The following is a 53,038-nucleotide window of genomic DNA, read 5'->3' on the forward strand; positions in this document are numbered from 1 at the left end:
GTTTTGGTATCAGGGTGATGGTGGCCTCGTAGAATGAGTTGGGGAGTGTTCCTCCCTCTGCAATATTTTGGAAGAGTTTGAGAAGGATAGGTGTTAGCTCTTCTCTAAATGTTTGATAGAATTCGCCTGTGAAGCCATCTGGTCCTGGGCTTTTGTGTGTTGGAAGATTTTTAATCACAGTTTCAATTTCAGTGCTTGTGATTGGTCTGTTCATATTTTCTATTTCTTCCTGGTTCAGTCTTGGCAGGTTGTGCATTTCTAAGAATCTGTCCATTTCTTCCAGGTTGTCCATTTTATTGGCATAGAGTTGCTTGTAGTAATCTCTCATGATCGTTTGTATTTCTGCAGTGTCAGTGGTTACTTCTCCTTTTTCATTTCTAATTCTATTAATTTGAGTCTTCTCCCTTTTTCTCTTGATGAGTCTGGCTAATGGTTTATCAATTTTGTTTATCTTCTCAAAGAACCAGCTTTTAGTTTCATTGATTTTTGCTATTGTTTCCTTCATTTCTTTTTCATTTATTTCTGATCTGATCTTTATGATGTCTTTCCTTCTGCTAGCTTTGGGGTTTTTTTGTTCTTCTTTCTCTAATTGCTTTAGGTGCAAGGTTAGGTTATTTATACGAGATGTTTCCTGTTTCTTGATGTAGGCTTGTATTGCTATAAACTTCCCTCTTAGAACTGCTTTTGCTGCATCCCATAGGTTTTGGATCGTCGTGTCTCCATTGTCATTTGTTTCTAGGTATTTTTTGATTTCCCCTTTGATTTCTTCAGTGATCACTTCATTATTAAGTAGTGTATTGTGTAGCCTCCATGTGTTTGTATTTTTTACAGATCTTTTCCTGTAATGGATATCTAGTCTCATAGCGTTGTGGTCGGAAAAGATACTTGATACGATTTCAATTTTTTTAAATTTACCAAGGCTTGATTTGTGACCCAAGATATGATCTATCCCGGAGAATGTTCCATGAGCACTTGAGAAGAATGTGTATTCTGTTGTTTTTGGGTGGAATGTCCTATAAATATCAATTAAGTCCATCTTGTTTAATGTATCATTTAAAGCTTGTGTTTCCTTATTTATTTTCATTTTGGATGATCTGTCCATTGGTGAAAGTGGGGTGTTAAAGTCCCCTACTATGATTGTGTTACTGTCGATTTCCCCTTTTATGGCTGTTAGTATTTGCCTTATGTATTGAGGTGCTCCTATGTTGGGTGCATAAATATTTACAATTGTTATACCTTCCTCTTGGATCGATCCCTTGATCATTATATAGTGTCCTTCTTTGTCTCTTGTAATAGTCTTTATTTTAAAGTCTATTTTGTCTGATATGAGAATTGCTACTCCAGCTTTCTTTTGATTTCCATTTGCATGGAATATCTTTTTCCATCCCCTCACTTTCAGTCTGTATATGTCTCTAGGTCTGAAGTGGGTCTCTTGTAGACAGCATATATATGGGTCTTGTTTTTGTATCCATTCAGCCAGTCTGTGTCTTTTGGTGGGAGCATTTAATCCATTTACATTTAAGGTAATTATCAATATGTATGTTCTTATTCCCATTTTCTTAAATGTTTTGGGTTTGTTATTGTAGGTGTTTTCCTTCTCTTGTGTTTCTTGCCTAGAGAAGTTCCTTTAGCATTTGTTGTAAAGCTGGTTTGGTGGTGCTGAACTCTCTCAGCTTTTGCTTGTCTGTAAAGGTTTTAATTTCTCCATCAGATCTGAATGAGATCCTTGCTGGGTAGAGAAATCTTGGTTGTAGGTTTTTCTCCTTCATCACTTTAAGTATATCCTGCCACTCCCTTCTGGCTTGCAGAGTTTCTGCTGAAAGATCAGCTGTTAACCTTATGGGGATGCCCTTGTGTGTTATTTGTTGTTTTTCCCTTGCTGCTTTTAATATGTTTTCTTTATATTTAATTTTTGATAGTTTGATTAATATGTGTCTTGGTGTGTTTCTCCTTGGATTTATCCTGTATGGGACTCTCTGTGCTTCCAGGACTTGATTAACTATTTCCTTTCCCATATTAGGGAAGTTTTCAACTATAATCTCTTCAAATATTTTCTCAGTCCCTTTCTTTTTCTCTTCTTCTTCTGGGACCCCTATAATTCGAATGTTGGTGCGTTTAATGTTGTCCCAGAGGTCTCTGAGACTGTCCTCAGTTCTTTTCATTCTTTTTTCTTTATTCTGCTCTGCAGTAGTTATTTCCACCATTTTATCTTCCAGGTCACTTATCCGTTCTTCTGCCTCAGTTATTCTGCTATTGAGCCCATCTAGAGTATTTTTAATTTCATTTATTGTGCTTTTCATCATTGCTTGGTTCCTCTTTAGTTCTTCTACGTCCTTGTTAAATGTTTCTTGCATTTTGTCTATTCTATTTCCAAGATTTTGGATCATCCTTACTATCATTATTCTGAATTCTTTTTCAGGTAGACTAACTATTTCCTCTTCATTTGTTACGTCTGGTGTGTTTTGACCCTGCTCCTTCATCTGCTGTGTGTTTTTCTGTCTTCTCATTTTGCTTATCTTACTGTGTTTGGGGTCTCCTTTTCACAGGCTACAGGTTCGTAGTTCCCGTTGTTTTTGGTATCTGTCCCCAGTGGCTAAGGTTGGTTCAGTGGGTTGTGTAGGTTTCCTGGTGGAGGGAACTAGTGCCTGTGTTCTGGTGGATGAGGCTGGATGTTGTCTTTCTGGTGGGCTCGTCCACATCTGGTGGTGTGTTTTGGGATGTCTGTGGCCTTATTATGATTTTAGGCAGCCTCTCTGTTAATGGATGGGGCTGTGTTCCTGTCTTGCTAGTTGTTCGGCATAGGGTGTCCAGCACTGTAGCTTGCTGGTCGTTGAGTGAAGCTGGGTCTTGATGTTGAGATGGAGATCTCTGAGAGATTTTCGCCATTTGGTATTATGTGGAGCTGGGAGGTCTCTTGTGGACCAGTGTCCTGAAGTTGGCTCTCCCACCTCAGAGGCACAGCCCTGATGCCTGGCTGGAGCACCAAGAGCCTTTCATCCACACGGCTCAGAATAAAAGGGAGAAAAAATAGAAAGAAAGAAAGAAAGAGGTTAAAATAAAATAAAATAAAGCAATTATAATAAAAAATAAGAAAAAAATTATTAAGAATAAATTTATTAAGAAGAAATTTTTTTTAATTTTTAAAAATAGATTTATTAATTTTTTATACTAAAAATAAGAAAAAAATTATTAAGAAAAAATTTTTTTAATTTTTTAAAATAAAAAATATGAAAAAACTTATTAAAATTTTTTTAAATTTTTTAAAAATAGAAAATAAGGAAAAAAATTATTAAGAAAACATTTATTAGGGAAAAAAAATTTTTTTTAAGTAAAAAAAACAAAAAAAAAACACGGACGGACCTAACCCTAGGACTAACGGTGAGAGCAAAGCTATACAGACAAAATCTCACCCAGAAGCATACACATATACACTCACAAAAAAAGGAAAAGGGGAAAAGTTAATATATCCTGCTCCCAAAGTCCACCTCCTAAATTTGGGATGATTCGTTGTCTATTCAGGTATTCAACAGATGCAGGCACATCAAGTTGTTTGTGGAACTTTAATCCGCTGCTTCTGAGGCTGCTGGGAGAGATTTCCCTTTCTCTTCTTTGTTCGTACAGCTCCTGGGGTTCAGCTTTGGATTTGGACCCGCCTCTGCATGTAGGTCGCCTGAGGGCGTCTGTTCCCCGCCCAGACAGAACGGGGTTAAAGGAGCAGCTGATTCGGGGGCTCTGGCTCAGTCAGGCCAGGGGGAGGGAGCAGTACGGAGGAGGCGGGGCGAGCCTGCGGCGGCAGAAGCCGGCGTGACGTTGCAGCAGCCTGAGGCGCGCCGTGCGCTCTCCCGGGGAAGTTGTCCCCAGATTACGGGAGCCTGGCCGTGGCGGGCTGCACAGGCTCCCGGGAGGGGCGGTGTGGAGAATGACCTGTGCTCGCCCACAGGCTTTTTGGTGGCAGCAGCAGCAGCCTTAGCGTCTCATGCCCGTCTCTGGGGTCCGTGCTGATAACCGCGGCTTGCGCCCGTCTCTGGAGTTCGTTTAAGTGGCGCTCTGAATCCCCTCTCCTTGCACGCCGCGAAACAAAGAGGCAAGAAAAAGTCTCTTGCCTCTTCGGCAGCTGCAGACTTTTTCTCGGGCTCCCTCCCGGCTAGCTGTGGTGCGCTAGCCCCTTCAGGCTGTGTTCACGCAGCCAACCCCAGTCCTCTCCCTGGGATCCGACCGAAGCCCGCGCCTCAGCTCCCAGCCCCCGCCCGCCCCAGCGGGTGAGCAGACAAGCCTCTCGGGCTGGTGAGTGCTGCTCGGCGCCGAGCCTCTGTGTGGGAATCTCTCCGTTTTTCCCTCTGCGTCCCTGTTGCTGTGGGATCCGCGCTGATAACCGCGGCTCGCGCCCGTCTCTGGAGTTCGTTTAAGTGGCGCTCTGAATCCCCTCTCCTTGCGCGCCGCGAAACAAAGAGGCAAGAAAAAGTCTCTTGCCTCTTCGGCAGCTGCAGTCTTTTTCCCGGACTCCCTCCCGGCTAGCACCGAAGCCCGAGCTCCAGCTCCCAGCCCCCGCCCGCCCCGGCGGCTGAGCAGACAAGCCTCTCGGGCTGGTGAGTGCTGGTCGGCACCGCTCCTCTGTGCGGGAATCTCCGCTTTGCCCTCCGCACCAATGTGGCTGCGCTCTCCTCCGTGGCTCTGAAGCTTCCCCCCTCTGCTACCCGCAGTCTCTGCCCACGAAGGGGCTTCCTAGTGTGTGGAAACCTTTCCTCCTTCACAGCTCCCTCCCACTGGTGCAGGTCCAGTTCCTATTCTTTTGTCTCTGTTATTTCTTTTTTCTTTTGCCCTACCCAAGTACATGGGGATTTTCTTGCCTTTTGGGAGGTCTGACGTCTTCTGCCAGCATTCAGTGGGTGTTCTGTAGGAGCAGTTCCACGTGTAGATGTATTTCTCATGTATCTGTGGGGAGGAAGGTGATCTCCGCGTCTTACTCTTCCGCCATCTTGCCCCTTCTATTTCCATGGTTCTTTAGAGTCCTTCCTGAGTGGAGTTGTATATGGCAGTATACATCTTGGCAGTATATATACATCCAATTGTAGCTCATCACAAAGCATCGTGACGGTATCTATGAACCAGCTCCAAGTGTTTTCGTTCCTACAGGCCAGGGGTGTGAGTTGAGTGAAAGGAAACTGAAGCTCAGGTAGAAGACATGGGGCTTCAGACTGACCGTCCCTATTGCTTGTGCTCTCTGGATCTGCTTCAGCCTAATCCCAAATAGAGTATTTCCATTGTATGATGGCTTGCTGCTATGCCCTTTACCCTGGCTCAAGTCTTAAAACTGGGTGAAAGATTATGCTTTTTTATTGCAAAAGCATCATCAGCTTTCTATGTACTATTTTTGATGTCTTGGTTATAATAATTTCAGCAATACCATTGTTGGCTTCCCATCTGTCTCAGCCCTAAAAACACCATCGTGTATTAGCCATTTCAACAGATCCCTAGGAGATCTAGCCTTGCTGCACATTTTAGTATTTGATATTTTCATTCACATTACTTTTGATGATTAAGTGCTTCTACCTGGGCCTCTGATACCCCAGAACAGAATAACTTTATTCCTGTTTACACCAGGGACCAAACTACCTGTTAGCATTTCCTATCAGTTCAGTCCTAGGGAGGAGAGCACCCAGGCAAATTTTGGGTGATTCTGTTGTCTTCCTCACCAGTATATCCTTTGTTCCTTTAATGAAGGGAGTGTCTTCTGACCTTTCTTGGGGAATGTAGTTAGCTGGTGAGTTCTCTGGTCTCATATAATAAATCCATTCTAACATGGTCAGATCCCTGAGATTCTGACCTCTTTCTCAATACTTTGCCAAGGTGTTCTGGCATGTGCATTCCATTTACTGTAGGTGACCATCATTTCCAAGCCTATCAATGGTCCCAGCAGTAAATGAGAATTCATTTTAGGTGCTCTTGTCTCCTAACCCACCCTTATGTTCCATAACTTCCTTGTCCAGCACCCTGAGGATCCACTTCCATTTGTATTCCTCCAGTTACTAGTGGTATGTATTAGCCAACTCCTGCTCCCGTTTCGATGAATTAGGTAAATATCCACGTGGCTGGGGCTATGCTGAAATCTGTTCCAAGTTATTAGTCTATGGAAAATGAGGGAGGCAGGCATTTTGAAGGCAAACATCATCCTGTGAGTCATTTCACCCACCTCAGAGGAGCTCTGTATCAGTTATCAAATACTGCGTAACAAACCATCCTCAAACTTAGTGTTTAGAAAACAACAGCAACCATTTATTTAGTTTACATTTCTGCTGTTAGCAGTTTAGACTCGCTCAGCAGGGTAATTCTTTTAGTAGTTTTGGGTGGGCTCACTAACATATCTGCCATCTTGCCTCTTGGCCATCAGTATGTCTTCTTTGGAGAAATGTCTATTTAGATCTTCTGCCCATTTTTTGATTGGGTTGTTTGTTTTTTTAATATTGAGCTGCATGGGCTGTTTGTAGATTTTGGAGATTAATCCCTTGTCGGTGGCATCGTCTGCAAATATTTTCTCCCATTCTGTGGGTTGTCTTTTCATTTTGTTTATGGTTTCCTTTGCTGTGCAGAAGCTTTTGAGTGTAATTAGGTCCTATTTTTTAATTTTTGTTTTAATTTCCATTACCTTAGGAGACGGATCAAAAAAGATATTGCTGTGATTTATGTCAAAGAGTGTTCTTCCTATGTTTTCCTCTCAGAGTTTTATAGTATCAGGTCTTACATTTAGGTCTTTCATCCCTCTTGAGTTTATCTTTGTGTATGGTGTTAAAGAATGTTCTAGTTTCATCCTTTTACGTGTAGCTGTCCAGTTTTCCCAGCACCATTTATTGAAGAGACTGTCTTTTCTCCATTGTATAGTCTTGCTTCTTTTGTTGTAGATTAAATGACCACAGGTGTGTGGGTTTATTTCTGGGCTTTCTATCTTGTTTCATTGATCTATATTTGTTTTTGTGCCAGTACCGTACTGTTTTGATGACTTGATCTACCATAATTTTTGGTAGGGTCAAGGTAGAGGAACAGCAGTGCTAAGATATTTAGTACAGTCTGGATTTTTCAGGGCATATGTTTTGATGCTAAAGATCATAAAGTGCCAAGAGCACTCAAGGAAAATATATGGAAAAGAAGTTACCAGAAAGAGGGTAAAGTTTCCAATGGCAAAGATAATGGCCATGCTCTGTGTCAGCTGATAATAAGTACATGAAAAGATGCTCAACATCCGTTAGTCATTAGGGAAATGCAAATCAAATCCACAATGAGATACCACTCCACATCCACTAAGATGGCTAAAATAAAAAGGACAGACAATAACAATGGTTGGTGAGAATGTGGAGAAATTGAAACCTACATTGCCAGTGGGAACATGAAATGTGCAGGCACATTTTTTTCAATAAAAATACATTAGATATTTTATAATTTTTCTGTGTACATGGAAGAGGAACTTGAGGTTCAGAGGAGATTAAGTAAATTGCCTGAGGCCACCCACCACAGCAGATAGAGCTTGCAACTGAGATCTGTCTTTCCCAAATACTCTTCCCTTACACCTACATGGTTCTGAGTCTCACAGGCAGTTTTTTGTTTGTTTGTTTGTTTTGTTTTATTTTTGGCTGTGTTGGGTCTTCATTGCTGCACGCGCGCTTTCTCTAGTTGCAGCGAGTGGGGGTTGTTCTTTGTTGTGGTGCGCAGGCTTCTCATTGCAGTGGCTTCTCCTGTTGAGAGCATGGGCTCAAGGCATGCAGGCTTCAGTAGTTGTGGCTTGCGGGCTTCAGTAGTTGTGGCTTGCAGGCTCTAGAACACAGGCTCAGTAGTTGTGGCGCAAGGGCTTAGTTGCTCCGCGGCATGTGGGATCTTCCTGGACCAGGGCTCGGACCCGTGTCCCCTGCATTGTCAGGCAGATTCTTAACCACTGCACTACCAGGGAAGTCCTCACAGGCAGTTTTGATCCTGTTTATCCTTAACTAAGTGCAGCCAGAAGAAAGAGAACTATATGGTCCTTCACTGATGCCAAAGAAGACAAATTAGTTAGGCTCATAACACAAACCTGTGGTCACTAAGCTGAGCAGAAATAATTTCGGGGAGACAGATAATGAAGAGATTGAAAGAGACAGGTGCCAATTTCAGTGGGGGAAACAGAAGACTCCAGACCATGGTTGCTTTCTTTGTTTTTCTCACTCCAAATCTGGACTGAGCAGGTGTCTTCTTGAAACTCACATATTCCGTCAGAAAACTTCATAGAAAACTGGTCTGAGAGTGAACATCTGAGTGAAGGGCATTGTTGTCTATAAGAGGGATCAGCTTTCCTAAAATCAAGAAGAAGCCTCGAGTCCTTCTCTGTTAAGTGAAGCAGCTGAACTCAGTGCAGAGTTTTCTGGAGCTATAAAGGCTACCATACAGTTTATTCTCTGGACCTACCTTTGTTACTAATGACAACAAAAAAATAGGAGACGAGAACTGAATAGGAAGTGGGGGACGGAAAGGAGATACTTTACAAATTCCCATTCTGCAAACTTTCTATGCCAAGAGAGCCTTGTTAGCCAAGATCTTCCAACGATTCATAAGAACAAATAAATTCCCAACATCGCCCCATTTCCCCCTCCCACCAGCCCCTGGCAACCATCATCCTATTCTCTGCTTCTGTGATTTGACCATTTTAGATTCCACATGTAAGTGGGATCATGCAATATTTGTCTTTCTGAGTCTGACATTTCACCTAGTGTAATGTACAGAGTTTCAGTTATGCAAGATGAATGAGTTTTGAGATCTAATGTACAGCAAGATGGCTATAGTTAACCATACTGTATTGTGTATTTGGTATTTGCTACAAAGGTGGATCTTGAATTAAGTCTTCTCACCAAACACACAAAAATAAAGTGGTAACTATGTGGAGGTGATGAATACATTCATTAACTTGATTGTGCTGATCATTTCACAACGTATACGTATCAAAATATCAAACTGTACACTTTAAATATATGCAATGTTTATATGTCAACTATACCTCCGTAAAGCTATTTTAAAAAGAACTAATAGATTCCCAGGAAATAAGACAGGAGACATAAGTTCTACTAATGATGTAATTTCTCAATTTAATAGACAAGAGCAATAATCAATAATATCAACTCAGAGTTCACAATTTCTACTAAGGAAATGGAAGGAAATGAGAGAATAACTGTAACAGAATGCAATTCAGGTTATCAAATATCTATTGGGCACTTATTCCATGCTGGATTCAAGATTGGGGTGTAGGATCTGAGGTTATGTGAATACATGTGTCTGTTATAACGATGAGCAGCGTCACTGAGAGAAGATTTTGCCCTGTGGAAGAGTTTCTCCAGGGCCCCCTTCATCTCCCTGTTTCTTAGGCTATGAATGAAATGGTTCAGCAATGGTGTGACCACTGTGTACATTGCAGAGGCAATTATGTTCTTGTCACTGGAGGTGCTGGATGAGGGGAAAAAATATAGTGCAATAATTGTTCCATAATACAGAGATACCACAGAGAGATGGGAGCCACATGTGGACAAGGCTTTGCAAATCCCCTTGGTGGATGGAACCTTCAGGATGGTGGCCCCGATGCAGCCATAAGAGATCAAGATGCCTATTAGTGGGAGGATAATGACAGCCACTCCTGCCATGAAAACGGCTAGCTCATTGAGGGATGTGTCTGAGCAGGAGAGCTTGAGCAGGACAGCAAGGTCACAGAAAAAATGGGGGATGGTGTTGTCAGCACAAAAGGACAGCTGGGACAGGAGAAGGGTGTGACACAGGTCATTGGAACAGGAGAGAATCCAAGATACAGTTACCAGTAAGGTACACAGTCCCTGTCTCATGATGGTGATGTACGGGAGAGGGTGACAGATGACCACGTACTGATCATAGGTCATTGATGTGAGCAGGAAATCATCCAGATCAGTAAAAAAAATACATCTGTGCTATGCACCCTGCATAGGGGATGGATTGATCCTGGGTTTGCATGCTCATTAGCATCTTAGGGACAGTGACAGATGAAAAAGAGACGTCAGTGAGGGCCAAGTGGCTGAGGAAGAAGTACATGGGGGTGTGGAGGCGAGAGTCCAGCCTGATGAGCAGGAAGATTAGCAGGTTCCCCAGCACCATGGTCAGGTACACGCCCAGGAACAGGGCAAAGAACACGCCCTGCTGCTCTGGCCGGATGGGGAGCCCCAGGAGGAGGAACTCGGACACGCTGCTCTGGTTCTCCCTCCTCATGCTCCTCTCCTGTCTGCTGAGGATGAAGGGGAGGGGGAAATGTCAGAGGCTTTGAAACCGTGATTATGGCCACCACACTAGGGTCTCTTACTTTCTCGTGGAGAAAAAGAATAACTGCCCAAATTTCTTTCATCACCTAGAGCTGCCGAAGCAAGTGACACCCTCAATGCTCAACATGATTCCTTTCAATGGGAACTAGAGCAAATTCATTCTCCTGTTTTCTTTTTAATTAACCATGTTTCTGGCACTAAGCTACTGATTGGAGACAAAAGAAAAAATAGGACAGGGACTTCCCCAGTAGCGCAGTGATTAAGAATCCGCCTGCCAATGCAGGGGACACGGGTTAGAGCCCTGGTCCAGGAAGATCCCACATGCTGTGGAGCAACTGAGCCTGTGCGCCACAACTACTGAGCCTGTGCTCTAGAGCCCGTGAGCCACAACTACTGAGCCTGCGTGCCACAACTACTGAAGCCCACGCGCCTAGAGCCTGTGCTCCTCAACAAGTGAAGCCACCGCAATGAGAAGCCCGCGCACTGCAAGGAAGACCCAACAAAGCCAAAAATAAATAAATTTATTTATTTATATTAAAAATAAAGAATAAATAGGACATACAGGACCTCTTCCCTCTGGATACTGACCCTCTAGGGAACACTGGACAAAGGACCAACTAAAGGTGTGGACCTGAAGCCAGATTCCTCATGTTATGATTCAGGCCCCACAGCTTTCTAGCTGTATGACTTGGGATGCTAAATCTCTCTTGGCCTTGTGTTGTGCCTCTGTAATGTGAAGAGACCAATATCACACATTCATAGAGTTAATAAGAGGATTCTAATTCGACGCACATTAATATCTAAGAACAGTGTCCTGCATAAAATACACACAAAATTTTATCAATTATTTTTATAACAGGATAAGTATCCAAAAAAACCCAGTATCAAATTCAGGAATTTAATAAAACAGTATTATGAGATGCTCAGCACAAAAGACCAAGAAACTGATCTAAAATTTGTGTCTATCTGAGCTCTCACATTCTTAAGGTGAGCTTCTGAGCTCAGATCCTATCACTGGGGTAAATTCCCTGGTGGAACTTGTCTTAATGTATGTTTATCTTCTTGCCAAGAAATAAACCTTAATTCTGTGCATGATCTCCATCTATCTCCATCCTTATCTGGTGTTTCATGCCTCAGATCTGGATATTCACAGACAGGAAGACACCTGAGATCTGAGATCTGGGGTCTGAGAGCTGGGAGATACTGAAGGATTGGAGGTGTCTATTTGAATTCAGTTACCTGATTGACCATCACTATTTCCCAATGTTGATCTTCACACTGAAAATAACTGACATTTAATGAACGCTATGTCAGACTAATATATTTTTGGATTATAGCCTCACTACATTTTTCAACAGTCCTAGGAGGTAGATGTTATTAAAACTTCATTGTCACCATACTCAAGGAGTAGGAAACTAGCATGATCATACAGTTAGTAACTTCTATAGCCACAATTCTTTCCTGTGTTTTTTAAAAAATGTATTGGACTCTCTGCTCCTATGACTCCACTGTTTCTCCCTCTCTTTAACTAGATAAAATAGGCAGGACATTAAGTAATATTATTTCAGGATTTGAAGGGGTCTTCCTGCTCAGATAACTGTCGACCTTCATATTCCTGCGACCCTTTAGTTTGCGAATGGTTTTCATATGCCTTCAATTTCATTCAATCCATCAGTGTTTGTGTGTGAGAAGTAGAGATGACAGTGATTTTTTTTCCTTCATTTTACTAGCAGGAGTAGTGAAATCACTTAAACAATCTCACAGAGATACTGTATAGTGAAACCTGGTCTCAAAGGTTGATTTTCTGACAATCTTTTCACTAGAGAGAGAATCCACCCATTTCTTTTTATGGGGGGAAGAGAGGCTAAAGTTAAATATGAAACGTGAAAAGTTAAAGTTAAAATATGCTTGGGAGAGGAACTTGACATTAACATTGTGTAAGACCCTGTCAGTAGATGCTTGTTCCAGACCAGAGCATTGCCCAGGGTCATTAATTGACTCAGCTCATGGGACACAAGGAGGGACCAGGTACTTGACCTGGACTGGCTTCTCCCTGAAAGTTGCTAGGTCAGACTTAACCTAGGGTCTCAAAGATCTCCTACAGGAGAACCAGAGCATGTAATGACACCAAGGAGCTGCAATTCGAAGGGAAGGGAACAATATACAAATGACACTTTGATTCCATCAGCACCATGTATGAAAGAGGTGGTGAAATTGCTCAGTAATGAAGAAAAGAAGTTGTGACCTGGGGGGGTGGGAGAGGAGGGGTTGCTAGAGAGCCTATGGATGGGCCTAATTTTCCTGTCTTCATACCAAATTTTGTCTCCTGAGCAGTTGGGAAATGGCAAGTCAGGTGTCTTGGCCTCCATGAGGCTACAATTTACTAAGTGCTCAGGATGTGCCTAGAACTTGTGAAGCACGTTACAGACAAGATCTTTCAGCAGTGATCATGATCCCATTAACAGTAGAGGATGCTGAGCATCACCAAGGCCAAACCCAAGGCCACAAAGCTATTAAGTGGGAAAAAGGCAAAGATTTGAGTGTCGATGTATGTGACAACAGAAGTGAGCATTTCATTTCTGAACTATGTTACCAAAATTGAAGAAGCGTGTCAAAAATATTGAGTTTCCAGGGGTCCTGCTGGAGTATTCAAATCAATGAAAAATGGATGCTAATAGTGCTTCAAAGTGGGCTTCCTTTGGAGCTGCCTGTGTGGATTCTGGTCTCAGGCAAGTGGAGAGTCAAAATGTGATAATGTTACACACACACACAAATATTTGTATCTTCTGTGTGAAGGAAGTCAAAGTGTGGATTTGTTTTACAAAAGCACTCACACACTATCACAGACACACACTTGCCAAATGGGGATTTATAGATTTCTCTAGCTTATACTCAAAGTAGGTGAATACAGTCAGGGTGTGAGTCAGCTTCACACAAATCTATGCAAAACTCACAAAAAAATACACGTGTACAACACAGCTACACACAGAGAACTCTCAAGCATCCTCTGCCACAGGCATTGTAGTCATAAGAAATCATACATATTCCAATCACAAGCAACGCACAAGGTCTTACATACAGTACACAAGCAACAAATGCAAGTAAAATAAGCACACACTGAGAGGAAATTTCCAGCTTCTCTGACCGATATATACCTTAGTATGTTTGTCATTCAGTGTGTTTGTCAGTTACACATACATGCATAAAGCCATACAACACAATACACCTGCAAAAATACACATAACATCTCTTATGGTCACACATACACACATTTACACACAGACATACATGCACGACTATGGAGATGTCTGGGCTCCTTCCGAGTTATACCAGTGCTATGAGTTCTGATACTTTCTGCTTCGTTCTGTTACCTGAATCCTCACTTTCTGTCCAGAAGACCCAGGATCCAAAGAAAAAGAGCAAAACTCAGTGGCCTGAGGACCTTTACAAACTCTCATGTCTGTTCACAAGCTTCAAAACAGTGGGCAAGAAGGTCTTCTTTTGCTCACCAGAAAGAGACCCCAGACGGAAAGAGCCCCAAGTCCCTGACTAGAGGAGCAGTCGACTGGGGCCAATTGCCCAACTTCCTCCCAGCCCCTCGGAAAGGAGTATGTTTAGGGTCCAAAGGGACTTGAGTTGTAGCTGGAGTCACAGGAGAAAGTGTCCCTAATGTCAGTGGTACCTTGGGCTCTGGTTAAGTCTCCAGATGGGAAGTAGAAGTTACCCTATTGCCCGTGACCTCTACATCATGGGTTCAGCTTCTCTGTACAGCAATGTATGGTACAGGCAGTGTAAGGGCCTCGGCAAGCTTCTGCAAGCTCCCCAACACCTACACAGGCTTCCATTAAAGCACAAAACCCCTTAAAATGTACAGGTCTCTCTCACTTCATCCCAGCTTACCCTTCCCCCTAGCACTGACATATATACACACTACCAAATGTGAAATAGATAGCTAGTGGGAAGCAGCCACATAGCACAGGGAGATCAGCTCAGTGATCTGTGACCACCTAGAGGGGTGGGATAGGGAGGGAGATGCAAGAGGGAGGGGATATGGGGATGTATGTATACGTATAGCTGATTCACTTTGTTATACAGCAGAAACTAACACAACATTGTAAAAAATTATACTCCAATAAAGATGTTAAAAAAATGTACATGTCTCCCCACTCCTCTGTGAGGTACGGTCTGTGCTTTGTTCAGGAATAGGGGGATTGACTCTATCACTCTGGAAAAAAGACTCTGGGCTCTCCCCCTACTAAGAGAGCATACCTGAGCAATTTATCAAAGATCTCTGAGACTCAGTTTCTTCATAGTGGAAGTAATAATAATACTCTTTGTGTGAGTTTGAAGGATGGTTAAGTGAGCAAATAATGAAAGCTTAATAAATGTTAAGGTTTATTGTCAATGTCTTTGTATCACTAGGGATCAGCTATGGCTTACAACAGACAATTGTGATTGGTAATTGTTGAATGAATTCATCTGTTCATTCATTCACTCATTCACTTAAATAATTATTAAGGTTCTCATAAAGGTAAACACTGATATGTACTCTGGAGACATAACAGAGAATAATATAAACAGAAATCCCTCTTGTGGAACACACACGCAAGTTGGGGGAGGGGGGACAGAAAAAAATTGTTAATGCAAAACAAATGTCAGGTAAATGGTGAAAAGTGCTCGGGTATGATAAAAACCACGCACCGGAGCTAGGGAGAATCAGGAAGTTCAAAAAATACCCAGTGTTACAGGATTCTTTTTCACAGAAACCCAGACCCCCCTCCAATCAAGTGGCTCCAGGTCTGTAAACTGGTTTACACCACTACACTCCTATTAGAATGGCTAAAATTGAAAGGACCACTGCTATTGAGTGTTGTTGAAGCTATGATGGAACTGGAACTCTCATACGCTGCTAGTGGGAATATAAAACAGTTTGAAAATTTCTTTAAAAGTTAAACATATACCAAAATAGATAACTAATAGGAACCTACTGTATAGCACATGGAACTCTACTTAATACTCTGTAATGACCTATATAGGAAAAGAATCTAAAAAAAGAGTGGATATATGTATATGTATAACTGATGCACTTTGCTGTACAGCAGAAACTAACACCACATTGTAAATCAACTATACTCCAATAAAAATAAAAAAAAATAAAAGTAGTGAAATGGGAAAAAAAGTTAAACATATACCTAGCATGTGACTAGAGAAAAAGAATGTATATATGTATACATTGACTTATACAAGAATGTTCATAACAGCTTTATTTAATAGACAGAAACTGGAAACAGCCCACATATCCATCAAAAAGCTGTGGTATATCTACTCACCAATTTAAAAAAATGAATTGATAAACAGCACAACATGAATGAATCTCAAAATGTTTACACTGAATGAAAGAAGGCAGCAAGAAAAGAATACACACTGTATGATTCCACTTAAACTTCTAGAAGATGCAAACTAATCCATGTGACAGAAACAGATTAGTGGTTCCCCTGAGGCCAGATGGGAGGAGTAAAGAGAGAGCAGTAGGGTAGACATCAGGAAAATTCATGATCTTGATGGCTTGTGGTGATAGTTTCATGGGTGTATACAAATGTCAAAACTAGTCAAATTGTGTACTTTAGATATACAAAGTTTATTGTATGTCACTTGCACCTCAAAAAATCTGGGTGTTTTTAAAGAAACAATTAAAAAATCAAGTATGGTCATGTTATTCCTCTATTGAATCTCTTCCAATAGGTTCCCAAATCACTCAGACTGAAAACCAAAAATTCTCCTATAATGGTTAATTTTTTTTTTTTAATTTAATTTATTTATTTATTTATGGCTGTGTTGGGTCTTCGTTTCTGTGCGAGGGCTTTCTCTAGTTGCGGCAAGCGGGGGGCCACTCTTCATCGCGGTGTGTGGGTCTCTCACTATCGCGGCCTCTCTTGTTGCAGAGCACAGGCTCCAGATGCGCAGGCTCAGTAGTTGTGGCGCACGGGCCTAGTTGCTCCGTGGCATGTGGGATCTTCCCAGACCCGGGCTTGAACCCGTGTCCCCTGCATTGGCAGGCAGACTCCCAACCACTGTGCCACCAGGGAAGCCCAATGGTTAATTTTATGTGTCAACTTGGCTAGGCTGCAGGACCCAGATATTTGGTCAAACACAATTCTAGATGTTTCCACGAAGGTATTTTTTTGGATGAGATTAACATTGCAATCAACAGACGCTGAATAAAGCAGATTGTCCTCCATAATGTAGATGGGTCTCATCCAATCAGTTGAGGGCCTTAAGAGAAAGACTGACCTCCCCCAAAGAAGAGGCGATTCTGATAATTCAAAAAGATACATGCATCCCAGTGTTCATTGCAGCACTATTTACATGGAAATGTAAATGCCAGGACATGGAAGCAACCTAAATGTCCATCAACAGAGGAATGGATAAAGAAGATGTGGTAAATATATACAATGAAATATTACTCAGCCATAAAAAAGAACAAAATAATGCCATTTGCAACAAAATGGATGGACCTAGAGATTGTCATAGTGAGTGAAGTAAGTCAGACACAGAAAGACAAATATCATATGATATCACTTATATATGGAATCTAAAAAAAAAAGAGTACAAATGAACTTATTTACAAAACAGAAGTAAAGTCATGGATGTAGAAAACAAGCTTATGCTTACCAGGGGATAAGGGAGGGAGGGATAAATTGGGAGATTGGGACTGACATATGCACACTACTATATATAAAATAGATAATAAGAAACTGCTGTATAGCACAGGGAACTCTACTCAATACTCTGTAATGGCCTATATGGGAAAGGACTCTTAAAAAAAACAAAGAGTGGATTTATATATATGTATAACTGATTCACTTTGCTGTACACCTGAAACCAACACAACATTGTAAATCAACTATACTCCAAAAAAATTTTGAAAAAAAAAAAGAAGAGACAATTCTGTCAGCAGGCTGCCTCAGACTCAAACTGCAACTTTTCCCTGGGTTTCCAGGCTGCCAGCCTACCCTGCAGATTTTGGACTTGCTAGCCTCCACAATGACATGAGCCAATTCCAATAAATCTCTCTCTCTCTCTCTCCACACAAACACACCTGCTATTGGTTCTATTTCTGTGGAGAACCTAGACTAACACACCTACTATGACCTTAAGTGCCCTACAAATCTGGTCCTCTGATATCTCTAAACTTATCGCCTACCATCCTCCCCTATTTGGCCCTGTCCAAATACAGAGGCCCCTCAATGTCCCTGAAATAGGCCAGGCACCATCTCCCCTCAGAGTATTTCCAGGTGCTGATGCCCAAGCTTGGAATGCTTTTGTCCATATCCTCCCATGGCTCACTTACCTGTCCTCACTGACATCTTTGTTTGATTGTTATCTTTCCAATGAGCTCTACCTGGACCACACAATGTTAAACTATGTACCTCACCCCCAGCACCCTTGCTCCCCTTTTTTATGCCTCCTTTATTCATAGAAGTTTTTACCTACCAACAAAACTTACAACTTACTTATTTCAGCCAAAAACCCATCTTCCATAGAGCTCACATTCCAGTAAAGAAACAATGAAAATTTTAAAAATAAGTAAAGCTTATGGTGTGTTAGAAGGTTCAAAACTGCCGTGGAAAAAAAAGGAACACAATAAACAGGGACAGGAGTGTGGAATGTAAACTCTACGAGGGGGTTAATTTTTTTAACTAGTATTCCCAGAATGAAGAAAATTACCTGGCACATAATAGTCATGCAGTAAATATTTTAGTTTTTTCCTGTTAGAAATGAGATCTCTGGGAAAAAGACAACACTCATTTTCCCAGACTAAAATTAATCAGACAGCTGTAGGCTGTTCTCCACACAAAAATCCATTTTAGAGGGAAAAACTATAGCCTTCCTACAATGGGGAAATATGGTAGTTGGATTGACTACTCTGTGGTTCCCTACTGTCACAGGCATAATCAAATTAAAGTTTATTTTGGTTTTAGCAAACAATCAAAAGTACTTTATTAACTAGATACTGCATTGAGAGGGTAAGCATTCTGGACTTTACCAAAACTAAACATTAGAAACTTAACTGAATATTTGTAGCTCTGGAAAACACTAGACAAGAAAGAGGAAATAAGGAGCTGGTTTATATCTCATTTATTTCAACAGATAGAAACTGTGAGTTATAATGAAAAGTTATATTACCTATTACTAAGGAGGGTTCTTTAACCTATCAAAAGAATATTCCACAAAACTTAAACTGGCTCTACTTGAGATTCCAAATGTTCATTTCATTACAGAAAAGTGAAGTGCCGTAACACATTTGAGAATCTTGACCGTCTACCACCTGGGGATCAGAAACTCAGGATATGAGAAGGTATAGCTTGGTCCAAAATACAATCATATTTCATACCTCTAATCTTAGCTTAAAACAAACCGGATTTCATCATTAAAAAGGAAGCATAAAATGTCAGTGTCATGTTTTCCTTTTGAGAGAGGCGGTTCATGTGTGTGTTGTTATCTTAGCAAGTCGTTCTCTCTTCAGGAAGATAAAACAGTAGTGCAACGTATTCCGAATGATCAATCACATATCTGACTAATAAGGAGTTTGGTGCTTTGAAGACCACAAGTCATATGTATGTTGTGGGCAATGCCATATTTAGGATTATGGAAGAATAAATGGGCAACAGATAAGACTAAAGTGAAAGGGATTGGTCCAATAACGTAGTGACTGTAAAGGACAGATGGGAAGGTGCTAGAGACATTGGTGGTCAGCACGCAACTTTTTAAGAGGACATTTCTGACAAGGTCAGTGGGTGAAATAAGAACATGGCTAGCTGATCCTCAGTTGGCGAAAAGTTGATTGTTTCTGAAAAGAATCCCCAGAGCCAATTTGATGTCTCTGTTCCTTAGGCTATAGATGAAGGGGTTCAGCATGGGAGTCACCACTGTGTACATCAGTGAGACAATCATGTCTTTGTCGTTGGAGTTGCCCGATGAGGAGGAAAAGTACAGTGCCATAATGGTTCCATAGAACAGAGACACCACAGAGAGATGGGAGCCACAGGTGGACAGGGCCCTGCAGATCCCTTTGGTAGAAGGGACCCTCAGGATGGAGACCCCAATGAGGCCATAAGAGACCAGGATGCCAGTCAATGGAAGAATGACAACCGCAGCCCCTGCAGTGAATATAACCAACTCATTAAGAGAGGTGTCTGAGCAGGACAGCTTGAGTAGGATGGGGAGGCTACAGAAGAAGTGGGGAATAATGTTGTCGTCACAGAAGGGCACCTGGGCCAGCAGGACGGTGTGCAGAAGGGCACTGCCACAGGAGAGAATCCAGGAGCCAGCCACCAGGAGCACACACGGCCTCTCCATCATGATGGTGGTGTAGTGGAGAGGGTGACAGATGGCCACATACCTGTCATAGGACATCACCGCGAGGAGGAGGTTATCAACACAACCGAAAAGTATGTAAAAATACACCTGTGAAATGCATCCTGCGTATGTGATAGATTGGCATTGAACCTGCATGTTCATCAGCATCTTTGGGACAGTGACAGATGAAAAGGAGACATCAGTGAGGGCCAAGTGTTTGAGGAAGAAGTACATGGGGGTGTGGAGACGAGAGTCCAGCCTGATGAGCAGGAAGATTAGCAGGTTCCCCAGCACCGTGGTCAGGTACATGCCCAGGAACAGGGCAAAGAACACGCCCTGCTGCTCTGGCCGGATGGGGAGCCCCAGGAGGAGGAACTCGGACACGCTGCTCTGGTTCTCCCTCCTCATGCTGTTCTTATCTCTCCTGGGAATGAATAGAAATTGGAAACGTCAGGAACTTAGACATACTGAGCATAGTGACTACCATACGGTCACATACGTTCCTCCACGTGGCTGTGTCACTGTACAGACAAATCTCACTGCATTGGGCTCACACGTTGGTGCCTCATCCAGTCTGGTGAGAACAGTGGAATGTGATTTGTCTGAACACTGACACAGTCACTTGGAGACATCATTCAAACTTCAATGAAACAAACATCAATCAAACTCTTCAACTGAAATCAGGAAGAGCTCATTCTTTTTTTAACATAATGAAGACACTACGATAGACATTAGGGGGAGAGTAATAAATAAGATACAGTCCCTTCCATGGCTTTATAGCCAGACAGCATATGTGCGTGTGTCTGTCTTGCACACACACACACACACACACCCCACTTATAGCATTATTGGGAAAGTAATGTACCATGTACAGAATAAGTGCTGAACACACAAACTTAGAATGACAAGAAAGAAGGAAGGAAGGAAGGAAAGAAGCAAAAAAGGAAGGAAGGAAAAAAGGGAACATAATGGCAGTTCCTCAAAAACTTAAACATAGAATTACCGTATGATCCAGAAATTTCACTTCTGATAATATATCCAGAAGAACTGAAAGCAGGGGCCAAAGAGATATTTGTACACCCATGTTTAAAGCAGCATTATTCAAAATAGCCGAATGATGGATACAATCTGTGTCCACTGACAAATGAATGGATAAACAAAATGTGGTCTATACTTACAATGGAATATTATTCAGCCTTAAAAAGGAAAGAAATCCTGACACATGCTACAACATGGATGAACCTTGAAGACATTACGCTAAGTAAAGTCAGCCAGTCACAAAAGTGTAAATACTGTATAATTCCACTTATATGAGATTCTTAGAATAGTCAAATTCATAGAGACAAAAAAATAGAATGGTGGTTGCCAGAGGCTTGGTGCAGGGGAGAGAAATGAGGCATTACGGTTCAGTGGGTACAGAGTTTCCATCTGGGAAGAAAAACAATTTCTGGAGGTGGATGGTGGTGATGTTTGTACAACAATGTGAATGTACTTAATGCCACAGAACTGTACACTTAAAAATCATTGAAATGGTAAATTTTATCTTATACATATTTTAGCACAATAAAAAATTGTTAATTTAGAAAATATGTCACAAGGGTTAATAAAGGATTGACTGAAAAGAAGCAGTCAAAAGGAGAGTGACCAAAAAGATAAATAAATAAATGATTATCTAGGCAGGATGAGTGTGACCAAGATCACACATCAGGAACTGAAGATAACAAAGATAGGAGGAGGCTATCAAGCAAGATCAAATATCTTCCTGAAAATGTGTGTTGGCTTCTGGGGTTTCACTCTCACATCCAGAGAAACAGTAAACACCCAGACAATGGCCCCTGAAGAAGAGCACATCCACAGCACTTGACTCACTGCATTTTTAATAAATTTGCCAATAAATAACTTCCTTCATATCTGCCATTGTCTCTCTCTCCCCTTCCATCTCCAGTGTTTTAAAGTGACTGAGTTCTGAGCATACACGCAAAGTGAGTGACATGAGTATTTGCCCAATCATGTGGCCAGAGAGCCAAGATATTACAGATGTTGTAGGACCAAGAAGTTGTATCAGAATTCACAGTCGTTGGATTAACTCAGTAAAGTTCCAAACTTGACCCCACCATGTTCTCCAAAGTGGAAATGTGGAAATCGTTAAACAACAATGAAGAAAATTTGGGGCCCTGGAGAAGTTCAGTAGCCTTCAAACCACCTGGACAAATTGCCATCAACTTAGCATAAAGAGGAGTTTGTTTAGAGCTGCCTGTTTATGTCTAGAGGTGAGACAAGAGGTCAGGCTGTGAGACTGTCTCGCCAGGTCGAATGCATACACGTATTTCCAAGTCACTCAGCACTCAGCACTCTCTGCTTTACACCCATGCAAGGAGAGGAAAATTAGACTGTGAGTGTGTTATACACAAAAACAGACACACAGAGTGGCACACAGAGTGACACACAGTGACACAGAAACAAAACCCAAGGTGCTTCTTTTTGGCCCTCTCTGATTTATACCCCTAGTCAAAAGTGTAAAGGTTTGTATGGATTCAGACCAACTTATATACAACTTTTAAATGAAATATTTTGTCACACACAACTTTTTAAAAACATGCAAACAAAAACTTTGCTACACTGTTGGTGTGGATGTAAAATGGTGCAGCTGCTATGGAAAACAGCATGGAGTTTCCCAAAAAGCATTAAAAACAGAACCACCATATGATCTGGCAATCCCACTTCTGGTCCCACTTCTGGGTATATACAAGAAAGAATTGAAATCAGGATCTCAAAGATACATCTACACTCCCATGTGTATTGCAGTATTATTTACAATAGTTAAGTTATGGAAACAACCCAAATATCCATTGACAGATAAATGGATAAAGAAAATATGGCACATACATACAGTGGAATATTATTTTGCCTTTTAAAAAAAGGGAAATCCTGTCATCTGTGACAACATGGATGAAACTGGAGTGAAAAAGCCAGTCTTAACAAGGACAAATAGTGCATGATTTCACTTTAAGAAATTCATAGAAGCAGAGAATAAATGGAGGTTACCAAGGGCTGGGGGGAGGGGGAAATGTAGTGTTACTCAAATGATATGAAATTTCAGTTATACAAGATGAATTAGTTCTAGAGACCTGTTATACAGCATAGAGTCAAAAATAATATATTGTGCACTTAAAATTTCATTAAAAGAGTAGAGTCCCTGTTAAGTTTTCTTACCACAAAAAATGGACACAAGGAAATTTTTGGAGAAGATAGACATTTCAATGACCTTGACTGTGATGATGGCTTCACATGTGTGTGCACATGTCCAAACTCCTCAAATTGTATACATTCAATATGTACAGTTTTGTATAACAATTACACCTCAAAAGCTGTTTTAGAAAAACATACCAAGACCACATCCAGTCACCCAGACAACTCACAAACCACACACACACACACACACACACACACAGAAACTCCAGTACACACATTAAGAATCACATGTAGTCAAACCCAACACACAAATAGCATAAAAAGAAGCAACATACATCAACACAAGCACACACACATGCACTGCAGGAGATTTCCAGCCCTCTATTATCAACCCTTTACAGGACTTTCTACAATGATGGGAATATTCTGTATCCTTTTTGTCCAATACAGTAGCACTAGTTTCATGTGACTACTGAAGACTTGAAATATAGCTAGTGCAACTGAGGAAACAAAATTTTAATTTTAGGTAATTTCAATTAATTTTATTTCTATGACCACTTGTGGCTGGTAGCACCATGTGGGTCAGTGTGTGAATCAGTCACTAAAAACACATGGTTATACAAGCAACGTAAACACAACTTTTCTCTCTCTTTCTTCTAGTCCTCATATCAACGCACGTATCTAGGAAAAGTGATGATTCCCCACCTTGCTCAGATCGATGTCAATTCTTGCTGGTCCAGGCAGCTACCTGAACACTCATCTCTTATGCCTCCATGGCCTGAGGATCTTTAGTACCTTCCACGCCTGTTTACAAGAACTAGAACAATGAGAGGGAAGGTCCACATTTACCAACAGGACTAAGACCCCAGGGAACACAGCCCCAAGATTCTGGTTAGAGAAGAAGCCAGCTGAGCTAACTGCCCAATTTCTTGCCTTCCTCTTGAGATGGATCTTGTGCAGGGGACAAAGGGGCTGAACCACTGGAGTCCCAGGAGAAGGTGTCCCTAATGTCAGTGACATGTTGGCCACCCCTCTGCTTGGTCATGAAGAGGAGGAGAGGCCGTGAACACCCTTGACTTTTGAAGAAGCCAGCAATGGAAACTGCCTCTCCATACACTGCAGTAAGGTCCAGACAGAGCAGTACTAACCCTTGAGATTCCCACACCACTGACCCCAAAATGTATTAGAACACACGTTCCACTGCCACCACTTATTCCATCCACATAGAGCCACAAAAGACCAACAAAGCAATCTTGATAAAAATGAACAAAGCTGTAGGCATCACCTAATTTCAAACTATTCTACAAAACTTCAGTAATCAACACAGAATGTTAATGGTGTGAAAACAGGCATATAGAAAATGGAACAATACGGAGCCCAGAAATAAACCCACACATATACCATCACCTAATCTTTGACAAGGGAGCCAAGAACACACAATGGGGAAAGGATAGTCTCTTCAGTAAACAGTGTTGGCAAACTGGATACCCACATGCAAAAGAATGAAAGTGGACTCCCAATAGTGAAAACTATCTGTGACATCCCACCCTGGGGGCTAAACATGTTTGCCACCTTCATTGGCAACAGTGTGGCCATCCAGGAGCTGTTCAAGTGCATCTCGAAGCAGTTCACAGCCGTGTTCCAAGGACATGGATGGATCTAGAGGGCACTATGCTATGTGAAATAAGTCATACAGAGAACAATAAATACCATATTATCCCACTCATATGTGGAGTCTAAAAAACAAAACAAGCAAACAAAATAAAATGAAAACAGACTCACAGATACAGAGAAGAAACCAGTAGTTGACAGAGGGGAGGGCATTAGGGGGAGGGGGGCTGAAATAGGTGAAGTGGATGAAGAGGTATAAATCTCCAGTTATCAAATAAACAAACCATGAGGATGTAATATACGGCATAGGAATATGGTCAATGATATTATAATAACTTCGGGGACAGATAGTTACTAGACTCATTTGCGGTGATCATTTTGTAATATATGCAAATGTCAAATCACCACGTAATACACCTGAAACTAACATAATATTGTATGTGAACTATATTTCAGTAAAAAAATAAAGCTGCTTGATGCCAGAATATCTCCCAAACCAGAATAGTCCATAAACTATTGTTCATAATAAGGGTGAACATTTTGGTGAACATTTGGGTACTAGGCTAAGCGCTTTACCCATGTTTCCTAATTAATACCACACCATCAACCTTACATTCCCAGATTTTTAAAAAATTGCACAGCTTCAACAAGAATCTGTGTTCTTTCACCCATTTTAGCTTTTAAAAAATAGAAACATAGAGATACGAATTCCATAGGTACAAAACAGTACAGTAGAGGACAGAGATGGCACACACACATATGTGTGTATATATGTATCTATAATATACATGATATATAATATGTAATATACATAATATATAATATATATTACTTTATATATATGTATCACCATTTTCTGTAATTTAAAATTTATCAAGTAGCAGCTACTTAATGTGATTCAATCTAATATGACTGTGTCATCAGAGCCTATGTTCCTAATCATTACACATGAAAACTTCCCATTTTATCTGTTAGGGGAGCCAAGCACTCTATAATATTTTAGAGATGCAGGGAAGTGACAGTTGTCCAAAATTTTCTTAGTTCCCTGCCTAAGTAATTTCATTCATTCATATTCATATACTTCACAACTGCCAAAAATTCTCACATACATTAACTTCTATTTAAACAATAAATATTTACTGAAAGCCTGTAAGTTTCACAAGAAGTCTAATTCTTTCCATTTATAGATGTGGAAACTAAGGCCAAGGAGTTAAGTAATTTTCCCAAGACCTCACCACTATTTGATTGACGGTGATTCTGCACTGTAGCTTCACACAGCATGATGCCTGGAGTTTCTCTGTGTGGTATGTTTCATGAAAAAAGTAAAGGGTTACAAAATCTGAGTGACTCAGTTACACTCAGGTATATGAAAGTGATAGCAGATCCTTTTTAGGAAACAGGGACTCGCTTGGAGCTTGGTTATTTTAGCCAATGGTGCCCCAGAAGGAGATCACTTAAGGAAATATTTGAGGTCATGAATGTTAATCAGATGCCCACAAATGCCCATGCACACCTAGCCACACACTCACTGCAAGCAGCACACACACTCCCATCACTGGGAGGTGTGCTTCAACCCCTTCTGACCCAAACCCTTCTGGGGTGAAGGCAGTCAGCGTGGGGCAGTTAAGCCTATTCAGTCAATGGCACAGACATTAAACCAATGACAACAACCCATGCACATGGTAACGTACAAACCGACAAAAGCAAACAACACAGGTTCCTGCTCTCACACACAACTGTGTCACCCACAAACACAGCTCGCACACATACTAGCACTTACTGCTGAGCAGCGGTTGAGCCCTCTCTGACCTCGGTTCCTTGGTGAGGTCGGGCATCTGCTCCAGCAGCCCCGATGTTGAGAGTTCATCCTCTCAGCTGTGATGCCCAGCAGGTGGGGAACATCCTCCTGTCATAACAACAGGAGGCAAATATTAAGATCACGGGCATGACTCAGGAGTCCCTAATCGCGTGTTAGGAAGCTGATAACTTGATCTACATGTGCTAAAACAGGGCCTGGGTTGGGTCTAACTCAGGAAAAGAATCAGGCTCTGAGTCAGGTACATAGTACACACACACATACACACACACACAACTACCAAACAACACGTACACAAGTATACACAATACACACAGACGCACAGACTTATGAACAGAGATACTCATACACAAACCCACAAGCACACAGGCAGATCCACTGCCAAGTGCAGGTTTCCACTCTGACCTCTGCTCAGCACTGGGAACCTCAGACACTTCTTCGAGACTGTTGCCGAAATCCTCAGCTTCTCCGCAGGAGACTTGGTATCCAGACAAATGGAAGAAATATCTGTGGCCTCGGGGTTTCTACAGACTTGCATGTTCCTTAACCAGCTCCAGAAAAATGAATCAAAAGATAACGTTTTAATTACCAATGAGAGAGCTGAAACAAAGTCCCCAAGTTTCTGGCCAATTTCTTGCTGTCCTTTGAGGAGCCAGAGGGACTGGAGTCCCAGAAGATGGTATCCCAGATGCCAGGGGTGCCCTAGAGTCCCCTCCTCTGGGACATTGTTACAGCTGAGACAAAGGATTTGTTAACTTTCTATTTTGAAATTATTTCAGACATACAGAAAAGTTGTAAGAATTATACAAGGAATTCCTGTATCCACTTCATCCAGATTGCCCAATGGTTAATATTTTACTATGTTTATTTTATGTATGTATATATGCATGTATGTATATTTCAGGCTTAGATTTTCAGCCGGTATGCCGCAGTACGTGTCTTCAGAAGACTCATGATATCAATTTTTCCAATTACTAGTGATTTTAACCTTGATCAATTGGTTAAGGTGTTGTCTGCCAGCTTCTCTACGGTAAGCTACTATTTTAGCCTTTGTAGTTAAATAAGTATCATTTGGGTAGATACTTTGAGATTATATAATCACAACTCTTCTCTTATTACAATTTCACCCACTATATTTAAAATTCATTGGTGACTCTTATACAAGAAAACTATTGCAAATGTGGTGGCCAAATGGTGATTTTCTAATTCTGTCGTTTCCTCCTATGTTAGTTGTATTCTCCTACAAGAAGGAACTTCCCCTTGTTCCCCATTAATCTGTTTCTTCATTGATTTCATTATGGACTCGTGAATTCTTACTTATTCTCTGAGTTGTAATCCATTACCAATGTTATTCATTTTGAAGCTCAAATTATTCCAGATATGGCCAATGGAAGCCCCTTCAAGCCGGCTCCTGTGTTCCTGTGATTCACCAAGCACGTTTTACTTTCCGGCTCAGCAAAATTTCTCTGGTCTGGCCTTGATTCATAGCCCCAGCCCTAGAATCAGCCATTTTTCTAAGTAACTTTGGCTCTTTTTAGAGGAGACTGATATTCAAAGAACAAATTTGGTGTTAGGTGTGTTTGTTGCTTACAAGGCATCTAAGTGATCTTAGAGGATGCAGCTAGGAAATATATATGAAAGAAACACAGGACATAGAAACTAGGAATGGTTACCCATAGGAGATGGGTCAGGAGTGGGACAGAAAGAATATGGGATGGGAACCAATATTGATATATAATATATAAGTTTCAATCTGTTTATACATATTAAAACCCATGAGTTCAAGTTGATATATATCCAATTCTAGTTTGACACCATAGAGTTCTTTCCAGCCTCTCATTTTCCATGTACATGCCACCTTTCCCCAAGTGAGGAGTCATTCCCTTTTCCAGAATAAGTTTATTATTTCCTAAATCTTTGAATACAAGTAATTTCAGAATCTTGAACTCAAACCACTGTTAAATGACAAACTAACTTCAGCTCAAACACTTTGCTTAGTTTTTTCATTACTGTGAGAGTAGTTTATAGACAAAACTCTGTGTTTGATAATTACTTAATTATTCTATTTTACCCTTTAGTCTGATTATGATATTAATTTGAAGTATAGTTAGGCTCATTTTTTTTGTTTTATTCTACTTTGCTTTATTCTCCATCATCTTCTGTTTATTTTTTTTAGTAGGTAAAAGATAACATAGTCAAAACTATACAAATAAATATACTCATCCCCCCATCTTTTCTATCCCATTCCCACCCACCTCCTGCAGGTAAAGTCTCATTTGTTTCTGATTTATTCTTTGTGTGCTTCTTCTTGCTCAGTGGGAAGTTACATATATATACTATTTTCCCTTCATTTTTACACAAGAAGTAGCATGCTATAGATGCTCTTTTACACATTTCTTTTTTCCATTTAATAATATAGCTTGGAAATCCCTCCACATTGATTCATAGATATCTTTGTCATTATTTTTTCATAGCTGTGAAATACTCAATTGTATTGATGCTCCATAGAGTTTCCTTTTAAAGTCCTAGAATAAGATAGCAGTGATGAATGTACCAAATGCCATCTAACTGTATATCTCAAATGGTTAAAATGGTAAATGTCATGTTGTATACATTATACTTCAATAAAAATTTTTTTAAAGAAAAAGCAAGACATAATCTCTACATAAAGCACAGAAAAAGAATTATACAATAATAATAATATATGATTAATAGGTTAATAGAGGGGGAAATGGAATAACAAAATATATATTTAATTAATCAAAAGGGAGAAAGAGAAGAGACAATAAATATGAAATCAGATGTCTCAATTAGAAAACATATAGAAATATGGAAAATATAAATTCAAATACATTCTGATTATGTTAGCTGTAAAGAGATAAATTCTCCAGAAATATAATGATTGTCAATCTACCTAAAAAGAGCAAAACCCAACTTTACACTGTTAACAACTAATACTTTACAGATACAAGGATATAAAAAATTTGAAGTAAAGTGATGGAAAAAAAGTAACGTGTAACACTAACCAAAAGAAAGCTGATATATCTATACTAACATCAAAAGAAGTAAATGAGGACTTCCCTGGTGGCGCAGTGGTTAAGGATCCACCTGCCAATGCAGGGGACATGGGTTTGAGCCCTGGTCCGGGAAGATCCCATGTGCCATGGAGCAACTAAGCCCATCCGCCACAACTACTGAGCCTGCGCTCTAGAGCCCGCAAGCCACAACTACTGAAGCCCGCGAGCCACAACTACTGAAGCCCGTGCACCCAGAGCCTGTGCTCTGCAACAAGAGAAGCCACCGCAATGAGAAGCCCACGCGCCGCAATGAAGAGTAGCCCCCGCTCGCCACAACTAGAAAAAGCCCACGCGCAGCAACGAAGACCCAACGCAGCCAAAAATAAATAAAAATAAATAAATTTATTTTTAAAAAAGAGTTTATTATGATTCAGTAATTGGCTCAAGATCTACCAAAATCATGACTTCCAGTTTTCATATATCTGCCTCTCTCTTCCCATCTTCCTCTTCTCCAGGAAACCACATCGTTTTTATTCTCTCTAAGTGCTATTGAAACCTTTGTTTTCCCACAAAATTTCCTGGAACTAATTTATATTTGACTGGTGACTTTTGATTCCCTTAATATCCTTCTGATTTCAATGAAATTTCTGTGATGAACTGGTTTTTTGAAAGTCACTGCAATGATTTCGAAAAAGAGAGCAGAGAGACAGAGACAGTGACAAGATGAGACTCTTATAAAACTGAAACTTCCACCAAACAAGGAATGTGTCTGGTCCAACAGTGATGCGGGGATCATGCCTCTTCCTTCTTCCATATCTTTGACAGCAGAATGTTCCGGGCTCTGTAGTGAATAAAAGCCCAAGGCTTAGCCCAGCTTAGCCAAGTGACCTAGTAGCTCAGCACACAGCTGCCCCGATGATCAGGCCAGTGTGCACGGGGCTGAGCTGCCTCTGGGTCTCTACCCTGGTCATCTGGTATGTGTGCCTCATAGGCACTGGCTCCTCTTGTCCCCTCTCTTAGCTTCAGTTCCCCTTAGGGATTCCCCGGTTGTCACCATCACTACCATTCATATCTGTCTGCTTCCCAGGGAAAGATTTATTGTATGTACTTAGAATTATTCTCAGTAGCTTTTGAGGAAAGAATTAAAACTCATATGTGAACATTGAAGGCAGATATAACTAGGAGCTTCCAGAACCGGACAGAGACATATTGGGCTGCTCTGGGAAGTAAAGAGTCATCCTGTGCTCCAGACAAGGACTTTATTCTGTTACTTTTGTTTCATCCTTTATTCTCTATTATTCACTCCGTGATTTTAAACTTTATTTTATATATTAATATTTTATCGTTTACTATTCTCCTACATTATTTCTGGAGGTATTATTCAGTAGGTCTTATGTGAGGCCTGTGAATCTGCATTTTAATAAGCACCCCCTAGAGAAAACCAACCTGGTCTTTTTTAAAAAATTTTTATTTATTTATTTATTTATTTATTTATTTATTTATTTTTGGCTGTGTTGGGTCTTCGTTTCTGCGCGAGGGCTTTCTCTAGTTGCGGCAAGCGGGGCCCACTCTTCATCAAGGTGCGCGGGCCTCTCACTACCGCGGCCTCTCCCGTTGCGGAGCACAGGCTCCAGACACGCAGGCTCAGTAGTTGTGGCTCACGGACCCAGTCGTTCCACGGCATGTGGGATCTTCCCAGACCAGGGCTCGAACCCGTGTCCCCTGCATTGGAAGGCAGACTCTCAACCACTGCGCCACCAGGGAAGCCCCCAACCTGGTCTTTATGTGAGAAGCTGCATGATTGAAAATTTCTGATCACTCCTTATGTCCCATTGTTTGTATTTCTTGGATTCATGCCTATAGTAATACTATATGAGCTGTATAAAGCTACCTGTATACAGACACTCACTGATTGCAGCATTGTTTGTAATGGTAAAAAATTAGAAAAATTAGAAACAATCTAAATGTCCATCAATAGGGAATTAGATAAATAATGGTGTAAGTTTTCCATAGAAAGAAATAACATGTAATAGTTACAAATAATGAGGTATAGGGTACAAATAATGAGATATAGTTACAAATAATGAGGTAAGAGTAAGGTAAACATATATATATATATGAATGTGTATATATACCAGTATATATGTTTGTGAATCTGGTGAGATTACATACCCAGAAAGAAAACCTCCCATTTAAAATAGTTAATTCTAGGAAAGAACAATGGACTGGAGAAGGAAATAATGTATGCTTTTCAGTTTGTGCATATTTGTAATATCCGAATTTTTAAAAAAGGGACATACATTTTTGTATTATTAAAACACTAATTACTAAGAAAAGTGTAATAAAATCTATTGCTCTGGTGTTCATCAAAACTCACCATCACTGAGTTTTGTTTAAACAGCAATAATGTCATGTCATGATAAGAAAGAGGTGATATAAAGGAGGTCAGATCAGCAAAGAGACCCTCCATTGAATGTCCTCATTCTCATTTTGGAGAGAAACTAGATAAAGAGGAAACACTCCCTGCATGAAGCAATCTCACCTCTACATAACGTAGAGTTGTCCTTTATCACTATCAACACTTTGGCTTGTTAGCCCACTTTATGGGTGGAGAAACTGTGTCCCCAGAGAGGTTAAGTAACTTGGCCTCGACCACTTCCCTGGTGAGGACAGGACCCCGTACCTAGAAAGTGGTCCAGAGACCATGTTCTCAGCCTCCGCAACAGGCAAGGCATAACCTCGCTTCAGGGAGAAGCCAAGATGCCTGGGTTCCAGTCTTGGCTCTAACAATAAAAATGTCATGATAATAAGGTCCTTCCACCCACCAGGCCTCAATTTCCCCCTTCTTTAAGATGAGGGAATTCGACTACATGATCTCTAAGAGTTTCTCCAGCTCAGAGCCCCTCTATGTCTGTTTTAAAGTTGAAGCAATGAGAAATCAAAAAGCACCTTCCAGGAGAGAAGGCTCGTGCTATTCCTGCGTGGACTCTGCCCCACACACACATGGTGAATGAAATGGAATGCTGCTCTTAAGACAGCGACTTGATGTCCACTGCAATTCTTCCTTACATCTGTTCAAAATCCTAAATGACCATCCAGGCATTCTTTCCTTTTTCAAATATTTATCAGGGGACTTTTATGTTCCAGGCACCACGCCAGGTTGGGTGGTGTGGCAAAGATCCAGATGCAGTCCACATCCTTGCACAGCTCAAGTGGGGAAGACAGCCTTGTAGGTACTGAGATTCAGTTCTGTGTTATGTGTGCCAAAGGGGTGTCTGATCCAGAACTGGTGGAGGAAGGACAGGCCAGGATTCTGAAAGGATGGCGTGTCTATTCTGAGTGACTGCCAACCACCAGAGCTAACAAACAGGGGGAATGAGCATTTCAAACAGATGGAACAGTAAGTCCCCAAGGCAAGAAGAAGGAAAAACTGCGGGCATGAAAGAGATCAGGGAGGGAGGCAAGAGATGAGATGCACAGCCCAGCAGGAGCCAAGCCATAGGATGCTCAGTAAGCTCAGGAAGGAGTTGCCCTTTAGTTTGTGGGTAACGGGGAGGCTTATGCAGCAGGAAGTGACTGTTATGGGTTGAACTGTGTCCCCCCCAAAAAAGATATATTGGAGCCCTAGTCCCCAGGCCTCAGAATGTGACCTTATTCGGAGATAGGGTCTTTACAGAGGTAATCAAGTTAAAATGAGGTAGGCAGGGTGGGTCCTAATCCAACATGACTGGCATCCTCATTAAAAGGGGAAATTTGGACACAGAAACACACATGCAAAATGGAAGAGGATGGGAAGGGACACAGGGAGAAGACCAACATCTACAAGCCAAGTAGAGAGGCATGGAGCAGACCCTTCCCTCACAGCCCTCAGAAGGAACTAACCCTGCTGACACTTTGATTGCTGACTTCTAGCCTCCAGAATTGTGAGAAAATAAATTTCCATTGTTTATGCCACTCAAGGCGTGGTACTTTGTTACAGTAGCCCCAGCAAACTAATATAGCGACTTATCCAAATTTGCATTTTAGAATAATTGATCTGCTCACAGTGTTGAGAAGAAATTGAAAGGGGACAAGAATGGCTGCAAGGAGGCTATTTTGGAGGCAGGAGATGATAAAGGTCTCCATTTGGGTAGTGATGGCAGAGACCCAGAGACGCTGACAGGCAACATCTCCAGGATGTGATCATAGGTTGGGTGTGGGAAATGAGAGGAAATGAGGAATCAAGGGCAGTGTCTGGTCCAGGTTTGTAGTTCAGGTAAACACGTGGCCAGAGCCAAGTCTAGTCAACCACCCCATCAAGAATCACAGGCACAAGTTCTACACAGACGGGCAACTTGGGGATACATGTCATTGTCACCTCCATCATCTTAACACCCAATTCTGACTTTCATCTTGAGGTACCCCCAGCCTCATCAATGCCAGGAGTGACTTCATTTCCTCCACAAATATTTCATTTTTCTTTTTTTTTTTTTTTGGCTGCGTTGGGTCTTCGTTGCTGCGCACGGGCTTTCTCTAGTTGCGGCGAGTGGGGGCTACTCTTTGTTGTGGTGTGCGGGCTTCTCATTGCGGTGGTTTCTCTTGTTGCGGAGCATGGGCTCTAGGCGCACGGGCCTCAGTAGGTGTGGCACACAGCCTCAGTAGTTGTGGCTCGAGGGCTCTAGAGCTCAGGCTTCGTAGTTGTGGCGCACGGGCTTAGTTGCTCCACGGCATGTAGGATCTTCCCGGACCAAGGCTCGAACCCGTGTTCCCTGTATTGGCAGGCGGATTCTTAACCACTGCGCCACCACGGAAGTCCCCACAAACATTTCTTGACCACTCACGATGTGCCAGACACTGCACTAAGCTCTAAGGATAGAATGGTGAGGGAAAGGAAACAGATTCCTGTGTATTAGGTGAAGAAGAAGACAAACATCAATCACATTAATAAATGAATAATTACAGACTGTGATAGGTGCCATAAAGGAAGGGAAAGGAATGCCATGGGAGCATAAAACAGGGTGACTTGACCCAGAAAAAGTATTGGCTGAGCTGATATCCAAAGGAAGATAGAGAGGAAAAGCGTGCTGGGCAAGGACCATAAAAGGCCAATGTAGGAAGGATCTTAACACACTTGAGGAATAGGATGCAGCCCTTGGGGAAAAGAGGCATGAGATGAGGCTGGAGGGGAATAGGAACTCAATACATATTAAATGAAGGGAGGCTTTGTGCTGGATTGAGTAGCCTCTCCCCCAAATTTATATTCACCCAAAACTTCAGAATATGACCTAATTTGACAGTAGGGTCTTTGTAGAGGTAATCAAGTTAAGATGAGGTTATACTGGAGTCAGGCACCCAAAGGCTGGTATCTTTCTAAAAAGAGAGAAATTTGGACACAGACACAGAGAGGAGAAGGCTGTGTGAAGACACGGAGGAAAGATGGCCATATGAAGACAGAGGCAGAGATTGACGTGATGCATCTTCAAGCCAAAGAGCACCAAGGATTGCCCACAACCACCAGAAGCTAGGCAAGAGATCTGGAGCAAAATCTCCCTCAGAGTCTCCAGAAGGAACCAACCTTGCCAACAACTCAATTTTGAATTTCTAGCCTCCAGAACTGTGAGAAAATGCATTTTTATTGTTTTAAGCCACCGGTTTGTGGTACTTTGTTACATCAGCCCTAGGAGACAAACACAGACTTTAACCTAAATAGTTAGGTGATCAAATTTTTATTGTTAAAAGATCATTGTGGCTGCAGGGCAGAGAATGATGGGGGAGGTGCATCAAGAGGAGACATAGGAACAACGTATATCATTTTGATGACACAGCAATAATCTAGGTGGGAAATGATGGCTTTCAACAGAGTGCTGGCGGGGGAGAGGAAAAGATTTGAAAGAGTCAAGAGATATTTAGGAGGCAAACCCATGGAGATCCTTGAAGAAAAAAAGCCCACATGATGGGTACTATATAGAATGGAAAAAAATGGGAAAATCATTGATTCCAGCAACACCTACCCACCATGCTTCTAGCTTTAGCCTCCTCTGTTTTCATAGCCAAAGTCCTTTCCCTTCTCTGCATTTAGTCTAGCTCCGCCTCTCCTTCCCCTGCTGCTAGTTTCTTCTTTATCAAACATTTCCCAGTCATCCTGTTGACATATCGTGTTTGTGGTTTACGAACTGGTTTCACACCCATGTTCCTTGCTTTTCTCTTGAGAGCCGGTTTTATTTTGTCTTATGGATGTGGAAAGTGAAATTCAGAGCTGTGAAGGGATTTTGCCAAAGACACATTGTGAGTAGATAGTGGAGCCAAGATTTGAACCCACATCTTCTGTCTCTATATCCTGAATATTTCCCTCTGCCCTGCCACAGATACACAGCTCCACAGATACACATCTTCCAGCCCACACAAGGCTTGAGAGAGGTCCTGTGTCTAGCAATTATGGTAAGAGACTACATGTAACATTGATTTTGCAAGCCTGTCATCACTGGAATAAAGATGTTACGGTGGAAAATTCCACAGTGAAAAACAACACCCCTGCACATTTGTTTCTGGCATAAACTTTTGAAGCTTTATGAAAGCATTCTGTGTTTCAAACCATCCTGATTGGGATCCAGGCTCTGGCCTTTCTGGGCTGCGTGATCTTGAGGAAAGCACTTAACACATCTAACCTCAATTTTCTTTTTTTTTTTTTTTAACTGGGAATACTGTTTTATTAAGTTAGTTAGTGAAGGCCTATCCAATAACAGCATTTAATCAAATTATAAACAAAAGAAAGCTAATGTTGCAATAGTCATTTCACTCAAGATCTTATATATGGCAACATAATAGGAGTAAAGAATGATTACACAAAAAGATAAAAGGAACAATCTAAAAATAAGATACAACAACCATGAACTATCAACAGAGATCCTGTTATGGAAGTTGCATGATTAAGAACGTGAAATTCCGTAATTAACCTCAATTTTCTTATCTGTTAAAAGGGAATGTTGTTGAGAACCAGATCAGAGAGGTTTTTTGTGTAATATACATAAAGTATTTAGCTCACTGCCTAATACATAGTAAGGCTTAATAGGTCTTAGGCATAACTATTATTTCTCTTAATTGCATACTCATTTTCAAATCATACAAAGCACAAATAAATATTTCTCTTACAAAATCTCATAAACTCAGGTGAAGGGTGGTCAAACAATGAAAAAATATGAAGGCTATGAGATTTTTGCAAAGAAATAAAGAATAATTGTTTTCAAGAGCATCCAAGCACACCTGATAGAGGAGAGGATTTGAGCAGGAAGTAAAGGAAGAAGTGAAGTGGGTGGTGGAGCAGGAGAAGGGAGGTATTTACTATCCCAGATTACAGACAAGGACACCAAGAATCAGAGATGTTAGGTAATCAGCCCGAGACCACACAGCCAGAAAGTGAAGGAGCTGATTTCAAAATGCATGCTCTTAGCAAAGACACCACACGATGCTTGTTGCTTTCCAGTGCCTCTGTCACTACACCTGTAGCATTTTATTACACTTATTTGTTTAAAAGTTTGTCTTTCCTACCAGACTCTAATCACCTTAAGAATAGGAACTGAGAATTACTCATCTTTATGATCTCAGTGTTGGGTTCCCAGTGAGTGTTTAATACAATGATGCTGAATAATTGTGAGAGCATTAAATCCTCAACATCTAAGAATGTTTTAATACATAGGTTCATATATAATATAGCTTTTTGACCAGGTTTGAATTAAAATATTGGCTCTGAAAGGGTGACTATAAACAGTGTGCCTATGTCAGCATTCATCTTATTTATGATTCACTGAGTTGTTTGGTTTTTTATTTATTTGTTTTGTTTTGTTTGCAAGGATGGTAGAGAGATGAGCTTCAACCTGACATATCTAATAAGTATTTGTGGGGAACTAGAGAAATATGCATCGCTGAAGTACACCTGGGATTCTTCCTGAAAGGAAATCCACTCTCTAATGTCCTTGCATTTAACACAGGTTAAACTTTATTGTTCAAGTTATTTTTGTGGACTGTGGAAAGGAAGACAGAATCATGGACCCTTTATAGGAATCCTAGGAGAGATAGGAATAAATTGAAACTTGTTGAATTGAAAAATCTAGGATATTTCTATATTCATTTGCATATGCAGGACCATGGAGAGAGCTAACCAAACCTGCAGTGTCTCTGAGTTCATCCTCCTGGGACTCTCCTCCCAGCCCGAGAACCAGAAGCCACTCTTTGCCCTATTCTTCATCATGTACATGGTCACCATGGTGGGAAATTTTCTTATCATCCTGGCCATCCACTCTGACACTCAGCTCCAGACACCCATGTATTTTTTCCTTAGCATTTTATCCTTTATTGATGTTTGCTACACAACAACTATCATTCCCAAGATGCTGGTGAACTTTCTGTCAAAGAAGAAGTCCATCTCCTATGCTGAGTGTATGACCCAGATGTATTTCTTCTTGGCTTTTGCCAACACAGAAATTTGCCTCCTGGCAGCCATGGCCATTGACCGCTGTGTGGCCATCTGTGACCCTTTCCACTATGTCACTACCATGAGCTACTGCCCTTGTGTCCTACTGGTGGCCTTCTCCTGCTCCATGTCTCACCTCCATTCCTCTTACTGGTTCTCCTGATAAATCATTTTCTCTTTCGTGACTCCAGTATTATCCACCACATCCTCTGCGACATCAACCCTCTGCTGAAATTGTCCTGCTCCTCTACATTTGTCAATGAAATTGTAATTAACACAGAAGGACTGATAACCTTGGTGACCCCCTTTATGTGCGTTATCATCTCTTACCTACGAATCTTCATTGTTGTTCTTAAGATCCCCTCAGCTGCTGGGAAACATAAAGATTTCTCTACCTGTGGCTCCTACCTCACCATGGTGACTTTCTTTTATGGAAGCATTATTTATGTTTATTTCCGACCCCTGTCCTCCTACACCATCAAGGACCAAGTGGCAATAGTCATCTACACAGTTCTGTTCTCCATGCTGAACCCTTTTTTCTACAGCCTGAAGAACAAAGACATGAAGAGGGGACTGAGGAAGCTGATGAGCAGGAGTGTGTCCTAGGCGGCACCCCCATGGGCATGCTCAGGGCACCCCTGCGGGACCTCATTTCTGATGATTCCTGGTGTGTACATCAAGCTACTGGAGGTTAGCATACCTAAGCCAAGAGTCCATAAGAAATGGTGTAAATGGCAAGACTAGAATATTATACACAGTCTTATGTATTTATAGTATAATTATATAAGTATATGATATATATTAATATATATCTTATATATATATACCCACCAATCAAACCCACCTTATTAGGGCCCCCTGATTGGCCCAAAGTCTTTGCACACATTCCTCATTTCCCCCTCCCATTCTCTTTTCTCATTCACTCCTTCCAAGTGCAGCTGAAAACTAATGTTTTTCTTTAATTTCTCTTGACCAAGTAGCTCCTTATTCAATCAATCTGGGCACAGAACGGCAGATTACATGGGGATATATGAAACCTAGAGATAGGTAAGGGGAAAACTTTCTCCTTCCAGAGCTCTTGAGAGGCAACTGGGCTCTGACCATAGGCACGAAAAGGCCTCCATATCTAAGAACATGAAATGTCTTGGTCCACGTGGAGACAGGCTAGCAGCTGGCCTGATGAGTAGGAAAAGTTAGGGCCTGTGCTATACTTGGAAGTTAGTTTCTATGGTATAATTCTTCAATAAAATATTATTAACAGGTGTAGCCTTTTCTTTACTGTACTCTGGCCACCTGGGGAAGATTCTGTGCCCATGCATGACACAAAATGGAATAGGGTGCAGCAGTGTTTCCTTCCTTCTGGCCAGACTGGGAGGTCTGCAAAAGCTTCTGGCCACATCAGAGTCTAGCAGCAAAACTGCAAGGATCAGCTCATGATCCTCTGAGGCCAGGACTGGGGAAACACTCAGAAAAAACTGGAAAACAGGGAGATGCAGGCTTCTAGGTCCCATCCTAGACTAGGTGAGTCAGAATCTCCAGAGGAGAGGCTCAGGGATTTTTAACAAGCTTCTCAGATGATCTGAGGCAACTGGCTCTATACCATGTTGTGGAACTGCATTTAGGAATAACCACTCTACACCAGGATGTCTACAGCTACATGGACAAGGAGAGGGGCTCTGCAAGGCAGAGAAGACAGAAAGTATCAGAACTCAGTAGCTTGAACTCCACATTAATTGCCCCTAACTGTCCCTTAATTGCTGTTATAGTATAAAAGTAGACCTGCCAGCACCCTAGTAGACATCTCTACTGTCCTTCTCCCATTTGCCTTCCCAACCCTGCTGCCTCCATCATGATTCCTTAGATCCACTTTTTACTTCTCTGACCAACCTCTACTGGGCCACTCGTTTTAAGTGCAAACTGCCCAAAGACCACACACTCTATTATGCCCTGAAGAAAGATGAGTATTTATAAAAACCATGACTCATCATAAAAGTCAAATTACATGCAATATATACTCTTTCAGAAGGAAGAAAAACTTATAATTCATTTAGAAAGATTGTTTACAAAAAGAAGGTTTATGTTTATCCTCAGGAGTAATTAGGAAAATAAAACTCAGAACCACGGTGAGATATTATTTCACACACAACAGATGGACAAGAAAAACAATATTTCTGGCAATTCTGAGTGTTGGTGAGTGTAGGGAACAATGAAAGACTCTTGACAGTGTACAAAGGAGTATACAAAGGAGTATAACTTGATTTAGTCACTTTGGAGAGCAATTGCCCTTATTTTTCATACTAAAATTGAATATGTACATTCCTAGTGAGATGACAGTTTGAGCTGTAGGTATAACAAGATAGTTTCACTGCTCTAAAAATGCCCTGTATTTCACCTATTCATCTCCTCCCACCAAAAAAAAAAGCCAAAAAACGAAAACAAAACCCCTCTGGCAACCACTGATATTTTTAACTGTCTCTACAAGTTTTGCCTTTTCCAGAATGTCATATAGTTGTAATCATAGACTATGTAGCCTTTTCAGACTGACTTCTTTTACCTAGCAATATGCACTTAATATTCTTCTATCTCTTTTTGTGACTTGATAGCTCATTTCTTTTTATTGCTCAATAATATTTCATTGTATAGATGTACCACAGTTTGATTATCCATTCACCTATTGGTTGTTTCCAGTTTGGGGCAATATTATGAATAAAGATGCTGTAAACATTCATGTGTAAGAACATTTGGTTTTTAATAGTGAAAAACTGGAAACAGCCCAACTGTCCATCAGCAGGCAGATGGACAAAAAATTGTAGTATAGCCATTTATATGAAATATACAGGATCTCACCTTATTGTGATTGTGAATGGGATCATTTCTTTAAATCCACACCCACTGTACAATGTGAAGCACCTTTCAAGTCCTTATAGAGCAAGTATCTTGAATTATATAGAAACCAAGGTGGCTTTGCTTTATAGAGCTAGAAGTGAGCCATCAAGATATTATCTGAGATCTGGGCCTCTATAAATTCATGTACCAAGTTCATGCCTCAAATAATACAATGGACTGAATGCTTATGTTCCCCCCAAATTCATATGCTGGAATCCTAATCCCCCATGTGATGGTATTTGGAGGTGAGACCTTTGGGAGATAATTAGGTTATGAGGGTGAAGCCCTCATAAATGAGTTTAGTGCCCTTATAAAAGAGAGCCCAGAGATCTTCCTTCCTCCTTTTACCATATAAGAACACAACAAGAAGACAGCCACCTATGAACCAGGAGGGCAGCCTTCACCAGACATCAATCCTGCTGGCACTTTCATCTTGGACTTTCCAGCCTCCAGAACTATGAGAAATAAATATTTGTTGTTTAAGCAATCCAGTCTATGGTATTTTTGCTATAGAAGCCCAAATAGACTAAGAAACGTAAGTATCTCTAGAATCTGTCCATATCCATGTTTCTGTCTAGGATGAAAAGAGACTGAAAAGCTAAGGGAGAACCCACCACACACATTGCCCACTTCAACAGGCATAGGTGCACTGGGTCTGCTTGAAGGCTTAGGGAAGAGCAAAAGAGCTAAAATAAACCCCACATTTAGTCATATCCCAAGCTGTTCTTGAGGGAGTTGTATTCATGCCCTCATATCATTTTAAGCCAATAGTAAACTGGATCTAACTAAAGCCACAACAAAGCCCAGACCTTGTTCAACTGTAGATTAGATTAACTCCATTTCCCACAAAAAACAGGTTGTCTTTTTTGGGACAGAAATATTATGTATTTATTCTCTACAGTCATTTTGCACATGTGAGAAAGTAAGGTGTGACCCATATTTCAGGAGAGAAAATAGTCAGTGTAACAAGACCCATATGTTAAAGGGCCCTTATGTGAGAATTATCAGAGAGGGACTTTAATATGACTATAATAAAAATGTTAAATGATATAATGGAAAAGATAGGCAATATGCATGAACAGATGGAGTGTTTCAGAAGAGAAAATGAAATTTTTACAGTTTTTTAAATAAAAGAGACATGTAAATGTTACAAGTAAAAAATACAATATTGGATATGAGGAATTCTTTTGATGGGCTTATCAGCAGACTGAAAAGAGTTGAAAAAAACCAGTGAATTTGCAGACATGTCAATAGAAATTACGCAAGCTGAAGATATTCTGTAGGGAAAAACAGAGCATCTGAGGTAAGTGGGACAATAGAAGAAGGTCTAACATATCAAAAATTGAAGTTCGAGGGACTTACCTGGCAGTCCAGTGGTTAAGACTTCACCTTCCAATGCAAGGGGTGCAGGTTCAGTCCCTGGTTGGGGAGCTAAGATCTCACATGCTTCAAGGCCAAAAAACATAAAACAGAAGCAATATTGTAGCAAATTCAATAAAGACTTTGAAAATGGTCCACATTTTTTTAAATCTTAAAAAAAAACAAAACAAAACTGAAGTTCGAGGCAAGGGGAGAGAAAATGTGGGAGAAGAAATATTTGAAGAGATAATGGTTAAGAATTTTCCCACAGATCCAAAAAGTTCAATGAAATCCACGTAGAATAACCACAAAGAAAACCATATGTAGGTCTACTGTAGTCAAACTGCTGAAAACCAAATCTAAGGAGATAATCTCGAAATGACCAGAGGAAACAAGACATATTCCATGAAAGGGAAAAAAAGATAAGAAGATAAAAATAATCTCTGAGTTTTTATTAGAAACACTGAAAGTCAGAAGACAATGGAACATCAACTTTAAAGAAGCAAAAACAAAACAAAACAAACAAACAAAAAAACCTTGTCAGCCTAGAATTCTATATCCAGCAAAAATAGCCTTCATATCTGAAGACAAATGAAGATATTTTTATATAGACAAAAGCAAAGATAATTTGTTTTCACCAGACCCAAGCAAGATAAACTAAAAGAAGTTATTAGGCTGAAAGTGTAAATAACATCAGATAGAAATCTGGAAATACAGGAAGGAAAGAAAAGCACTAGAGAGAACAAAAATGTAGGTAAATATAACAGAACTTTTAAATATATATAATTATATATTTACAATTTTACAGAGATAAATTATAAATATGTTAATAATTATAAAGTCTTTAAATCTCTTTAGACAGCTGTTGACTCTTTTCTAGGCACAAGTCCTTGTTAAATCCTTCAGCTTTATAAAGGAATAATATACTAATAATAACATCATTTATTGAGTATTTACTATGCACTAGTATTTACTATGTGTCAAATACTTTATGTGTATTATCTTATTTAATTTCCACAAGAACCCTACAAGATAGGTACAAATATTATTCCTATTTTACATATAAGACCCCTGAGACTTGGTGAAATTTCATAACTTACTTATGTCCACACAGTTAGTAGAGTTATGGGGTTAGAATTTAAAACATCCGTTTGGCCCAAAACCCTGCTCTCAATACTACAATGTGTTACTTGACTGTTACTCTAAATAAGACTCATCTATATTCAACTGACAATAAAAACCAGTCATAGCTGAAGCACCAACCAGGGAATAATATTTAGAGCTCACTGACAGTGTTTATCAAAAGTTTAACTAAAGGAAAAATTATTTAGAGAAGATTGCCCAAAGGACATGTAAACCATCCATACTTTCTCACAAATCTAAAATCCAATATAGGGACTTCCCTGGTGGACCAGCAGTTAAGACTCCGTGCTTCCACTGCAAGGGGTGTGGGTTCGACCCCTGGTGGGGAACTAAGATCCCACATGCTGCATGGTGCGGCCAAAAAAATATATAAAAAACTTAAAAGTAAATAAAATAGGGACTTTCCTGGTGGCACAGTCGTTAAGAATCCGCCTGCCAATGCAGGGAACACGGGTTCGAACCCTGGTCCGGGAACATCCCACATGCCACAGAGCAACTAAGCCCGTGAGCCACAGTTACTGAGCCCGTGTGCTGCAACTACTGAAGCCTGCACTCCTAGAGCCCGTGCTCTGCAACAAGAGAAGCCACTGCAATGAGAAGCCCACGCACTGCACCGAAGAGTAGCCCCCGCTTGCCCCAACTAGAGAAAGACCGCACAGAAACGAAGACCCAATGCAGCCAAATAAATAAATAAATAAATCTTTAAAAAAAAAAAAAAATCCAATGTATCGTCAACCCAGATCACTGGAGACCTGAAGATCTAGACAGCATTATTTTTGCCTCCAAACTATTGTTTATGTGAATTTTTATGTGCCAATGTGATTTCCAAAAGCCTATATTGAAGCTGATTAAAAGAAAGCCCATGGATTGTGTCTGTTCTTAGAACACAGATATTAGTATTTCATCTAAGCAACTGGTTTATTTTTATCTTTGGTCGCTCTGAACTCTGTGACTGACCAGAAAGCTTGGAGCCAAATCTAAGTCTCGCCCGTAACAAGGGTCATTACCATCTGCATTTTCAGAGTCATTCCTGGCTCAATTTTATGTTCCCACCCTTGTTTATTCCTTCTTTTGCTCTTGTCTAATATTATTTTCAGTTTACCTTATCTCATGTTTTATATGTCCTTCCAAGCTGCCTTAAACTCTTCAGAAATAAGATCTACTATAAACATAAATAATTTTAAGTCAGAGAAGAAAACACACCAAAATGGAAAAACAATCATTATCTCTGGGTAGTGGAAGTATAGATTTTTAAAATTTGGTTCTTCATAAAGGATACCAAACTCTGACCATAAACATCATTTCTTTTATAAATATAAAAACATTTTAAAATTACAGACAAACTGTAAAATTCCATTTAGTTTTTTAAATTTCACATATTGGTAAAAGTGTGGTCCACTAGTGGTGGTTAAAAGTGAAGATGGAGACATTTGGGGTGGGGGGTGGGGGGTGGGGGGGAGAATGTGATAGTTAATTTTATGTGTCAACTAGGCTGAGTCACAGTATTTGGTCAAACATTGTTCTGGATGTTTCTGTGAAGGTATTTGGGGGATGAGATTAACATTTAATCATTAAATCAGTGCACTGAGTAAAGCACATTATCCTCTATAATGTGGGTGGGCCTTATCCAATCAGTTGAAGATCTTAATAGAACAAAGCAAAGACCAACCTCCCCATAGCAAGAAGAAATTGTCAACTGACTCCTTTGACTAGAATTACAACTGTTCCCTCAGTCTCCAGCCTGCCTGCCTACCCTGCAGATTTTGGATTTACCAAGCCTCCACAATAAATAGAATAATAAGTCCCTCTTAAATCACTGGAGAGATAGATAGATAGATAGATATAGAGATATATCTTGTTGATTCTGTTTCTCTAGAGAATTCTGACTAATACAGAGATATACCATGTTCATGGATCAGAAGACTCAATAGAGTTAATATTTCAATTATCCTCTAGTTTATCCATTGCAGGAGTCAGTAATTTTTTTTCTGTAAAAAGCTATATAGTAAACACTTTAGGCTTTATAGGTCATATGGTTTCTGTTACAACTACTCATGTCTTCCACTGTACCACAAAAGCAGCCATAGACAATACAAAAACAAATGAGCATGACGGTGTCCCAATAAAATTTTATAGACACTGAAATTTGAATTTCATATAATTTTCATGTATTACAAAATATTAATCTCCTTTTAATTTTTTTCAACCTTTTAAAAACGCGAAAACCATTCTTAGCTGGCAGACTGTACAAAAATCAAAATGGGCCAGATTTAGGACATGAGTCATAGTTTGCCAACTTCTGATCTATAGGCTCAATGCAATCTCAATCAAAATTCTAGCATGCTTTACACCTTAAATATATACCATTTTTATTTGTCAAAAGTAAATAAATAAAAAATATTAAAGGCCAAAAGTTATTTTAATTCTACCAGTCTTTTTTTGTAGAAATTGAAAAACTTATTCTAAAATGTATATGGAAATGCCAAAGAACCTAGAAAAACCAAAATAAATTTGAGAAAAAATAAGGAGGAGGGAGGACTCACACAACCTACCTCACACTTCAAGACTTACTAAGCTACAATAACCAACACAGTGTGTTTTTGGTTTTATAGATCAATGAAACAGAAGAGTTAAGAAATAAATCCACACATATATGGGCAACTGACTTTTGGCAAAAGTGTCACAGCAATTCAATAGAGAAAGTGTGGGTTGTTTTTTTTTAAACAATTGGTGCTGGAACAATTGGATACCCATATGCCAAAAAAAAAAAAAAAAAAGCTAAAATCCTTACACCATATACAAAAATTAATTCAACATGGCTTAAATTTAAGAGCTAAGTATACAAATCTTCTAGAAGAAAACATAGAGAAGAGCTTTGTAACCTTGGATTAGGCAAAGCTTTTTTTCAATAAGAAACAAAGAGCACAAAACATAATATAAAAAAATTGATAAAATCAGTTTCATTAAATTTTAAAACATCTGCTATTTGAAGGATACTCTTTAGAGAATGTGAAGACAGCCACAGGCTGTGAGAAAATGTTTGTAAAAACACATATCTGATAAAAACGTGTATCCAGAATAGAAAAGGAGCTCTCAAAATTAAGACAACCTGATTAAACAATGGACAAAATATCTAGACAGTTAACCAAAGAAGACCTATAGATGGCAGATAAGCATATGAAAAGATGTTCAACCTCATTAGTCATTAGGGAAATGCAAATTAGAACCACAATGAGCTATCACTACACATCCACTATGGCTAAAATTTTAAAGACTGACAATACCAAGTCCTGAGCATCTGGAAATCTCATTCATTACAAAATGGAATCGTTGCTTAAAATAGTTTGACAGTTTCTTAAAATGTTTAACATACCCCTACCATACAACCCAGAAATCCCACTCCTAGGTATTTAACCAAAATAAATGAAAAATGTGCTTACACAAAGAAATGTATGCCAATGTTTTATAGCATCTTTATTTATAGTAGCCAAAAATTGAAGACAGTCTAGGAACTGATGAATGGATCAACAAATTATGGTATATCTATACAGGGAATAATACTCAGCAGTAAACAGGAATGAACTATGATCATGCAACAACTTGGGTGAATCTCAAAAGCAGTATACAGAGTGAAAGAAGCTAAACAAACAAACAAACAAAGCTATATACTGTAAGATCCTATTTATATGACATTCGGGGGAAAAAAAACAGGAAATCAGATTAGTGTTTGTCTGGAGCTGGGAGTGAGAGAAGAAAAATGACTACAAAGGGGTAAGAAAGAGGGCTTCCCCGGTGGCACAGTGGTTGAGAATCTGCCTGCCAATGCAGGGGACACGGGTTCGAGCCCTGGTTTGGGAAGATCCCACATGCCGCGGAGCAACTAGGCCCGTGAGCCACGACTACTGAGCCTGCGCGTCTGGAGCCTGTGCCCCGCAGCAGGAGAGGCCGCGACAGTGAGAGGCCCGCGCACCGCGATGAAGAGTGGCCCCCGCTCGCGACAACTAGAGGAAGCCCTCGCACAGAAACGAAGACCCAACACAGCCAAAAATAAATAATAAATAAATTTTAAAAAAAAAGGGGGTAAGAAAGAAATGTCCAAGGTGATGAAAATGTTCTATATCTTGATTGTGATTGTTACATAACAGCATACATTTGTCAAAACTCATCAATAAAATACTTAACATGGATAAATTTTATGGTGCATAAATTATACTTTATGTACAATAAAACCTCACCTTAAAAAATAAAACACTGTAGAATATAAAGATAGTCATATTTTAGACCTTGGGTTAGAGAAATGTTTCTTAAGTAAGATCAAAATGCATTGACAACAAAACATTGATAAAGCCAGCTCACCACTAAAGCCAAAAGCTTTGCAATGGTCTACAAGGTCCTACATGAACTGGCCCTCTGACCACTCTGGTCTCATCTCCTGCCTCTTTCTGCTCATTCAGTCCAGTCCATTTGCCCTTTTATTATTCCTCAAACACATCAGGCACACTTCTGCCTCAGGGCTTTCACCAATCCCATCTTATAATTGCAGGTCTCCTTCAACACAAAGGAAATTAGAAGGGATGACTACAGCCATGCAAGACCCACCCTCCAACTTGGTGCCTCAATTCCAGATATAATTCCAGACCAGACCCAGATAGGCCCGACTTGTCCGATCTGGAAATGGGACAGATGAACCTGAGAAAGGATCTCTGTCCCTGCAGTACTTTGAGTGGGTGATGACCAAAGACTATGTTTCCACTGAGACACCATGCTTAATTCTTAATCACCCACTCATTTAGGAGAAGCCAAACTTTTAACTACAGATGTCACTTAATTAAACCACAAAGAATTTCCCTGAGTGGCTAATTAGTACAGAAGCAAGGTAGCCAGGGGATTTTCAAATGGAGTTTCTCTGGGGCCTTGTTAACAATGTCATAGGATAGACCAGGCCCCACAGAGGTAGTCCCAAGAGCACTGAAACTCTTCTGATATTTCACGTTCAAATCCTCTAGTCTTCCTCAAGAGATTATAATCACCAATGCCATCATCAAAAGCAACTTCCCAGCCTGGCTCCTGACTAACTCCCCAGCATCATTATTCTTCATGACTTATAATTCTCCCATTCCCAGAATAACAAATAGGTTTCATCTCTAATGTCACCACTATTTAATTAAGAGTAGTTGCCTAGTATGTTAATTTGTGAAAGGTTCAAAGCCTCTGCTCAATCCCAGTGAGATATAACACTCTGTGATAGATTAGCTATGTCTGCTATGGATATGGAATGGAGGAGACTGCAATACGTGAGCTATGTATCCCCATCCATGCCCTATATCAAATTCTGAACAATGCTGCATTCCCCAAATGCTTAACACTTTTTTATACCTCCACGTTTTCATATGGGACTATAATATCTTTGCCTCTTTTTCCATTTAGTTAATGCCTATTTGCCGTCCTTCAAGGCCTGATTTCTCCTCTATAGCTTTCTCTGAGCATTCTTCCTTATCCTTGGGTCCAAGTGGGATTAATAACTCTCTCCACCATGCTTTTAATATTGGATTATCATTGCAAGTATCACACTGATCTGGGTAATTGTGATGCTGTGCAAGAATAACTTCTAGAGAGAAGTTCTTGGTGGATGGGCTGAGAAGACAGACCACAAAAGAGACCGGTAGTGACACTCCAGTGGGAAAAGGAAAACAAAAAAAGAAGAGATGTTTGTGAGGGGAATAGGAGACAAAAAATAGAACATATAAGAATAGATAAAACAAAAATTCGAGAGACCTTCCTCCTTATAGATACCAGTGAGGGTGTAGCTACAGAATATTCAGAGCAGAGTGAGTAATCAGTGAAAAGAAAAGCATAATCATATATTGCTAGAAGTCCCACACTAAAAGGAAACACTGAAGGGTGAAGGAAAATGATCCCAGAGGGAAGCACAAAATGCAGGAAGAAATAAGATGGCACGTAAAGAGTAAAAATATACGTAAATTGAAAGGGATATTGCCTGTTTAACTCAATAGTAAGGATGTCTTATGAAGTTTAAAATACATGTTGAATTAAAATACCTTACAACTAGAGCTTAAAAGGCAAGAGGAAAGGAAATGGAGTTCAAATATTCTAGGGTTCTTGCATTTACCAGGATATGGTAAAAAAAAAAAAAAAATTTATATATGGGACTTTAATAAGTAAAGGATGTACATTTTAATGTCTAAGGTAAGCACTAAGGGAATAGTTTAAAATATAGAACTCATAAGCTAATAGACGGGCAAAATTAAATATTAAAAATAATTGAAAGGAAGACAAGGAGAGAGAGAAAAAGGAACAAAGAACGGGCAGGACCACTAGAACATATATAGCAAAATGTTAGCATTCTTATCCCAGTAATGGCAAAGCAGCTTGTCTCAGACGGACCCTCCCATATTAATAATAATGTCATTATTATTAAAATACAATTATGTATTATATTATTAATAGTTATAAATTACTCAGAAGGAAACTCTGGGGAAAAAATCTTTGTTTGAAGGCTTTGGAATGTAAACAAAAGCAGGTAGAAAGTGGAGAGAAATTAATCTTGCAAACAAGGACACACTGGATGAGTTTCATTTTTTAATTTGAATTTTATTTATTTTTTTATACAGCAGGTTCTTATTAGTTATCTGTTTTATACATGTTAGTGTCTATATGTCAATCCCAATCTCCCAATTCACCCCCCCCACCTCCCCACCCCCTTCTGGGTGAGATTCATATTTAATTAGCTCTTCTCTTAAGAACACCCTCCACATTACACAAGGCAAGGTGGCTAAAACTCAAGCAAAAACCCAATATGTCAACATCCAGAATAACAGAGGGGGACATCACTACATAGCCCACATATATTAAAAGTATAATAAAGGAATATTATGAACAACTTTATGCTGATGAATTCAACCTACATATGGACAAATCCCTTGAAAGACACAAATTACGAAAACAAACTCAAGAAAAAAGTGGAAAATCTAAACAACTTTGTATCTCTTTTAAATGTACATCATGTAAAACTTCCCCAAAGGAAAACTTCCAAGCTTAGATGGCTTCTTTGGTAAACTCTATGAAACACTAAGAATAAATAATGCCTACTTTACATAAAATTTTTCAGAAAATAAAGATGTGACCACTTCCCAATCCATTTTTGTGAGACCAATATTATTACCCTGATTTTAAAAACCAAAAATTTTACAAGAAAAGAAATCTGCAGATCAATATCTATTATGAATATCGACACAAAACCCATTTAAAATATTATCAAATGGAATCCAACACTATATAAAAAGGATATGACTTCATGACCAAGGGTGGTTTACCCTAGGAATGCAAAGTTGATTTAGCATTCAAAAAATCAACCAATGTAATTCACCATATCAACAGAGTAAACAAACAAACAAACAAAAACATGATCATCTCAATAGATGCAGAAAAAGCATTTGATTAAAAAAAAAAAGAATAAAAACGAATTCTCAGTGAGCACAGAATAGAAGGGAAATTCCTCAAACTGATGACAGTCATTCCACAAAATACTTACTGCTAACATCACACTTAATGGTAAAAGACTAAATGCCATCACTCTAAGATGGGAACAAGGGAAGGATGCCATCATTTGCCAACTCTATTAAATATTGTACTAGAAGTTCTAGTAATGCAACATGGCAAGAAAAAGAAGTAAAAGGCAAATATATTGAAAAGGAAGAAGTAAAATTGTTTTTATGTGAGGATAACACTATTAGCTACATGGAAAGGCCTAAGGAATCTGCAAAAATATCTCCTAAAACCAATATGTGAATTTAGCAAGATTATAGGATCCAAAAATCAATTGTATTGCTATATACTAGAAAAAAAAAATCAAGCCATACCTTTTCATTCTCTTAATGGTGTCATTTGACAGACAGAAATTCTGAATTTTAATGCAGTCCAATTCATCAATCCTTGTTTTGTGTTTAATGGTTTTTTTAAATCTTTATTTATTTATTTATTTATTATACAGCAGGTTCTTATTAGTTATCTATTTTATGCATATTAGTGTGTACATGTCAATCCCAATCTCCCAATTCATCTCACCACCATCACCCCTACCACCCCGCTTTCCCCCTTTGGTGTCCATACGTCTGTTCTCTACATCTGTGTCTCTATTTCTGCCATGCAAACTGGTTCATCTGTACCTTTTTTCTAGATTGCCCATATATGCGTTAACATACGATATTTGTTTTTCTCTTTCTGACTTACTTCACTCTGTATGACAGTCTCTAGGTCCATCCACGTCTCTACAAATGACCCAATTTCATTCCTTTTTATGGCTGAGTAATATTCCATTGTGTATGTGCATTGTGGTTAATGTTTTTGATATTATATTTAAGACAGCTTTTCTAATTCAAAGCTGTATTGATTTACCTGTCCTGGTTAGATCTGCAATCTACCTGGGTTTATTGTTTGTATGTGGTGTAAGGTAGGAGAAAAGTTTCATTTTTTCCATATGAATATACAATTGTATATTTGCCCCAGTATCACTTATAAAAAATACTGTCTTCTTACCACTACTCTGTAGTATCACCTTTGTCATGAATAAAACATATGCATAGGAAAAAAATCCAAGCCAGATTAAATTTAAAAAACAATTCTATTTACTATAACATCCAAAACCTTTAAATACTTCTGAATGAATTTAACAAAATCATGCAAGACCTGTACACTGAAAACTACAAAACAGTGTGAGAGAAATTAAAGAAGATCAAAATAAGTGAAGAGCTCCAGCAAGACCCTAAATTGCAAGGCTCAATATTAAGATGTAAGTTCTTCCCAACTTGATCTGTAGATTCAATACTGTCCCTGTCAAAAGCCTAGCAGGTGTTTTTATAGACATGGACAAGGTGATTCTAAGATTCAGATGGAAATGGAAAGGACCTAGAAAAAGCAAAAAATAATCTTAAAAAGAAAAACAAAGTTGGAGAACTTGCACTAAACAATTTCAAGACTTACTAAAAACTACAAGCCAGTGTGGTCTTGTCATAAGGATAAATAAATCAGTGAAACATAACAGAGTCCAGAAATAGACCCACACACATGCAGTGGCTTAACTATTTACAAAGGTGCCAGTGCAATTCAGTAGGGGAAAGAATAGTTTATTCAACAAATGTTGCTGGAGCAACCATATGTCTAAATGCAAAAAATAAACCTTGACCCTCACATGATACACAAAAATTAGTTAAAATGGAATTTCGACAAAATCTATAATGCTTCTAGAAAAAAAAATTGAAGAATATCTTTGTGACTTTGCAGTAAGCAAAATTTCTCAGCTAGGAAAAAAATAAACACTAACCGTAAGGGGAAAAAATGGTAAGTTGGATTTTATCCAAATGTTTTAAAATATGTGCTTCAAAATTATAGTAAGAACATGAAAAGGCAAACCACAGATGAGGGGAAAATATTTGCAACACCTATAACTTGTCATTAGAAGACAAACAACCTAACAAAAAGTGGGTAAAAGATTTGACCAGACGCATCGTAAAAGAAGATATGCAAATGACCAACCATCCTCAACATCATTAGTCATCAGGAAAATGAACATTAAAACCACAGTTTTAATTAATACCCACCAGGAGAATGGCTAGAATTTATTTTATTTATTTATTTATTTTTACTTTTGGCTGCACTGGGTGTTCATTGTTGCGCGCGGGCATTCTCTAGTTGTGGTGAGTGGGAGCTACTCTTCGTTGAGGTGTGCAGGCTTCTCATTGCGGTGACTTCTCTTATTGTGGAGCACAGGCTCTAGAGCGCACGGGCTTCAGCAGTTGTGGCTAGTGGGCTCAGTAGTCGTGGCACACGGGCTTAGTTGCTCCGTGGCATGTGGGATCTTCCCGGACCAGGGATCGAACCCGTGTCCCCTGCATTGGCA

The 53,038-nt window shown here is 39.9% G+C and overlaps 2 protein-coding genes across 2 annotated transcripts; one reads left to right on the forward strand and one right to left on the reverse strand.

The window, feature by feature from the left end:
- Positions 1–9,209: 9,209 nt before the first annotated feature.
- LOC133097274 (olfactory receptor 1J4-like) lies at positions 9,210–20,060 on the reverse strand. The gene is given in 3 exon segments (XM_061199174.1): positions 9,210–9,936; positions 9,938–10,251; positions 19,572–20,060. Coding segments are annotated over 3 exon segments (1,530 nt in total).
- A 17,336-nt stretch (positions 20,061–37,396) lies between these two features.
- Positions 37,397–38,340, forward strand: LOC133098236 (olfactory receptor 1L3-like). Its single transcript, XM_061200984.1, is given in 2 exon segments — positions 37,397–37,874; positions 37,877–38,340. Coding segments are annotated over 2 exon segments (930 nt in total). The 5' UTR covers positions 37,397–37,408.
- The last annotated feature ends 14,698 nt before the right edge of the window (positions 38,341–53,038 follow it).

This window comes from Eubalaena glacialis, chromosome 9 (genome assembly GCF_028564815.1).
Source record: "Eubalaena glacialis isolate mEubGla1 chromosome 9, mEubGla1.1.hap2.+ XY, whole genome shotgun sequence".
Lineage (NCBI taxonomy): Eukaryota > Metazoa > Chordata > Mammalia > Artiodactyla > Balaenidae > Eubalaena > Eubalaena glacialis.